Consider the following 72,089-nt stretch of genomic DNA (forward strand, 5'->3'; position numbering starts at 1 on the left):
TATGGGATGTGTATTGAAATATGAAATCTTGTGGTCTATTATTATGATTTGATATATATAGGTTAAACCTATAACTCACCAACATTTTTGTTGACGTTTTAAGCATGTTTATTGTCAGGTGATTATTAAGAGCTTCCGCTGTCGCATACTTAAATAAGGACGAGATTTGGAGTCCATGCTTGTATGATATTGTGTAAAAACTGCATTCAAGAAACTTATTTTGTTGTAACATATTTGTATTGTAAACCATTATGTAATGGTCGTGTGTAAACAGGATATTTTAGATTATCATTAATTGATAATCTACGTAAAGCTTTTTAAACCTTTATTGATGAAATAAAGGTTATGGTTTATTTTAAAATGAATGCAGTCTTTGAAAAACGTCTCATATAGAGGTCAAAACCTCGCAACGAAATCAATTAATATGGAACGTTTTTAATCAATAAGAACGGGACATTTCAAGCGTTACCTTCAAAATTGACCGACCAATCGATCTTTCTGGACAGGCAGAGATGTTTGATATTTCCACCAGACGGATCACTTCCGATGACGAGTTTTCACCACCAGCCAACGATATCGAGATGGGTGTCAAATCACAGTCTGCAGATGACCCAGAAATGGAAGAAAAGGATCCCATCGAAGAAATAGAGGAAGAGGAGGAATCTGAAGAGGAAGAGGAAATGGAAGACGTAAAAGAAACTGCGACAATACCCGCTCCAAGCATTGAGCGTCATGAAGAAGTAATGAGGCTTGAGACGGCAGATCACAGTTTAATCATTCGCTTCAAGAAGAAGACCGATAAGGCCGAGGTTAAGCATATAGAAATTGATCCTGTAAGTATCAATGTAGAGAATCAGAATACTAAAGAAACCCGTTCATCAGACGCATCCTCAGAAGAACAATACACCGATGATGACGAGGTAGAGCAACATAAAGACATTCTGAATAACTCACACTCTCCAACCGAACCAGATCAAGGGGAGTCGGACTCTTCTTTAGATTGAATTCTGATTATATCCACACATGCAGACATGATCACCTTCATCAATGATACCGATGAATTTTAAGACATTCTCGAAGCCATCCAAAAATCAACCATTGATTTTTCGCTATGCTTAACAGAACGAATTATGGCTATCCGAGAAGAACACCACCTCTATCTCCGACGAGATGACAATGATGTTGAAATCCTAGAAGAACGCATTTAAGACTTTATCAATTTTCTTCACGATCATATCTATCACGAAGAAAGGCAACGAGAGCACATTTCAGTGGTTCGCACTATTCTTGAGACAAGATTCTGTCGAGATCAGAAGATCATTTACTCTAAGGTTTATAATGCCATAGCCGGATCTGCACTTCCGTTCTCACGAAACCAACGAGCACTACTGACTCTCATCCGGAAGCATATGGATCTTTCCTTCGGATGCCCGACTTATCACTCCGACTTGCAAATGATCGAGGATATTCACAGCTTTTTTGCTCTCTTGGAAAGAGATAATTTCGAAAGCACACCAGAGAGGCTAGTAATTTACGTAACCATTGATCACCATGCCGATCTAATTATCAAAGAGCTACGGGACGTTGTTATGGAAGAAGCAAGGAGAAACAATCCGTTCTCTCATCTTGAACCAGACTGAGTCAACATTGCCACCTACGTTACTAAGCAGATAACACGTATCTTCCAAGAATCCACGGATCCTAGTTTCACATTTAAAGATGGATGTAGGGAGATATACTCAAAGACGGTGACATTAATGCTCGGGTCAGGGTTGCTCTTCACTTATTTTCAGCTTCGCCTCTTAGTAAATCTATGCAAAGCTACTGACTCTTACTGTGGAGATCACCGTTCCGAAGACTTCGAAATTCTAAAGATACAGTTTCTGACATTGTTTGAAGTCCTCCGAAATGAGCACCCCACCAGAGAAATAATCACCAACAACACTGCTTCTATGATTGACATTCATAGGTCAACCAGCAGAGCTGTGGATCATATCCTCATCGGACTTCAAGACTTATCAAGAGCCGAAACTGCGAACTACTTATCGTTCAGAAGATCTTCAAGAGAAGTACCGGATCTTCTACCACTATTGGTCTAACACTTTCTCAGGATTTTTCCGCCAAGACTCACATTCCCTCAAGAATACCAACATCACAACCATCAGCGAGGAATGTTTGCTTTTTAAAGCATCACTACGGTCGAGCCAACGACCTTAAACAAAAGCGCTTCTCGGGAGGCAACCCGTGCAATAAAGTAGAGTAGAAGAATAAAGAACGACAAATGAGTCGATAAAGATGCAAGGATTGGAAACCAGCCGCATCTGCTAGGGGTATTTCTTTCTTCTCGCTACTAGCTCAAGATTCAAACTATGTCACATCCTAGCTTATCACTAAGTGTGGGATAACACCCAATTAAAACACTAGACAAATACTCCCAAATCTTCAACTAAAACTCCTAAGTGTGGGATACACTAGGAACATTGAGGACAATGTTCGTCTAAGTGTGGGATGTTGGTATAATCTTTTATGCTGTATTATAATAACCCATCATGAAGATTCCAAGTCCTTAAGCCAAATTTCAAAATTTTTGCAAAAGAAACCCTTTTCGAAAGAGTATTTTTGAAAACCTGAAACGTTTGTCAATAAAAATAAGGCTTAAGTAAGGTGGAAATCTTGTTAGATTGAAATCTCTAATAGAGCATTGCATGACTAAGGCATTATCGACCTAAATTGATTATGGTGAGGCACCTCAAATACGACCAACATTCATCTTTAATGCTTCACTATTTTCCGTTGAGAGTGCCGATGTCTGTGCTCAGAATCAGGACTTGCTTTAGATCTACATCTCCAAGCAGCAAAACGCGATTCAGCTGTAATCAAAAGACCTAGCCATTTGTCAAACATAAGCCTTCCGCACCTCCACTACTTCTACTCCACCACATCTACATTACCTTTGAAAATCCCAAAAATGAGATTCCTTCCGAAAACCCGATGTTATAAACCTCTCAAGTATCATGGCAAAGGTCTTGAAAAAGTTTGCCGACTAAAAGTTTCTCGAGATGAAGTCTCCAAAAAAAAAAAAATAATAATAATATTTTAGTTCTGAGAAAACGAGAAGAACTTAATAAGAGAAATGCCGAAGAGAACTCGACCGAAAATGATTATCAAATGAAGAAAAGTTCAAAAGTGCTTCTCAAAACACTTCAGCACTCCTATCTATCCAAATAAAAGTCTGTAGAAAGACCACATTACCCCTTTCATCTCACCCTTCAAAAACAACTTCACTACCACTCCAAAATTCCTTTCCCATCATTGACAAATGACCTATAAAAGCTGAGATTACTACCATTCTCGCATTAGCAGCAAGTATTTGAGTCTTTATCAAGCCTATGACAATGGGTGCAGCATGACTGGCTATGAATGTATTCATTTCTTAGATCTATAGGGAACCCTAAACACTTGAGTGATTTGAGTGACCCGTGAAAGCTAGTCTATGTCATGTAACCTCCTCGCATGCTTGCAGAGATAATTTAAATCCTAACATAGATGACTCATCTTATCTTTTGCTCTTATAATAAAAGCAAACCGCTTAGGTTATTAGAAAAGAAATACCGAAAAGATTCTTAAGGAAATGAGAGTTTACTTGAGGACATGCAAAGTCTAAGTGTAGGATATTTGATATCGGCTAAAAAGTCACGTTTTCACCCCGGTATTAAGGCCCAAAAACAACAAAGATTCGAACTTTATTGGCAAAATACCCACTTCGTAGGTTAGAATTGAAGAACAAGTAATTACGAAGGTGGTGTAAAAAGAATCAAGAGAATCAGAGCTAAAACAAAGATTCTAGAGATAAAACAGTGAAAGACAAGAAATCAAGTTACGATCCAGTGAATCAAGGCTGACCAGCATCAAAAACGGCCTGCCATACGGCCTGCCATACGGCCTGCCAGTATGTAAACGACTTGCCAAATACGGCTCACCAAGCGGCCTGCCATACTGGCTGCCAGGAAAATGGCCTGCCAAATACGGGCCACCAAACGGCCTGCCATACGGCCTGCCAGCCGTATTTTGGCAAATTCCTAGTCTATTTAAAGGGGATTTTTTCATTCATTCTAACACACACTTCAATTCACTTCTTTCTGTCTCTTGTACAATATTAGTCCTACTCTCAAGGCCTTCGACCCCGTGCGGGAAACCTAGTACCCGGAGAAGAACGCTGAAGATTGTATTAGGAGCGGTCTGGAGTCTTGAAGTTGTCACTTTTGTATTCAGAACTCGTTTAATCTACTGGTACTTCTATCCTTTATCTTATATAATGTTTTATGATATTGTTGCCATGATTAGCGAGTAGTTATCTTTAGTGTATGCTATGATGTAAGCAGCTATAATGCCAAAATAATATTATGGTCTGTGTATGCTGTTGAAATGCTTTCCGATTATGCTTTAAACTCAATCGCTTTTCCAACTAATAGAACGTAGTCATAGGCTCTGTTATTGGGAAGTCGTGAACCCCGATTCAGAGTACACTATCTGTGTCACCCCTTGGTAAGAGAAGTCTATCGGATACAACGTAAGATCGACCGAGGCACACCGGTTGTAGTAAGTCTATCGAGCTTTGAATTTCGACTGAGGACTCTTTCGTAGTGAAACATCTGACTAGACCCTTAGTACATTGTCGGTCCTAGACCATGCTAGTGTAGTCACCAAGCATATAAACTTCGTACGTGCACGCTGAAGCACAGCGGTTGTTGTAAGCTGTACCTCTGCTAAGTAAGGCCATGGAACCCGATTAGTGTTGACCAGTACACTGCACCATAACGCGGTCTCAAGCATTGCACCCCGCTTGAGGGATTCTTAGTTAATTAAGGAACTGTTTGTTTAGACACATAAAGGATTAGACCGTTAGGATAACCAAACGTGTTCATGGAAGTCAGCTTGACTTGGCCGTGGTGTTCTTTATGGTTGAACTCTTTTTAAGGGCCTAACTATCTTTTACCAATCATTAACGAAAGCATTGAAACGCATCACGTCTCTCGGATATGGTAAACCATGTATTCTATTATGCTTAAGAAAGTTTAGACCATTTCGGAATGTTAATACGTCACCCAACCGAGTCGCTCAATTGGATGAGCCATCTGAACGTGTATGCCTGTAGTCAGACTGCACGGGCGTCGGGGGTAAGGGACGTTGCTGTCTATTCAGAATCTTCAAGCCTAACGCAGTACCCAGTGACATGTCTTATGACAGGGCGTTTAGGACCAGTGTAATGAATACAAGGCCTCTGCCTATTCATGAGCCAGAATTCCATAATCTCGGCAGAATAACTGATGAAGTCATAGTATGCACTCACTTTAACCTTATCTGAATTACGAATTTTATCGCATTTAATTTATCAATCTTATAAACTAGAAAAACCCCAAAATAAATATTCACTACTCCCTAACTATCTTAGGTTTAAATATAGGTTCGATTCTACTGATATCTCAAAAATACGACTCTAGGTCATACTTCCCTTACTTATAAGGAGTAGTAAGATTTAGGCCTCGCTAAATATAAATTTAAAACAGTACCTTCCTCCCACGAGTGGCTGATCCTGGCGAGTCGCGGCCTGACGACACAACGCGAATAAAAAAAACCGTCCGTTTCGGCCATATCACGGGACACTAGTTTTTGGCGCCGCTGCCGGGGAACTGGTATCAGGTAATACTGCTCTCTATCAAACTTATTCACAAGCATTTTATGGTGTCTAAGAAAGATAATTATACACGGACTTAGTTATTGGATTTTTCGAACAGTCGCCAATTACATTGGGACCAAAAGGATCCTGCCTCTCTGTATTAGGCCTGGCCACTTGGTTTGTTGAATAGTTCGTGCGAAGCTCTGTTACCGAAATACCAGGGAATCAGTAGCCAGAACCTAAAACATATTCCACCGAAAAAAGACATTTTGCTCATTATTAATGTTCTTTTTTGGACGTTTTCAATATATATCGTATTATTACTTTTGTGTATGCAAGGCCTAGCATGTAATATATATAGTTTTAAGGCCTATTAATTCACTCACAATGTAATTATGTATAACGCATATAATTTTGAATCTAATGTCACTTTATTAAACACGCTTTTTAAATCATTAATATGCGCCGCCAGATGGAGTAACATTTGGCGGCGCATAACCTTAGGTTTCAGATTTTACAGAAATTTTCATGATCACCCTAAAACGGCCCAGCGAGAAAAAATCATTGAACGTGCTCGCCATTCTAGGTCATCTAGATTTCGAAAAATACATCTTTCCTCGCAAATTCGCACCACGCACCAAACACCACCGACGGTGCGTGGTGCTTGGTGTTTTGTGTCTTTGGCCAAAATGTTAGATCTATCATATCTTTTGGCACGTAACTCCGATTTAGTCACCTTTTTTTGAAATCGTGTATTTTTTTGGAGATCTATCCGTTGGAAAACTGTCGTAGGCATTTTGTCCCAATTTTTTTTCGATTTGATACCTCGAAAACTTCTATTATGCTTTTTAGGGTGATTTTGACGATCTTTTGGCCGTTTTGAATTTCTATCATATTATTCCTTTTGTTTATGAATGACTTAGCATGGTACATGTTGTTTTGAGCCCTATTATTTCTCTCACAATGTAATTATATATAATGCATATAATTTTGAAATTAATGTCACTTCATTAAACACGCTTTTTAAATCATTAATATGCGCCGCCAAATGGAGTAACATTTGGCGACGCCTAATCTTTGGTTTCAGATTGTTTAGAAAATCTAGAGATCACCCTAAAACGACTCAAAAATCAAGACTCTCGGAAAGTGTCTAGCCATTCGAGGTCGTCAGGATGCCGAAAAAGGACATTTTACTCCTTATTAATGTTCTTTTTTGGACGTTTTCAATATGTATAGTATTATTACTTTTGTGTATGCATGGCCTAGCATGATATATATAGTTTTAAAGCCTTTTAATTCACTCACAATATAATTATGTATAACGCATATAATTTTGACTCTAATGTCTCTTCATTAAACACGATTTTTAAATCGTTAATATGCGCCGCCATATGGAGTAACATTTGGCGGCGCATAACCCAAAGTTTCAGACCACCGAAGCTTGGCTTGAGTGGTATTGGGGTGAGATTCAACTTGAGGTACTGCCAACCCAGGTTCGATCCTCACTCCAAGCAGGGATTTTCCAACCTTTGATTGTACTGCCAACATCAATGCGATTTGGAAAGGTCTCTTGGGAGTTTTCCCAACCTTCGATGGTACTGCCAACATCGTCGCGAATTGGGTTTCCTCCTAACACGTGTGTGGGTGACAAATGAGAGTATTCGATGTCGATATCTCCATTCAAAAAAAATAAAACTAAGGTTTCAGATTGTACAGAAATTCTCAAGATCACCCTAAAACGGCCCAGCGAGCAAGACTCTTTGAACGTGCTCGCCATTCTAGGTCGTCTAGATTTCGAAAAAGTTATATATTCTCGCAAATTCGCACCACGCACCAAACACCACCGACGGTGCATGGTGCTTGGTGTTTTATGTCTTTAGCCAAAATGTTAGATCTATCGTATATTTTGACACGTAGCTCCAATTTAGTCACCGTTTTTTTGAAATCGTGTATTTTTTCGAGATCTATCCATTGGCAAACTGTTGTAGGCGGTTTGTCCCAAATATTTTTCGATTTGAGACCTCGAAAACCTTCAATTTTGCCTTTTTAGGGTGATTTTGACGCTCTTTTGACGGTTTGAAATTCTATCATATTATTCCTTTTGTTTATGCATAACTTAGCATGGTACATGTTTTTTTAGGCTATTATTTCTCTCACAGTGTAATAATATATAACGCATATAATTTTGAATCTAATATCACTTCACTAAACACGTTTTTTAAATCATTAATAAGCGCCGCAAAATGGAGTAACATTTGGCGGCGCCTAATCTTTGGTTTCAGATTGTTTTGAAATTCTCGAGATCACCTAAAAACGACCCTAAAATCAATACTCGGAAAATGTCTAGCCATTTGAGGTCGTCAGGATGCCGAAAAAAGACATTTTACTCATTTTAAATGTTCTTTTTTGGACGTTTTCAATATATATCATATTACTACTTTTGTGTATGCATGGCCTAGCATGTAATATATATAGTTTTAAGGCCTATTAATTCACTCACAATGTAATTATGTATAACGCATATAATTGTGAATCTAATGTCACTTCATTAAACACGCATTTTAAATCATTAATATGCACCGCAAGATGGAGTAACATTTGGCGCATAACTTTAAGTTTCAGATTGTATAGAAATTCTCAAGATCACCCTAAAACAGCCCAGCGAGCAAAACTCTTTGATCGTGCTCACCATTCTAGGTCGTATAGATTTTGAAAAAGACATATTTCCTCGCAAATTCTCTCCACGCACCTAACACCACCGACGGTGCGTGGTGCTTGGTGTTTTGTGTCTTTGGCCAAAATTTTAGATCTATCGGATCTTTTGACACGTAACTCCGATTTAGTCACCGTTTTTTTTGAAATCGTGTATTTTTTCGAGACCTATCTGTTGGCAAACTTCTGTAGGCAGTTTATCCTAAAATTTTTTCGATTTAAGACCTCGAAAACCTACAATTTTGCTTTTTAGGGTGATTTTGACGCTCTTTTGACCGTTTTGAAATTCTATCATATTATTTCTTTTGTGTATGCATAACTTAGCATGGTACATTTTGTTTTAAGGCCTATTATTTCTCTCACAGTGTAATTATATATAAGACATATAATTTTGAATCTAATGTCACTTCATTAAACACGCTTTTTAAATCATTAATATGCGCCGCCAAATGGAGTACCAATTGGCGACACCTAATCTTTGGTTTCAAATTATTTAGAAAATCTAGAGATGATCCTAAAATGACCCTAAAATCAAGACTCTCGGAAAGTGTCTAGCCATTCGAGGTCGTCAGGATGCCGAAAAAAAACGTTTTACTCATTTTTAATGTTTTTTTTTTTACATTTTCAATATATATCGTATTACTAATTTTGTGTATGCATGGCCTAGCATGATATATATAGTTTTAAGGCCTATTAATTCACTCACAATGTAATTATGTATAAAGCATATAATTTTGAATCTAATGTCACTTCATTAAACACGCTTAATAAATCATTAATATGCGCCGTCATATGGAGTAACATTTGGCGGCGCATAACCTTAGGTTTCAGATTGTACATAAATTCTCAAGATCACCCTAAAAAGGCCCAGCAAGCAAGACTCTTTAAACGTGCTCGCCATTCTAGGTCTTCTAGATTTCGAAAAAGACATCTTTCCTCGCAAATTCGCACCACGCACCAAACACCACCGACGGTGGGTGGTGCTTGGTGTTTTGTGTCTTTGGCCAAAATGTTAGATCTATCGTATCTTTTAAAACATAGCTCCGATTTAGTCACCATTTATTTTTTTGAAATCGTGTATTTTTTTGAGATCTATCAGTTGACAAACTGCCATAGGCCGTTTCTCCCAAAATTTTTTCGATTTGAGACCTCGAAAGCTTTCAAATTTGCTTTTAAGGTTATTTTGACTCACTTTTGACCGTTTTAAAATCCTATCATATTATTCCTTTTGTGTATTCATGACTTTGCATGGTACATGTTGTTTTAAGGCCTATTATTTCTCTCACAGTGTAATTATATATAACGCATATAATTTTGAATCTAATGTCACTTCATTAAACACGCTTTTTAAATCATTAATGGCGCCTAATCTTTGGTTTCAGATTATTTAGAAAATCTAGAGATCACCCTAAAACGACCCTTAAATCAAGTCTCTCGGAAATTGTCTAGCCATTCGATGTCGTCAGGATGCCAAAAAAAACATTTTACTCATTTTTAATGTTCTTGTTTGGACGTTTTCAATATATATCGTATTACTACTTTTGTGTATGCATGGCCTAGCATGATATATATAGTTTCAAGGCCTATTAATTCACTCACAATGTAATTATGTATAACGCATATAATTTTGAATCTAATGTCACTTCATTAAACACGCTTTTTAAATCATTAATAAGCGCCACCAGATGGAGTAACATTTGGCGGCGCATAACCTTATGTTTCAGATTGTACAGAAATACTCAAGATCACCCTAAAACGGCCCAACGAGCAAGACTCTTTGAATGTGTTCGCCATTCTAGGTCTTCTAGATTTCGAAAAAGACATCTTTCCTCGCAAATTCGCACCACGCACCAAACACCACCGACGGTGCGTGGTGCATGGTGTTTTGTGTGTTTGGCCAAAATGTTATATCTATCGTATCTTTTGACACGTAGCTCCGATTTAGCCACCATTTTTTTTGAAATTGTGTATTTTTTCGAGATCGATCCGTTGGCAAACGGCCTTAGGCGGTTTGTCCAAAAAAAATTTCAATTTGAGACCTTGAAAGCCTTCAATTTTGCTTTTTAGGGTAATTTTGACGCTCTTTTGACCGTTTTAAAATTCTATCATATTATTCATTTTGTGTATGCATGACTTAGCATGATACTTGTTATTTTAAGGCCTATTATTTCTCTCACAGTGTAATTATATATAACACATATAATTTTGAATCTAATGTCATTTCATTAAACACCTTCTTTAAATCATTAATATGCGCCGCCAAATGGAGTAACATTTGGCGGAGCCTAATCTTTGGTTTCAGATTATTTAGAAAATCTAGAGATCACCCTAAAACGACCCTAAAATCAAGACTCTCGAAAATTGTCTAGCCATTCGAGGTCGTCAGGATGCCAAAAAAGACATTTTACTCATTTTAATGTTATAGTTTGGACATTTTCAATATATATTGTATTACTACTTTTGTGTATGCATGGCCTAGCATGATATATATAGTTTTAAGGACTATTGATTCAGTCACAATGTAATTATGTATAACGCATATAATTTTGAATCTAATGTCACTTCATTAAACACGCTTTTTAAATCATTAACATGCGCTGCCAGATGGAGTGATATTTGGCGGCGCATAACCTTATGTTTCAGATTGTACAGAAACTTTCAAGATCCCCCTAAAACGGCCCAGCGAGCAAGACTCTTTGAACGAGCTCGCCATTCTAGGTCTTCTAGATTTCGAAAAAGACATATTTTCTCGCAAATTTGCACCACGCACCAAACACCACCGACGGTGCGTGGTGCTTGGTGTTTTGTGTCTTTGGCCAAAATGTCAGATCTATCGTATCTTTTGACACGTAGCTCCAATTTAGTCACCATTTTTTTTTGAAATAGGGTATTTTTTCGAGATCTATCTGTTGGTCCCTTGATATCAACAGGAGTATTGTAGAGGGGAGGTGAATACAATTTCTTTTAAAATAACTTAACAGTTAAACACGATTAGTATTCAAGCATGCAAATAAATAGAGTCACAGGTAATTTTCAACAGTTATTCTTTATTGATTGAATCCCAAAGAATCACAACTATCCTTGGCGGAATGATAGTTGGTTGATACAGATTACCTAGATTATAGCTAAGAGGTAAACTAAAAGCTATTACACGTTTTACACTCTATAAAAAATAAACCCACACCACTAGTTGTTACAATAGTGGATACAATAATTTATAGTAGTCCTATTAACCGTGTAATGGTTCTATTGTCTACTGGTACATAGGATGTCTGTACTTGTGGGGACAACTACATCAGAAAGCATGCTCTCCTCTTTCCTCTTTGGTAGCTATTTGCAAGAACACCCCAATTCGGTTTGGCACCACTATTTGATTAAACAAATAGAATGTTGTGTTCCTTAGGTGTTGTCAAAGTATAACCCATGTCTGCACATGTGTTAAACTTCTACATTCCCACGTGGTCTTGTAAGGTCACTTGTCTGCCGCCGACGCGTGTCCTTTTCTGTTCAACTTTTTCTTTGACTTCTGTTGAATAGTACCATTGATGTAGACCACCCGGGAAACTACTATGCTTATAATGGAATATAGCTATCTTGTGTAGTAAGCTGCATTCCAGGTGTGCTGGTTCTTCATTGCTGAGTCACTTCATATTCTTGATTTGCTGAGTACACATCCTGTGCTGATTGAAGAACACTGTCTACCTTGTGCTGGTAGACTGAGCAGCAAACTAAACACTCGACACAGTAATATCTGCTGTCTTGGCATAAACAAACTTGTGCTGACTGCACATAACATTTTAGTGCAAATAAATTACAGTTTTGTCATAATTAAATCCTTAATTATTTTGGGGACTCAACAATCTCACCCTATTTGATGATGACAAAACCTATGACATAGTCAGCACCGATAGACCTAATAAAAAATAGGCAGTAAATTTGTCCCTTTTTAAGTTTATTTTTGGGATCTTTTGCTGAGTTATCCATATCTTATAATTTGATATGATTTTGAAGATAAACTCATTTCACTTTCATTACAACAGAGTATGTACAGTAATTACAGCAACAGCAAAATGAAAAGTGAATTAAACAAAAGATACAATTTGAGCACATAGGAGACTATCTATCTTTATCTTTATCTTGTTCTTCTTCAGATAGCTCCTCTTGTTTGATTCTCCAGGCTTCAGGGAACAGATAAGGTACATCAGCAGGGTCAAATACAGGGATATGAGGAGGTAGAATGATGGGGCCTCTTCCGATTGGTCCTTCACCAATAGATTACTTTCCTTTAGGCTTTTGAGAAAGAACTTCTTCTACATTTACTACTGGTGCATTCTCAAACATTGTTGCTTTCTTGAAGAGCCGTTGGAGTTCAGATTTAAGTGTATTTTTGATAGCACTTTCACCTTTACCAATGAAATACTCCAAGATCTCCATCCATTCACTAAATCCTAGGGATCTTAACTCGTCATAGTTTATCCTTTCTTGAACATTATTCTCCCTTATGACATTGAAAGCTCTTTTTGACCCTTTATTCACTTTGATGATCCTGCTGGGATTGTATCTTCTATTCATCACATCACCATACCTACTCCTATAATAATGATCAAGAAATTCAATGGTACGGACAGGTTCTATAGGAGCAGTAGCAGGTGCTTTCTCAGCAGCTTCCATCTCACCAAGTGCCTTATCCTGTTCTTTGACAATGGCTTTGGCTAATTTTAGGGACTCAGCCTCTAGCTTTCTATCAGCAGCCAATTTGTCTTCTATCTCCTGAAGCCTTACCCTCTCAGCGAGTTCAGCATCAGCAGCCTCCCTTCTTTGAATTTCAGCTTGTAAGCCCAACAAATAATCGTCGGCAGTAATTTTCAGGGATTTTGCTGTTTCAATCATCTTTCTACCCTCTTCAGTTCTAAGGACAGCACGTTACTCCCTTAGATCCATACCCAGCTGGCGAGCCTCTTGAAATTAAGCTTTCTCCTCATTAGTAGAGGGCCTTTGACCACTGTTGTTTAAGTATACACCAATTTCAATGGCATAAGTCAAGGCAGTGATGTAGAGTGGCTGGTCAAGGGGATGATGCATCAATCTAACTTGGCGTATCCTTTCATTAATAGCAGCTTGTCTTTGCTCAAGCAATTCTTGTACAGTGATCTCCAGCCTGTAAGCATCTCTTTCATCTGGATTCATTTTAAACAGGTCTGGCTCACCACGGGTAACTGAATCATCTTCCCAAGTTCTGTGTTTACCATGATATTTTGGGGAAGATGGAGGATACATGATTGATTCACATGTGTTCTGTTAAAATAAGTGAGGGTCTGGGGAGAGATAGGTGATTGAACAAATAAGTGATCTCCACTACCCCAGACTATAAAGTCAGCAGGATTAACAGTATCATCATCTTGATTATCTCCCAGCACATCCACCTTTACTGGGTCTTCAACACTTGTTTCACCCAGCAGCACACTACTGGCTGGGTCTTCATTCACAGCACTCCTTGTTGTGTCTTTAGTACCAGCTGACTGATTAGTATCAGCTGGCACAACTGCCACAATACCTTCATCAGCTGCCTCAAATAGGGGTCCTTTCCTGAGTGGCTGGTTGTCCCTAGGAGTGGATTTCACCCTTTGTTTGTCAATAGGCTTGGGTTCAGCTGATGGTTCTTGTGTTGATACTGGTTCTTCTGGAGGCAGGTAGGGAACAATAGCAAGATGCTCCCCCTGAACATCATCATCAAGATTGATTATTTCTGCTGGCTGTTGTTGTGTAGCTGGCTGTGCAGAAGATGTTGGTCGAGAAGATGAACTGGTTTCTAACATAGTATCTAACTACTTTATAAAAATGTCAGCTCTAACTCCTCCCCCTGACTCAGTAGATGCAAGATAATCTTTCATTTCTTCAGGAGTCATCCGTTTGATCCTGTCTGCTCGCTCAGCATACAGCTTTGCCCTCTTTTTGTCGTATTTGACCATGAACTTAGCATTTCTTTTTCGTGCATCCTTTTTGAATTTGTCAATGCTAATCAGGTCATCATCAATGTCCCTCTTTTTTGGGGTCAGCCATCTCCTATGCTCAATTATGTGGTGTTTAAGAGCAACATAGGAATCCCATTTGATATTGAAGGCATCATTTAAATCTTGCTGTCTTTTCTGATGTCTCTCAGGTTTTCTTTTCATTCTTCTTTCAATAGTTTGAGAGATAACAAAAGCTTCAGCAACAGCCAATTCAGAAACATTACTGGGCTTTCTGCCAAAACCAATATCATCCACTGATGTGGCAGACACACTGGGTTGAGATTCACCAGCTGCCTGTACACCAGCTTCAGTATGAGCGTTGCTGGGCTTGGTGCCAGAGTCCTGACCAGTAGTACCATCACCATCACCATCACCATCCCTCCTTGGTTGTTTTGGAGGCTTTTCATGCTCATGCTCCCCCTCTGATTGTTTTCTCTTTTTGAGTTTCTTTTTAGATTTCTTCTCCCCATTTTTGTCATCAGCAGGGGCAGAAGGGTGAACATGGGAGACCTGTGCATCAGGGTCACTATCTGAATCTGGAACAGAGAATACAAAATTGTTCCAGTCAGCAACTTCAGGAGTAAGATGGGCACCAGGATCCACACCAAATTGTTGAAGAAGGAGGTTGGAAGACCTAACTTCATTCCTTGCAACACCCATAGCCATCTGTTCAACAATGGCCCTAACATCACCCTGTAGGGCAGCCAATCGTTGCATATTTTCTACCATTTAAACATAGGCAGAAGCAGGAATCATGTTAGCCATTTGTTGTTCCTGCGAATCCAATCTCTCATGTAGCACCGTATTTTCTTCATTAAGAAAAAGAATTATGCGATTAGCAGCGTCCAAATCAGCTTGAAGACGGGCAATATCCTCAGTATACTCATTGTGAGAGATGATTAGTTTCTTTAAATCCTCCTCCTCTTCATGTTGTCTGACAATGGCATCCACCGCAAGATCTGCAAAGGCACATACTTGTCTGAGCTGAGCTTCAATATTGGAAGTGGTAACTTGTCCAGATTTGCGTATGGCTTCAGTCACGCTATCAACAATAGCAGTGCGAATGGTGTTTTGTAGATCAGGTGTAACTTCGGTGAGTGTCTTATAGACAGCCAGGGTGGAGATGTCAGCCACCTCATCAGCATTAAATTTAATATAGCTGGTTGAGGTGTGGTAAGTAGCAGCTAACACATGACTACCTCTGTGGGGTGGTGGAGGTGGAGGTTTAGAACCATTGGTATCCTTGTCAGCATCAATATCAGCATCATCAGTGAGATCCACTGATTTGTCTTTGGTACCAGTCACATTATCATGACTGACTGGTTCATCCTTACCAGTACCTTGATCAGCATCACCATCAGACGAAGAAGATGATGAGGAAGAAGCTGATGAATCAGAAGGTACTGGCGAATCAGGAATATTCTGCATAACGTATCTACCAGTAGAGGGATCTCTGATGAACTTGAGAGGCCTCCATGTACCAGGCCATGGAGAAGCAGCTGGAGCCATACCAAAATAGTGATAATATGGCTGCTCGTTGATCTGTTCTAAAATAGCCAGCCTCTCATATACCTCTTCTCTTGCTGGTCGATCAAGCAGAGACAACAGTTCAGTCAGCTCTTTCCTAGGTAGTTTACTGGCTGACACCAGAGCACTTTGGGGATCAATAGTCAGCTGATCCACCAGCAAGGCAACTCGGGGAGTTATGGATGCTCCCCTATAAATGAAGTTAGGTACAACTTCATCAGGATCTGGTACATGGCACACATATGGCGGCTGCTCAGTAGAAGCAGTAGCCTGTGATGAATCAGTAGTGGTAGTAGCAGAGGTACCAGCATCCAAAATGGGTTCCACAGAGCAAGTAGTAGCAGTAAGTGACTGTGTAGTAGGTGAAAAAACAGCATCTGCAGCACCTTTAAAGAAAGTATCCAGTGTTGAGTCAGAAACCTGTAGATTACCAGTGGAATCCACAGTAATAAATTGTCTCGAATGAAGATCAGAAACATCCGGAATAACATTAGTAGCAGCAGTATCCATCTTTGGCTCTTTGGAAGCATAGCCAACATCCTGAAGAAACGAAGGCCAAGAATCATCAACAGCATGCAAGCCACCACTAGTAACCACTTCAGTAGTAACAGCAGTTGTAGTAACAGTGGTAGTGGCAGCACCATCAATATCAAGAACCTCCTGAACAATATTACCCTGTGCACCAGAGTCAGATGGAAAAGTAGCACTTGTACCAGCATCCATGATAACATCATGTACATTAGAATCGGATGGAAAAGTAGCACAAGTACTAGCATCCAAAATAACATTCTGTGCATCAGCAGAATTAGCAGCAGAATTAGCAGCTTTATCAGCACCAAGCGCAATGTCACCCTTTGGTTCAGTGACAGGTTCATCAAGTAGAACATCCTTGACAATATTGTCAATTACCTTTTTAAGAACAGGAGGATCCACTATGATTTCATCTTCCACTTCAGGTTCAGTAGTGGAAGCAGCAATACTGGGAGCATGAGGAGTAACAGTAGGAGCAATATCAGAAACCAGCTCCTCAGAAACAACAGTTGAACCAGTATGAGCTAACTTCACAGTATCACCAGCAGTTGTAGAAGCAACAGTACCAGCATCAGCACCACTAGTAGGAGAAACAGTAGCACCAACACCTGTAGTAGAGGCAACAATCTTATCAGTAGGAATAATAACATCTTTAACTTGCTCCCCCTCTGCCTGTTCATCTACACTGCTAAGAACTAAAACAATAGAACATTTTATGTTAACAACTGTAGAACTAAATAAATTTAACTCAACAATAGCATCTGGTGTTGGTCTCTGGGGATAGACTGGTGATTTGGTCAGCCCTTCGAATGAGATAGAATAAGGTGTCTGTAAGTACAGCTGTGACTCTGCTGACTCATTGGTGACACATGTTGACCCAGATAGTGTAAGAGTTCTGGCTGGTAATGATGTAGGAGTGAGACTCTTATCACGATCCGAGTAATATAATGGCTGTGCAGTATCCTAAGCTGGTTCAACACAATGAGGACCCAACTCAAGTTTGCTTTGGGGGTCAGGTATGTGCTCTACTGGTTGTACTGTCAGCAGAGGATATAGCATTAAGTGAAACCAGTCAGCTTGGGAGCCAAGGTTATACCTTTAACTCCACTTTCATTTTTCAAGTCAGCAGATAAAATGTTTTCAATTATGTTAGAATGTTCTGCTGTATGGTCTAGAAATGCACCAGGTTCCATAGCCACATCCTTTGCAGGAGCAGCAATTGAGACTGGTGCAATCTCCCCTGTGGTTTGCTTGGAGCCAGCCTTTACACATTTAGATTTGCCTGTTACCAAGAAATAGATAAGCAACAGATTCCAATACTAGAATTGGGTAGTCAGTATATAAGACTAGGGCTGTTCTTTATTATCAGAGAGCACTAGATTCTAATACAACTACTGCTTTACCAGTATGTGAGACTGTGGCTGTTCTAGTTGAGGTAGCTGGTTGCTTCCTACGTGTAGCTGACTTACACTGAGGACCCTCCCCCTCAGCTGGTACAGAACCAGAGGCAGTCGATTGGTTAGCTCCACCCTGAGCAGCAAGATACTCGAGCATGCCTGGTGTCAAACCAGTATATGGAGCAGCAGGTGCATCTTTTGGCATACCCCCTTGTTTTAGAGGCAGGTCATATGATTGATCAGTAATCTGCTGGTAAGCTTCACCCAGCTCACTTTCAAAAACCATGCTTAAGACCCTTGGAAAGGGGATTAAATGTGTTCGTTTAGGTGCTTGCACCATCTCCCTTAACCTCAAATAAATTTCCCCGGCATAATCAATGTTCCTGTTGAACAACAAACCATGACCAATTTTAAGCTCAAAGTCTGAGCACTGGTTAAAACTTCCAGATTTCTGGCTGATGCACTGGGTCAGCAGCCCAAAGAAGTAGTTCCAAAGAGGTGGCATATGCTTCCTCAAAGGTGTATGAGCAATTGGTTGAGTAAACCCAATGATTTCTAGCACCTCCCTTCTGAATACATCACTGGTTGGTGAATCGATAAACGGTCCATCTGGTAATTAAAGGCCACGGTGGATGGCTTCAACAGTGACAGATCAAGTTAGGGTTTCGGTTACCATGCCATGACTACATGGAACATTTTGGGGAGTGGTGGCAGTGGTAGCAGTATACCAGAATCTTGCCAAGCAGGCACCATAAAGGCGTGAAGGTACATCGGTGATAGCCCTAGCCAGAGGGGATTGCCGGATGTAGTCAATGAGCGTTTCATACCCCATATTGACCTTTGATTTGGGGATGGAGAGTGAATGAGCAGCATTGCCTCTTGATAGGCGAATAGTCGTGTGATCAAGTGCATTATTAGTCCTAACCAGAGCTAGATGAAGATTGAACAGTGGTTCATTAACAACTTGTTCCTCTGGTGCTGGTGGTGGTTGTTGATCAGGTTGTTGTGCCGGTTGTTGTTACTGCTGTTGTTCCTCTGGCTGGTGTTCAACATGTGGTGATTGAGGTTGGTCTGCCATTGATGAAATGTAAGGATGAAAATATGAACTTGTGAAGGTTGGAAGATTTTGGGAGAAAAGAGTATGTGAATTTGAATACAGAATAACCGAAGGTTATTATGGAAGATAAAACACTCTTTTAACCGTTGTGATTGGATGAAAAAAGTGCAGGAGAGAGAAAATGGCAACTGTCATGAGTAGGCGCGTGGGCAGATGTGATAGACTGGCACACTTTCGAGGGGACACAGACTGTTGATTTGACGTATATACGGCTTGAACACTCATACCTCCCATTCAACATTAAATGCAGCAGGTTTTAATTCAAAAAATGATTTAAAAACCTCAAAATAAGTTTTGTATTAAATACAAAATACTTTGTTACATTTAGTATGTCAAGAATTTAATTTAAATCATTGGGATTAAATGAGTTTCAGATTTAAGGAATCATTTAATTTTGTGAGCTATTTATTATTTAAATTAAAAACATTTTGAGTAACCAAAGTATAAAAGACCTTGTTGTACTGAGTGTTTTACATGTAGGCAGTAAGTTAACAAAAATGACTTACTGGTTTGCCCTACATGTTGTAGAGCCAGCACACCAACAAAAATTATCTTTTATTTAAAGATCAAGCATACCCAGCTCAGAGATGAGATAGTTAAAACGTTTCTCATCTAAGGGCTTTGTGAATAGATATGCTAACTGCTGGTCAGTTGAAATAAAATGTAGCTCCACATCTCCTTTTTGAACATGATCCCTTATGAAATGATATTGAACGTCAATGTGCTTTGTTCTTGAATGCATCACAGGATTGTTGGTGATAGCAATTGCACTTGTGTTGTCACAGTAGATTGGAGTCTTTGTAACATGAACACCATAGTCTTTCAGCTGGCTTTGCATCCATAGTACTTGAGCATCACAACTACCAGTAGAAACGTATTCTGCCTCAACAGTAGATGTGGACACAATATTTTGCTTTTTGCTCATCCAGCTGACTAGCCTACCACCCAGTAACTGGCAACCACTAGTAGTACTTTTCCTGTCTATTTTACACCCTGCAAAGTCAGCATCTGAATATTCAATTAGCTCAAAATCCTAGTCTTTGGGATACCAAAGACCACGTTTAGCAGTAACTTTCAGATACCTGAATATCCTTTTTACTGCTAGCAAGTGTGACTCTTTAGGATCAGCTTGATATCTGGCACAGAGACATGTGGCAAATATAATATCTGGTCTGCTGGCTGTAAGATAAAGTAGGGATCCAATCATACCTCTATATTCAGTGATATTGACTGGTTCACCATTGGGATCAGAATCTATTTTAATAGATGCTGCCATTGGGGTCCCTATATCTTTTAAACAGGTCAGACCAAATTTCTTTAGCATATCTTTGATATATTTATCCTGACTTATAAAAATTCCATCATCAAGTTGTTTAATTTGCAATCCCAAAAAGTATTGCAAATCTCTTTGTAAGCTCATTTCATATGTCTTTGACATAAGTTTTGAAAAATCTTGACAATGTTTCTCATTTTTAGATCCATAAATAATATCATCTACATATATCTGTACCAGCAAGAGATATCCATCTGTCTCTTTTGAGAACAGAGTGGTATCAATTGTTCCAACTTTAAAACCTATACCAGTGAGATACACATAAAGTGTCTCATACCATGCTCTTGGAGCCTGTTTGAGGCCATAAAGAGCTTTGTCTAGCTTGTAGACATGGTCTGGATATTTACTGCTTACAAAACTAGGAGGCTGTTTGACATAAACTTCTTCTTGTAGCTTCCCATTTAGAAATGTAGATTTAACATCCATCTGGAATACCCTAAAGTTCATCTTAGCAGCATATGCCAAGAATAATCTGATAGCTTCCATCCTAGCCACTGGAGCATATGTCTCTCCATAATCCAATCCTTCTTCCAGTTTGAACCCTTGAGCTACCAATCTAGCTTTGTTTCTGATCACAATCCCATCTTCATCCATCTTGTTCTTGAAAACCCACTTGGTACCAATGATTTTCTTAGTTTCATCATCAGGTTTAGGTACCAATGTCCAAACCTTATTCCTATCAAACTGGGAGATCTCTTCTTGCATAGCTCCTACCCAGCTTGGATCTTTGATTGCTTCATCAGGACATTTAGGTTCAATGGTAGACACAAAATTTACATGCATACAAAAATTGCTGGTTGCATGCCTTCTTGTTTTAACACCACTAGACAGATTACCAATAACTTGCTCAATTAAATGCTCTTTTGTCCATCTAGTGTTATGAACAGGTGAGCTTGTCGTGGAACACACAGCATCTTGATCATCAGCTGGTTCAAAGGTATGAGCAGCAGTTGGAGACAGCTGTTCAGTATAAATGCAATCAGTACCAGCTTGTGATCCTTCAGAATCAGTAAACCTATGCTCAAGTTGTAGGACTTCAGTAGAGCCAGTAGGTCCACTTGGTTTAGACATAGATGGAACAGAGTGTTCCATCTCATCATCAGAGAACCCAACAACATGGATTGGTAAGGGATTTGCAGCTGGTTCTTCATCATCATCAAGAGCTTGCGGAGTAGGCTCTTCAAACAATAACTCTTCATCTTCTTGACTGAGAGATGAGGCTTGGGCAGTTTCATCAAATGTAACATTAATTGATTCTTCAAAACAACCCCTTCTTTTATTGAAAACCCTATATTCCTTTGACATGTTGGAATATCCCAAGAATATACCTTCATCAGCCTTAGCATCAAACTTGCCCAGCTAATCCCTATTGTTTAGAATGAAACAGGGAGTGCCAAATACATGAAGAAATGAGATTGAGGGTTTTCTTCCTTTGAGAACTTCATAAGCAGTTTTATGATGTCTTTTCACTATTAAAGATCTATTCTGGGTAAAACATGCAGTGTTCACAGCTTCTGCCCAATATGAATTTTTCAGCCCAGACTCAGCTAGCATAGATCTTGCTGCTTCAATAAGAGTTCTGTTTCTTCTTTCTACAACACCATTTTGTTGAGGTGTTCTCACAGCAGAAAAGTTCTGTGAAATACCTTTATCAGCACAAAATTCTTCTAATATAGCATTTCTGAATTCTGTACCATGATCACTTCTTAGCTGTTTCACCAGTTGTCCATTTAAAAGCTCCATTCTTTTGATAAAATTGATAATTTCATCAGCAGCTTCACTCTTTTGCTTCAAAACGAATACCCAGGTGTATCTGGAATATTCATCAACAATAACCAGTGTATACTTCTTCTCACTACAGCTGGCCACATTAACAGGACCAAAAAGATCCATATGAAGTAAATGAAATGGTTTCTCAACAGATGAGATTTGCTTTGATTTGAATGAGGCATGGTGATGTTTTCCTTTTTCACAACCAGGACACAATCTGTCATTTACATAAGACATGGTGGGTAGCCCAGACACCAAACTTCTACTAGATAACTTGTGAATATCTTTGAAGTTGAGATGTGAGAGTCTCTTGTGCCATAACCACTTCAGGTTGTCTGCTGCCTTTGAATAGAAACAAGTATCAGTTGTTGTGACTGCTGTGTTCATGTCAATTTGATACATGTTTTCATGATGTTTTGCAGTCAGCAGCGGCTTCCCCATCTTATCAAAAATAGTGCCAATTTTCCTTCTGAATTGGACTATCTTATTTTTACTTGTCAGTTGGCTTATGCTGAGTAAATTATGTTTGAGCCCAACGACATATACAACATTTGAGAACGTGACATTCCCATTAGTCAAAGTACCAAAACCCTTTGTGTAACCCAACGGATTATCTCCATACGAAACAACTGGACCATCTTTTTCTTGATAGTCCATCAGCAGGGACTTACATCCGGTCATATGTCTCGAACAACCACTATCGAGATACCAGATTTGCTTATTTTGAATGCCCTGCACAGTAGCTAAGAGATTAGTTCTTTTTGGGAACCCCAAGGATGGGTTCTGGAAGAGTCATCTTTGATGATCTCTTCCTGTCTGCTGGTTTGCTTGAAGAGGCAGCAACAGATGGGGTTGGGGTAAAAGGACACCGGTTGGCTAAGTGAAACTTGCTGCCACATTTGTAGCATTTTCTCACATTTGGTATCGGTGACTGGTCATACAATGAGTAAAGGGGTGCAGTAAGATCAGGTTGATTTTTAGTTACTGCCTCAATTAGCTGGTCAAGCTTGACTGTCATAATCTCAGTGATAGATAGCTCATCATTCGAGTCCACTTTTGCTTTTCCCTTAAGAGCAGCTTTCTTCTTGGAACCAGTACCATAGTCATAACGTATTGCTTTGCCTTTATGTTTTGATGAGCCAACGTGGGAAGTTACTGGCTTGTCTACTGAAGCTGATGAGCTAGAGGAAGTTTTTCCTGCTGCATTGGACTTGCCAGTATTACGTTTGAATGGTTTGTCTACAGCTACTGGTTGACCAGTAAGTTTGTCATCAGCTGGCTCAGCACAATTGGAACTCGAACACGAAGGGGAATCAGTTGATTTAATTTTTCTAAGATTATTTTCAGTGATTTTCCTTTTAATACGTCTTTCTTTTAGAGGCATGTAGTAGATGCTTGAGGGGTCAGTAGTCTCATCAATTGAGGTACTGGCTTCTCTTGCTCTAACTTCATCCTCCAAAATCTCTTTCATGGCAGGTGGTGGGGACACAGCAGGTCTAACAAACTTATTTGTCAAGACCTTTTTACCCTTAACTATCTTAGCAAAAGTATTTGGCAAGACAGCTTCAGGATCAGTTTCAAGAATTGGGTCCATGAAAGTAACTTCTGCAATAGCAGCAGCAGCATCATAGTCACCAGCAAAGAAAGCTTCAACTTGGGCAGGCACCTGCTCGTTAACACACTTTGCTGTGCGTTGAGCAGATGTACACCACGAAGCGACAACCTTTTTAAGATTATCCAGCTGGTTCTTGACTTCTGCTGTCTCAACGTGAAAAGACCTTAAAGCAAAGTTTTGTTTTTCAAGTTTGGAAATTTCATCTTTCAAGATTTTAATTTCATCGTTTTTGCATTTAAGTTTCTCATTTAAAGATTTGTTGTCAGTTTTCAAAACTTCTTCACGTTTGCTGCCTCTACATAAGTCAACACTTAGGTAGTCAAACATTTCAGGTTTTTCATCATCAGTATAAGTTCGAAAATTATCAACCTTATACATCAATTCAGTTTTCCATTGAGGAGAATCTCTTTTCTGATCAGCTTCCCTCATATCAGCCAAAAACTTGCTACCACTATCATCCTCATCAGACTCCTTGACCTCCTTGGCCATTAAACACAGCCTTTTATCTGGAGCATAACCAGCACCATCATCATCAATATCACTATCAGAGGAAGATGATGAGCTGGTTTCATCCCAATGATGATGCTCAGCAACTAGAACCTTTTCAGGCGTTTTACCCTTCTTATCAGTCTTTGCACTTTCCTTCATCTGAGCTTTCATAGCTTTGTACTTGTTCTTGTACTTATCAGCTTTTGAGAAAGAGTTAGAATGTGAAGTTGAAGGTTTCCTGGACATGCATTCAGCAGCAAAATGTCCAACCTTCCCACAATTATAACACTCAGATTTAGGACCCTTGACTGACTTGCTGTTATACCTAGCACTCGGTTTCTTACTCCCATTGTATGACTTGCTGGTTCTATTACGATTGAACCTTTTGAACTGCCTAGCCAACAAAGCCATACCTTCAGCAAACTCTTCAGCATCACTTTCATCATAACTGCTTTCTTCAGACCCAATACCACTATCCACATCACTCTCAGCTGTCTCTTCTTCTGCCAACAACTTTTGAAGCAGTAAAGCCTTTTGAGCTTTCTTTTTAGCAGCAGCAATAAGAGCAGTATCATCTGTCTTAGAAGATTTTGAAGTGGTGGGGGCAGACCTAAAGTTTTCTTTCAAGTTAAGTTCAAATTTAGCCTCTGCCTTCTCATGGTTCCAAAGTGAATTGTAGAGAGAAGACATGTTAAAGTTCTTTAGGGTCTGAGTGGTTCTTAAAGGGTCAGTAACAGATTTTCATTTAGTAGGCAGTGAATCTAATAATTTGTTTACTTGTTCAAACTCAGTATACGTGACATTCAAAGTGATCAGGTCAGTAATCAAGGAGTTAAACCTAATGAAGGTTTGCTTAAGGGTTTCATTCTTGTAGGCAAAGAACATTTCATATTCTCTTTTTAAAGCAATCATTCTGTTCTGCCTAACTTCTCCCATACCCTCATAGGTAACATCTAGATAGTCCAACATAAGCTTGGCATTTTCTTTTCCCTTAATCAGTTTGAACAGTGGGTTAGGCAAAGTTATAGTTAACAAGGTTCTGATTTTAGGGTCAAGTCCAACACGACGTTTATCCTCAGCATCCCATCTAGAAGGGGTGAGAATATCCTCTCTGCCAGGAACAGTAGGAGTGTCAGCTGTAGCTGGAGCACTACCAATAGTCTCAGTGAGTACAAATGGACCATCTGTGGCAATACCAGGCATTAGTAGGTCAATAGACTCAAGGTGAAGCATGAATCTTGCCTTCCAAGTTTCATACTCATCTTCATCAAATTTGGGTGGTCTATTAGATGAGCCATTTTCAAGGTAAGTTGTATTTGAATATGCAGCCATGAGAGAATTCAGATCCAAGATATTGATTATCAAGACTGAAGCTCTGATACCAGTTGTTGGTCCCTTGATAACAACAGGAGTATTGTAGAGGGGGGGGGGGGTGAATACAATTTCTTTTAAAATAACTTAACAGTTAAACACGATTAGTATTCAAGCATGCAAATAAATAGAGTCACAGGTAAATTTTCAACAGTTATTCTTTATTGATTGAATCACAAAGAATCACAACTATCCTTGGCGGAATGATAGTTGGTTGATACAGATTAACTAGATTATAGCTAAGAGGTAAACTAAAAGCTATTACACATTTTTGACTCTATAAAAAATAAACCCACACCACTAGTTGTTACAATAGTGGATACAACAATTTATAGTAGTCCTATTAACCGTGTAATGGTTCTATTGTCCACTGGTACATAGGATGTCTGTACTTGTGGGGACAACTACATCAGAGAGCATGCTCTCCTCTTTTCTCTTTGGTAGCTATTTGCAGGAGCACCCCAATTCAGTTTGGCACCACTATTTGATTAAACAAATAGAATGTTGTGTTCCCTAGGTGTTGTCAAAGTATAACCCATGTCTACACATGCGTTAAACTTCTGCATTCCCACGTGGTCTTGTAAGGTCACTTGTCAGCCGCCGACGTGTGTCCTTTTCTGTTCAACTTTGTCTTTGACTTCTGTTGAATAGTACCATTGATGTAGACCACCCGGGAAACTACTATGCTTATAATGGAGCATATCTGTCTTGTGTAGTAAGCTGCATTCCAGCTATGCTGGTTTTTCATTGCTGAGTCACTTCATATTCTTGATTTGCTGAGTACACATCCTGTGCTGATTGAAGAACACTGTCTACCTTGTGCTGGTAGACTGAGAAGCAAACTAAACTCACGACACAGCAATATCTGCTGTCTAGGCATAAACAAACTTGTGCTGCCTGCACATAACATTTTAGTACAAATAAATTACAGTTTTGTCATAATTAAATCCTTAATTATTTTGGGGACTCAACACTATCCGTTGGCAAACTGCCGTAGGCGGTTTATCCCAAATTTTTAACAATTTGAAACCTCGAAAACCTTCAATTTTGCCTTTTAGGGTTATTTTGACGCTCTTTTGACCGTTTTGAAATTCTATCATATTATTCCTTTTGTGTATGCATAACTTAGCATGATACATGTTGTTTTAAGGCCTGTTAATTCACTCACAATGTAATTATATATAACGCATATAATTTTGAATCTAATGTCACTTATTTAAACACGCTTTTTAAATCATTAATATGCGCCGCCAAATGGAGTAACATTTGGCGGCGCATAACCTTAGGTTTCAGATTGTACAGAAATTCTCAAGATCACTCTAAAACGGCCCGGCAAGCAAGACACTTTAAACGTGCTCGCCATTCTAGGTCTTCTAGATTTTGAAAAAGACATCTTTCCTCGTAAATTCGCACCACGCACCAAACACCACCGACGGTGCGTGGTGGTTGGTGTTTTGTGTCTTTAGCCAAAATGTTAGATCTATCGTATCTTTTAAAACATAGCTCCGATTTAGTCACCATTTATTTTTATGAAATCATGTATTTTTTCAAGATCTATCAGTTGGCAAACTGCCATAGGCAGTTTCTCCCAAAATTTTTTCGATTTGAGACCTCAAAAGCTTTCAATTTTGCTTTTTAAGGTTATTTTGACTCACTTTTGATCGTTTTGAAATCCTATCATATTATTCCTTTTGTGTATTCATGACTTAGCATGGTACATGTTGTTTTAAGGCCTATTATTTCTCTCACAGTGTAATTATATGTAACGCATATAATTTTGAATCTAATCTCACTTCATTAAACACGCTTTTTAAATCATTAATATGCGCCGCCAAATGGAGTAACATTTGGCGGCGCCTAATATTTGGTTTCAAATTATTTAGAAAATCTAGAGATCACCCTAAAACGACCCTAAAATCAAGACTCTCGGAAATTGTCTAGCCATTTGATGTCGTCAGGACGCCGAAAAAAAACATTTGACTCATTTTTAATGTTCTTGTTTGGACGTTTTCAATATATATCGTATTACTACTTTTGTGTATGCATGGCCTAGCATGATATATATAGTTTCAAAGCCTATTAATTCACTCACAATGTAATTATGTATAACGCATATAATTTTGAATCTAATGTTACTTCATTAAACACGCTTTTTAAATCATTAATAAGCGCCGCCAGATGGAGTAACATTTGGCGGCGCATAACCTTATGTTTCAGATTGTACAGAAATACTCAAGATCATCCTAAAACGGCCCAACTAGCAAGACTCTTTGAACGTGCTCGCTATTCTAGGTCTTCTAGATTTCGAAAAAGACATCTTTCCTCGCAAATTCGCACCACGCACCAAACACCACCGATGGTGCGTGGTGCTTGGTGTTTTGTGTGTTTGGCCAAAATGTTATATCTATCGTATCTTTTGACACGTAGCTCCGATTTAGTCACCATTTTTTTTGAAATCGTGTATTTTTTTCGAGATCGATCCGTTGGCAAACCGCCGTAGGCGGTTTGTCCCAAAATTTTTTCGATTTGAGACCTCGAAAGCCTTCAATTTTGCTTTTTAGGGTAATTTTGACGCTCTTTTGACCGTTTTGAAATTCTATCATATTATTCCTTTTGTGTATGCATGACTTAGCATGGTACATGTTGTTTTAAGGCCTATTATTTCTCTCACAGTGTAATTATATATAACGTATATAATTTTGAATCTAATGTCACTTCATTAAACACGCTTTTTAAATCATTAATATGCGCCGCTAAATGGAGTAAGATTTAGCGGCGACTAAACTTTAGTTTCAGATTATTTAGAAAATCTAGAGATCACCCTAAAACGACCCTAAAATCAAGACTCTCGGAAATTTTCTGGCCATTCAATGTCGTCAGGATGCCGAAAAAAGACATTTTACTCATTTTTAATGTTCTTGTTTGGACGTTTTCAATATATTTCGTATTACTACTTTTGTGTATGCATGGCCTAGCATGATATATATAGTTTTAAGGCCTATTAATTCACTCACATTGTAATTATATTTAACACATATAATTTTGAATCTAATATCACTTTATTAAACACGCTTTTTAAATCATTAATATGCACCGCCAGATGGAGTAATATTTGGCGTCGCATAACCTTATGTTTCAGATTGTACAGAAATCCTCAAGATCACCCTAAAATGGCCCAGCGAGCAAGACTCGTTGAACGTGCTCGCCATTCTAGGTCTTCTAGATTTTGAAAAAGACATCTTTCCTCGCAAATTCGCACCACGCACCAAACACCACCGACGGTGCGTGGTGCTTGGTGTTTTGTGTCTTTGGCCAAAATGTTATATCTATCGTATCTTTTGACATGTAGCTCCGATTTAGTCACCGTTTTTTTTGAAATCGTGTATTTTTTCGAGATCTATCTGTTGGAAAACTGTCGTAGGCGGTTTGTCCCAAAAAATTTTCGATTTAAAACCTCGAAAACCTTCAATTTTGCTTTTTAGGGTGATTTTAACGCTCTTTTAACCGTTTTGAAATTCTAACATATTATTTCTTTTGTGAATGCATAACTTAGCATGGTAAATTTTATTTTAAGGCCTATTATTTCTCTCACAGTGTAATTATTTATAACGCATATAATTTTGAATCTAATGTCACTTCATTAAATACGCTTTTTAAATCATTAATATGCGCCGGAAAATGGAGTAACAATTGGCGGCACCTAATCTTTGGTTTCAGATTAGTTAGAAAATCTAGAGATCACCCTAAAACGACCCTAAAATCAAGACTCTCGGAAAGTGTCTAGCCATTCGAGGTCGTCTGGATGCCCAAAAAAGACATTTTACTCATTTTTAATGTTTTTTTATAGTTTTCAATATATATCGTATTACTAATTTTGTGTATGCTTGGCCTAGCATGATATATATAGTTTTAAGGCCTATTAATTCACTCACAATGTAATTATGTATAAAGCATATAATTTTGAATCTAATGTCACTTCATTAAACACGCTTTTTAAATCATTAATATGCGCCGGCATATGGAGTAACATTTGGCGGCGCATAACCTTTGGTTTCAGATTCTACAGAAATTCTCAAGATCACCCTAAAACGGCCCAGCGAGCAAGACACTTTAAACGTGCTCGCCATTCTAGGTCTTCTAGATTTTGAAAAAGACATCTTTCCTCGCAAATTCGCACCACGCACCAAACACCACCGACGGTGCGTGGTGCTTGGTGTTTTGTGTCTTTAGCCAAATGTTAGATCTATCGTATCTTTTAAAACATAGCTCCGATTTAGTCACCATTTATTTTTTGAAATCGTGTATTTTTTCGAGATCTATCAGTTGGTAAACTGCCATAGGCAGTTTCTCCCAATTTTTTTTTGATTTGAGACCTCGAAAGCTTTCAATTTTGCTTTTTAAGGTTATTTTGACGCACTTTTGACCGTTTTTAAATCCTATCATATTATTCCTTTTGTGTATTCATGACTTAGCATGGTACATGTTGTTTTAAGGCCTATTATTTCTCTCACAGTGTAATTATATATAACGCATATAATTTTGAATCTAATGTCAATTCATTAAACACGCTTTTTAAATCATTAATATGCGCCGCCAAATGGAGTAACATTTGGTGGCTCCTAATCTTTGGTTTCAGATTATTTAGAAAATCTAGAGATCACCCTAAAACGACCCTAAAATCAAGACTCTTGGAAATTGTCTAGCCATTCGATGTCGTCAGGATGCCGAAAAAAAACATTTTACTCATTTTTAATGTTCTTGTTTGGACGTTTTCAATATATATCGTATTACTACTTTTGTGTATGCATGGCCTAGCATGACATATATAGTTTCAAGTCCTATTAATTCACTCACAATGTAATTATGTATAATGCATATGTAACACCTCGTCAAATCCCTTTAACGGAATGTTAACTCTGGTCCCAGTGCTTGGCTTGACTTCTACGTAAAAGCAATATTCTACAGCTGAAGCAATTAATAGCTGAGAATAAAACACGCAAAACGGGTTAACAATAATGTTGAGCGAATCTACAGGTTTAAGGTAAACAATACAGTATGTTTAAGAAATAACATTTCGAAAACGTTTACTAGTGAAAGACCACCAAAGTTTAATGTTAAAGTTTTTAGACAACACCGTTTCTCGTCTCAAAAGTTTGTTGACACTACCATGTCAAATTTCTATCATTTGTAGACAACACCATGTCAATTTTTATCTCATTTGCTCATAAACCATAGTTTAAATATTGTTGTATAGTATCTGAAAAACAGTTATCAGAAAAATAGTTTAATTTCCCTGCCCACGAGATTCTATCGCTGCATACACCGAGCACCTGAATACTAGCATTAACCCGAGTATAGATGCCACTATACCCGCCTTTACCTCCTAAAATGTTATACACCTGTACGAGTGTATCTAATGTTCAAAATAAATGCACCACTGCTTTTATAGTGGGTGAGGTTGTCAACCTAACGGATCCGTCCATCTAAATTGTGCTTACACCGATGGTATTAAAAGTATTCAAGCTAGAGGCTTTGTGTACAAACTCAGTATGCATATGTATAGTACTCATGTCAATATAAAAGTAATTGAAAATGTAAATATAATACCGTGTATTCTCATCCCTGAAAACATGTAAAAAGCGGGACTGTAGACTCACCTTTGAATAAGCTCGGAATGAAAGACAAATGACTTGTACGGTTTAGACCCGAGTAATGTAACCTAAGTATACGTATGTAGGTTAGTCAATATATGTATCTTATATAAGTGTGGTTTCATAGTGTACATTGTCTTATTGCTCGACTCGACGTGTTTTAAAGTAAAAGTCAACTATATCATGCAAGTCAAACAAAGTCAACCGAAGTCAAACCGAAAGTCAAACTTGGTCAAAGTAGTCAACTAGAGTTAGCATCAGTAGGTTCATGTCAAATATTAGTCAACATGTCAAACCTAAGTCATACAATACGTTTTAGGTCATGAATGATCATTTTCACAATTTCAGTTTATCGTTGTGCACCAAATCCATGAACACGTAGCATACTTAGCAAATTATCTCATAGTACAAAATTCACATAAACATGGAAAACTCCAGATCATAAAAGACTTAAAATCGATTCCAAAAAGTCTAGCTAGGGTCTCATACGATAATTAAAAGTCAAGAATCAGAAAGGATCAAGTTCAGGTTCGTTACAGAAATTTCTGCTCGCGCGTCAGTTTTTAAACATTTTTCATAAAATATAGAAAATAGATTTTGACGAACAGCCAATTGGTGTCATCTCGAAATATCTGAAGATTTTAGTGATAAAATAATCAGAAGCATTGCTTTAGCCAATTCGTACAGTTTTGCAAAACATTACAGACTCTCCAGTTTTTGAACATCAATCGAACACATCACAAAGATAAGCATATAACTCATGGCAAATCATGTTCTCGCAAGTTCGCATACAAATGAAACATGTCAAGAAACACTTAAAATAACATATTACAGAAACCCAAAGTCTAAATCAACTCCTAATTCGTTCTAGAAATTTTTATGTAAACTTAAAAACAGATTCAGCATACTTTACAAATCAAAACTTCGTTTTATCATATCGGGAGCATTACATAACCTTTCGATGCAAATCTTTAGTCTAAATTGCATAAATTTTCATAAGGAATACAGTAGTACACTTTATATAAACTAAAAAACAAAGCATGCAACTCCTAAAATTCGGATTATATGTGAAACCCTAACGAAACTTCGATTAATCATAACTTAAGCATCCGGTAACGAAATCATGCAAATCCAAAGACCAAATTTATTAATTTTTTGAGATCTATCCATCTTAATACATTATATTATCATTACATAAACTCATATAATCATATTCATAACAATCAAATTCGGTTTTCATAACAAAGACAACAATCGAGCAAATTAACAACTAACAACAACTTTAATCGCAATCAATTGAGCACTAGACTCTTGTACACTATGTAATTGATTAAAATAAGATCTAATAAGATTAGGGTTAGTGGTTTTATACCTTCAAATAAAAAATTGCAAGTAGATACGTGTAGAGAAGAACGAGAGGATCACGAATACATAAACGATTAAGCAAACGAGCAAGCAATTGATGGGGATTGAACGAGATGAAGATGGCGACCTAGATGATGAATATGGGGCTGCAAATCACGAATGGGAGCAGCTACAAGTCTTTCCCCTTCTTTTCTTATAATTATTTAGGGATTAAAAGGCTTAAAGGGCTTAACTAGTTGGGTTTTAACATTAACGGGTCACGAAAATAACATATGGACCATGGTGGGTGAAGAATTTTGGCCAAGAGGGTCCAAATAGAAGTTAATGGACTCTAAAATGATTCTAGATGACTTTCTATGGGACCCGTTAAGAGCCTTGAAGTGTCGTCAGCCGAAAACGTAAACCGGAACGTTAAACGTCAATTTCTCGCGTTTTAATCTATATAAATTCTAATAAATTGAAAGTATGTTTAAAACATAATAATTATATAGTATATTTATTAAAATTGATTTATATTATGTTTTGGTGTGCTTGATCATAATGTGTGGTTCGTTTCAAGTGCCGTTTAAACGTACCGAAGGCCCGAAACGCTAAACCGATCGTTAAACGCAACCAAACGTTAATTTATTTAAAACCCAATAAATTAAATATTTCAAAAAGTTAATAATTAATAAATTAAATTATTAAAATAAACCCAAGTGTTTCGTTGCTCAAATAGCTATTATCAAAATCGTATCGTTTTTATCATATTTCATTATTCGAAATATTTATTTGAATTAATATCAACCCATATCAATTATTAAAACCCTTTGAAGATCAAGTACGCATTTAATACACGTAAATGCATAAAAGTTAAATAATCGCCATTAAATAAACTAACGGGAGGTTAACGAAAGTAACGGAAAAATCAGGGTTGTTACATTACCCACCTGTTATTGAAAATTTCGTCCCGAAATTTTAGTGATCGTCTTCTGAAGTAGTTTCCTCGGTAAACAATTGCGGATACTTCGACCTCATCTGGTCTTCATGCTCCACGTGAACTCTGGTCCTCTTCTCACGTTCCACCGAACTTTATCAATAGGAATTCTGCTTTGCTTCAACTGTTTGACCTCACGGCCCAAGATTTCAACAGGTTCCTCAATGAAATGGAGTTTGTCATCGATAAGTAGTTCCTCTAAAGGAATAATCAAATTATCATCGGCTAGACGCTTCTTTAGATTGGACACATGGAAAACGTCATGAATACCGCTGAGTGCTTGTGGCAAATCCAATCTGTAGGCTACCGGTCCAACTCTTTCGGTTATCTCAAATGGTCCAACATATCTAGGACTCTGTTTACCTCGTTTCCCAAATCGTACGACACCCTTCCCAGGTGATACTTTAAGCATAACTTTGTCACCGACTTGGAACTCTATGTCCTTCCGTCTAACATCAACATAACCCTTTTGACGAATTCAAGCCGTTCTCAGTCGTTCCTGAATCCGTAGAACTTTCTCAGTTGTTTCCTGAATAATCTCAGGACCTGTCAACTGACTATCTCCCAACTCGCTCCAACAAACGGGAGATCTATACTCCTTCCATACAATGCTTCAAAAGGTGCACCTTAATGCTCGCATGGTAGCTGTTATTGTATGAGAACTCAGCTAGTGGTAAATACTTATCCCATCCATTTCCGAAATCAATGACACACTGATGTTTCGCGAGGGGTATATAAAATACTTATTAATTTTAGCAGGAAATACTATTAAATACGATACATTTTTACACAAGATATTTATTTATTTAGAGAACGGATATACTTAAACCTTGCTACAACACTTATAGGCAGTGTACCTAATCGTACAGTAGTGTAGTTTTTAGTAAGTCCGGTTCGTTCCACAGGGAATCTTTTTTAAACAAAGCTCAACGCTATATAAAAATACAAACATATATATAAGTAATATTATTATTATAAAGGGGGGTTTTTACCGTTTAATGACCGGTTTGTCGATTTTAAAACTTTAGTCGCAGTTAAAACCAAATGTAAAATATTAAAAATGAATACAAGACTTAAATTAAAGCATAAAGTAAATAACGATAATGAAATTGCGAATAATAAAAGTGCGATAAAATAAACTTGCGATAATTAAAAAGTACGATAATTTAAAGTGTAATTAAATACAATAACAAAAAATGCGATAATTAGAAGTGCAATTAAATATAAAATAAAGGAAATTAAATATGAAATAAAAGAATTATGCTTATTTAAACTTCCGTAATCATGATGTTTGACGTGTTGATTTTAGTTTTATGCCCATGGGTTAATTGTCCTTTGTCCTGGATTATTTAATATGTCCGTCTGGTTTTTGTCCATAACAGTCCATCAGTCATAAATATAAAGTGCGAGTGTCCTCGTCAAATTATCCTTATACCCGAAGTTAAATATTCCAACTATTTGGGGATTTAAACTGTAACAAGATTTTAATACTTTGTTTAATAATTACACCAGGATGTCGACTGAGTGTAACCCAAGGTTTTAATATTTTGTTATCAATTATACCAAGTGTCCTTTGTACATAATTTCACCCCTGTTTTAATTATTCTAGTGGCTATTAATCCATTCCCGTGTCCGGTTAAATGAACGATTATTCGTACATATAAATACCCCGCCCATCGTGTCCGATTGAATGTATATGGTAATTTATAGGGACGCCCAATTGTAAATCTTTATATTAACATTAACAAACTATCATTTAGTTAAACAAATATAAAGCCCATTAATAGCCCATAGTCTAATTTCCACAAATGTCGTTCTTTTGTCCAAACCCCAATTATGGTACAAAGCCCAATTACCCAATTTTAGTAATTAGCCCAACATCATGATTACTTCGTTTTAAATAAGCATAATAATAACTTAGCTACGAGACATTAATGTAAAAAGGTTGAACATAACTTACAATGATTAAAAATAGCGTAGCGTTACACGGACAGAATTTCAACTTACACCCTTACAACATTCGCTAACATACCCTTATTATTAGAATTATAATTAAAATTAAAATATAAATTGTAAATATATATATATATTTTACGTATGAGGAGAAGAAGAAAAAGATGATATTTTACGATCAGAATGCGCGAGCTTTATAGGGGGTTTCTGAATTTGGGGCTCCGCGACTCGCGGCCTCTTTGGCCTTCAAACTCCGCGAGTCGCGGAGGTTACTTTTACAGCTCAGAGGAGTTTTTCTCTTTGTTTACCGACGGTTTAAATATAAATATAATATATTAAATAATTATAAGAATTATTTAAATATTATATTATATTTATGTGCATAGTTGACTTGTAATTTTTAGTCCGTTGCGTCGAGCATTGAGAGTTGACTCTAGTCCCGGTTCCGGATTTTCGAACATCCTTGCGTACAATTTAATATCTTGTACTTTACGTTTTGAATCTTGTACTCTTGTAATTTCGAGACGTTTCTTATCAATAATTGGAACCTCTTTGATTGTCTTTTGTACTTTTGAGCTTTTTGGTCGTTTGCGTCTTCAATTCGTCGAATCTGTCTTTTGTCTTCACCTTTTATTATTTAAACGAATATCACTTGTAAATAGAACAATTGCAACTAAAAGCTTGTCTTTCTTGAGGAATAATGCTATGAAATATATGTTCGTTTTTAGCATTATCAAATATTCCCACACTTGAGCGTTGCTTGTCCTCAAGCAATATCATCTTGAAATACTAGAATCACTTCTTTATTCTTCACACTTTGTACATCAGTGATTTCTATACAGTGGTATGAACAATGGTAGTAACGATATGGTTTACAGTCCCACATGACTATAAAAATTTAGATCCATTAAGGAAATTGGATCTTTATGAAAACATTTGATCTTTTGAAAATTAAATCTAGTTTTTACCCTAGATAAGTTTTCCGGGATAACCCTTTACCGGTGTTTGCAAAATATTTTTGTGGGTTTGGTGGGTTTCAGATTTGAAAATTTTAGCTCAAAACTTATGGTTTTGTGTCACCCACTTGTTAACCTTGTATTTGGAAAGCAACACGTCCAGTTTACTTGTCCCGTATATTACCTTTCGGTAAACTACCGTCCGGTTGTAAAGGAAAGCGTTGAACAAGCAACTGTTAAGGCAATGTCCCCTGACATGCTTTTAATTATGGTCTATAACGTGTCAGACGCAATTACTATCCTTGGTAGGAGCAATAGTAAAGCTCACCCTTATAATTTTTCGGTATGGCACAAGGTCTGGTCTTTGACCACTATGCAACCACCGTTCTTACGGTTGACACCCGATTTAGTTCAGGTGACCTAATGAATTCCAGGTGAATTCCTAGGATTTTACGTTCAATGGTAATGAACGCATTGAAAATAGGGTTTTCAGAAAACAAATCGGTTTGTAATTTTGATCAAAATATTTTCTCGTTCAAGCTCGAGTTTAGATATCATTGAATTCCATGAGTTTGAATTCTCAATCTTTAAGGTCAATCTCTAGGATTGAGTAATATCAGTCTTAAAAGCTGATTTTTAATCTTTAAGGAGATTATCCTTTCTGGGGATCTGATTCATTAGTCTTATCCAGCTAATTTGCATGGTGCCCCCCCCCATTGTACAAGATAAATCCTTCTCATGGTTAGGATAAATCTGACCACTTGGCGACCCTGTTTAATGCTGAGGTCCGTGGATTTCCTGCTGATTTTAGTGATGACTTTTCTAGATTTTTCGTCAACCTACAGCTGGTCTGGACGACAACTTCATGACCTAAATCAAGAAGCGCGTGTCTTTTTCGGAAGACTTTACTTCCTTTTAATGATGGAATTGATTCATCGTGTAGATCCATCTCTTCTTTTCTTTCATCGGGTAAAACAGTTTAGTTTAGTCCAAAGCAAAAGTATTTTTAGTTATTTGTTACAGATATATGTGACATATGTTTAAGATAACTTGGTAAATTTTCCCACACTTGGCTTTTATTTTCCTTTTTATCGTCCTCTATTCCATTTTAAATGAATTTTAACATTTTAGTTTGTTTCTTAATTTATGTCCTTTCAGAGGTAACAATAATTTCGGTGTTAAAACCTAGTTTTATCGTTCATAAATATGTATAAACATGATTTTGAGTTCATTTAATTGAAAATTTTAAAAAATTTTACTAGAATTGGGTAGTCAGTATATAAGATCAGGGCTGTTCTTTATTATTAGAGAGCACTAGATTCTAATACAACTACTGCTTTACTAGTATTTTTAATGGTAACCAAGTGTATAAAGTAAAAATTTTTAAAATCCGAAAGAATTTAACCCCTTCCCACACTTAAGATCTTGCAATGCCCTCATTTGCAAGAAATCAGTAACAATTTAAATTATTGAGGGTGATTTGTGTGAAAATGATTAAATTTTACCAAAGTTTCCAAATATATTGGCGTTTGTTTGCTGAATGATAAATGGTGCACATCATTTGTTCATTCCGTCTTGTTGTTATTTCACATATATTTTGCATCTTGTCGTCAAAATTAGTTGCTTTTGCTGAACTTAATGCCAGTCTTTGAAAATGCGTTGTTTTACCCTGTTGTGTACATAAGATAAACTGCAAGCATATATACATATTTTTGAAGTTTGGTATATTACCCCACATTCAAAAATTATTAAAATCTAAGAATAAAAGTTAGATAATTATAAAAATGATTACAATATTAACAAAAGTATTAAACGTATCAATAATTACAAATTACAAAATAAATAAAACTAAGTATACTAGGGATGATACTGGTACCAATAGGGGTTTCAGGCATAACCATAGGTGCTATAGAATGCTTCGGCAGGGTCATACGTAGGATACGGTGGCTGCCTCTCTATAGACCAGGGAGGGAAGATGGGTTTCGGTGTAGGAATATAGTTTCTACCTATATGTTGGCAATGAGCTATGATTTGGTTCTGATGAACTTGCCAATCTTCAAATGCTCTCTGTCTAGCATTTTCGTATTCCTAAGAAGCTATAAACCTTTGCATTTCTTGCATCTCATTCCCCCCTCCTACATTACCTTGCTGTTGGTTTCTCTCCACCTGTGGATGTCTACCATGGTATTGTACTGCGGCGTTATTTCGCCTCTTCAAAACTTTCGCACCATGGTATACATTTAAACCTATAGTATCGCGGGGTTAAATTCTTTCGGGTTTTTGCGTGCAGTTTTTCGCAGGTTTTTTTTGTTTTGGGGTTGGGACTGATCTGTTCCAGCTCTTTATTTTTTTCTGATTTTTCATCCCTACGCGACTCGCGGTGAATTACACTTCAAACTCCGCGAGTCGCGGAGTTTGATATTTTTTTTTTTTTTTTATAATCATTAACTTATAAAACAATTAAGTACTTAATTTTAAAATTTTGTTTCGTTTGTTATTTAGGACGAGGTCGTTTCGGATCGATGTCCTAGTCCGTCCCTCGACAAAATTTTAAAATTTGTCTTTTTGTAGCGATTGTTTTAAAAGCTAAGATTTTTGGGTTTTTTAATGTTTTTGGCATACTTTAATTCAATAAGATTAAAAATAATGATAATAAAAGTTCTCGTCCCTCCCTCGGGTAAAGCAATTTCGGTTCAAAGACCTAGTCTTCAACTTACGATGAATTTTAAAAATCATATTTTTAACTTAATGAGATAAAGTAAATTTTTGTTTTTAAATTCACACAACTTAAATATAAAATTCAAAATTAATATTAAAAATTCACACCAAACTTAAAATTTGAAATGCATAAAATTAAAAATTCATATTATAAATTTACACCAAACTTATATTAATTTTTCAAATATTTACAATTTTAAATATATTGTTTTTACAAAGTTTACAATATTAATTTAAGATTTAAATATTAATTTTAAAAACATAGTAAAAATAAAATTAAAAATCTTTTTGGCTTTTTATCCCACTTTAATCAATCAAATATTATCAAAAATATGCGCCCCTCTTTTCGGTAAAGTAATTTCTGTTCCAAAACCTAATTTAACTCATGACGAATTTTTGAAATATTTTGGGTTGATTGTTTAAAGATATTTATACCTTAAGAATAAACGTTAAATTTCGCAGTGATGTAATAAATTTTTGAATGATATCAATAATTTCGGTCGCCAAACCTAATTTTATTCAATACCAATTTAATACTTTTTAGCGAACAAATTAGCGTTTATTATCAAAAGGTTAAAAATAAAAATAAAAATAAAAACTGTACAGACATACATGTGAAATAGATTTCTTAGTTATATGATCTATCCCATTCATAAGATAGTCGGTTTAATTGGTTTTCCATGGCTACATAGGCGTAACCTCGATCATTCAGTGTCTTTTCTTCTAAACATATGAACGGTCCGTCTCTGCATAAAGTAACAAATTCGGTATTTGAATAGGTTTGATTATTTGAACATTTACCTCCATGTGACCATTTTCCGCATTTGTGACATCTTTCTAGGTGTCGTGCTCTTCTTTTCGCTGCGGATTTTGATTTTCCTTTACCAAATTGTAACTTATTATCTTCGCATCTGGATTCTTTTCTAACTCCGTCCATTCTTTCTCTGAATACTGATACTAATTCACTCGGTAGTATGTCATTATTACGTTTAGTGATCAAAGCGTGTAGCATTAGACCATGGTTTAGTTCACAGGCAGTCTTCATTTTGTAAAAACCTAAAAAAATAAAAATTCAGAATGGGGGGAGAAGACTAGTTCTTTAGGGTCTGCTAGGGAAAGACCATTCGGGTTCCATTTTCGAGAACTACACGAAAACAGACAATCTAACTCTAACAGAAATACATATTATCCTTTAAAGACTTGATTCTCCCCACACTTAGTTAGCTGTGGTGTCGAAATTGTGATTAACTTCGTTGTCGACTTCCATCGGACCATGTACGTAATGTTTAACTCTGTGACCATTAACTTTAAATTCAATCCCATTTGAATTTATTAATTCTATCGTTCCGTATGGGAAAACTCTTTTGACCATGAATGGTCCAGACCATCTTGATTTCAATTTTCCAGGAAATAGCTTGAATCGTGAATTGAAAAGAAGAACTCTGTCTCCTTCTTTAAATTCTTTTGAACTTCTGATTCTTTTATCATGCCATTTCTTCGTTCTTTCTTTATAGATTAACGAATTTTCGTATGCTTCATGTCTTAATTCTTCTAATTCGTTTAGTTGACTTAATCGTAGACGTCCGGCTTCATGTAAATCAAGATTACATGTCTTCAAAGCCCAAAATGCTTTGTGTTCAATTTCTACTGGAAGATGACATGCTTTTCCATAAACAAGTCTAAAAGGTGTGGTTCCAATTGGAGTTTTGTAGGCTGTTCTAAAAGCCCAGAGTGCATCCTCCAATTTAATGGACCATTCCTTCGGATTTGATCCTACGGTTTTCTCTAGAATACGTTTTAAAGCTCGGTTGGTATTTTCAACTTGTCCACTTGTCTGTGGATGATATGCGGTGGAGATTTTATGAGTTACTCCATATCTTTTAAGAACTTTCTCAAGTTGATTATTACAGAAATGAGTACCCCGATCACTTATTAAAGCTTTCGGTGTTCCAAACCTTGCAAAAAGACGTTTTAAAAAGTTGACTACAACTCGTGCATCGTTAGTTAGGAGAGCTTGTGCTTCCGCCCATTTAGATACATAATCAATGGCTACGAGTATATATAGATTATTATGAGATTTTGGAAATGGACCCATAAAGTCAATACACCAAATGTCAAATACTTCACATAATTGGATGACATTTTGTGGCATTTCATCACGTTGACTTATTTTTCCGGCCCTTTGACATGCATCACAGGATTTGCAAAGAAGGTGTGCGTCTTTGTAAATTGTTGGCCAATAGAATCCAGCATCATAAACTTTTCTTGCTGTTAGTTGAGGCCCATAATGCCCTCCTGTTGGTCCTGTGTGACAATGGTTTAATATTTTACTAGCTTCATCTCCAAATACACATCGGCGTATTATTCCATCGGGACAACTTTTAAACAGATGTGGATCTTCTCAAAAATAGTGTTTTATATCACTGAAGAATTTCTTTCGTCTTTGGTACGATAATCCTTTTTCAAGGAATCCACATACTAAATAGTTTGCATAGTCTGCAAACCATGGTATTTCTTTATAATCTATCTTCAATAGATATTCATCAGGAAAGTTGTCTTTTATGGCTGATTCATTTAGAACTTCTAAATCGGGATTTTCAAGACGAGAAAGATGATCAGCGGCGAGATTTTCTGCTCCTCTTTTATCTCGGATTTCAATATCAAATTCTTGTAAGAGTAAGATCCAACGGATTAATCTTGGTTTAGCATCTTGTTTCGAAAATAGGTATCTAAGAGCAGAATGGTCGGTATAGACCACCGTTTTTGCTAGAACGAGATATGATCGAAATTTGTCAAAAGCAAAGACAATAGCAAGGAGTTCTTTTTCAGTTGTTGTATAGTTCGTTTGTGCTCCTTGTAACGTCTTACTAGCATAATATATAGGTTGAAATCGTTTTTCAATCCTTTGTCCTAAAACGGCTCCCATTGCAAAATCACTTGCATCGCACATTAGTTCAAATGGTAGATTCCAATTTGGTGTGATCATGATCGGCGCATTAGTGAGTTTCTCTTTAAGAATATTAAAAGATTTGATACACTCATCTGAAAAGATGAATGGAGCATCCTTTTCTAGGAGTTTATTCATAGGAGTGGCAATTTTAGAAAAATCTTTTATGAAACGTCGGTAAAAACCGGCATGCCCTAGAAAACTCCTAACTCCTCTAACATTGGTGGGATGTGGAAGTTTAGCAATTACATCTACTTTAGCTCTATCCACTTCAATTCCTTCTTTTGAAATTTTATGTCCAAGAACGATGCCTTCTTTAACCATGAAATGGCATTTCTCCCAATTAAGAACTAGATTTGATTTTTCGCATCTAATTAGCATTCGTTCCAGATTAACTAGACATGATTCAAATGTATCACCGAAGACTGAAAAGTCATCCATGAATACTTCCATGCATTCTTCTATCATGTCGTGAAAAATCGCCATCATACACCTTTGAAAGGTTGCAGGGGCGTTACAAAGTCCAAATGGCATGCGTTTGTAAGCAAAAGTACCATAAGGGCACGTGAATGTGGTTTTCTCTTGATCTTCAGGTGCTATTGGAATTTGAAAATATCCGGAAAATCCATCTAGAAAACAATAGTAACTATTTCCGGCTAATCTTTCCAACATTTGATCTATGAAAGGTAAGGGAAAGTGATCTTTTCTGGTGGCGTCATTTAATTTTCTATAATCAATACACACACGCCATCCTGTAACAGTCCTAGTAGGAATAAGCTCATTTTTCTCATTTGTAATGACAGTCATGCCACCCTTCTTAGGTACGCATTGAACTGGGCTTACCCATGGACTATCAGAAATTGGATATATCAAACCTGCATCTAGCAGTTTAATAATCTCTTTCTTAACTACATCTTGCATATTAGGATTTAGTCTTCGTTGGCGTTGCACATACGTTTTATGACCTTCTTCCATAAGGATTTTATGTGTGCAATACGAAGGACTTATTCCTTTAATATCATGAATCTTCCATGCAATGGCTGGTTTATGAGCTTTCAACACAGAAATGAGTTGTGATTTCTCATTTTCAGTAAGAGAAGACGATATTATTACAGGTAATTCAGATTCACCATGTAAATAAGCGTATTCCAAATGGTTTGGAAGTGGCTTTAACTCTAATTTCGGAGGTTCTTCTATCGATGATTTGTATTGATATTTGTCTTCTTCTTTTAGCATTTGAATTTTTTCTGTTGTTGGTTCATATCCATTAGCTATAAGTGTAGCTAACATTTCAGCTTCATCAATTGGTTCATTACCTTCTCCTAAAGAACATTCTCCTGTTCCTTGTAATTCTGGAAATTCTTCTAATAATTCTGCATGTGCATCTATAGTTTGAATATAATAACATGTATCATCTGCAGATTGTGGTTGTTGCATTGCTCTATCAACTGAAAAGGTAACACTCTCATCCTCTATACTTAGGGTCAATTTCTTACCGAACACGTCTATCATTGCTTTAGCCGTGTTTAAGAATGGTCTTCCTAATATGAGAGGAACTTGAGAATCTTCTTCCATGTCCAAAACAACAAAATCTACTGGAAATACTAAAGTACCAACTTTAACTAGCATGTTCTCCATTATCCCTCTAGGATATTTTATTGATCTATCGGCTAGTTGTATGCTTATTCTTGTTGGTTTCAATTCTCCAAGGTCTAGTTTAGTGTATAGTGAATACGGCATTAGATTTATACTAGCACCTAAGTCTGCCAATGCTTCTATTGAACTAAGACTACCCAGAAAACATGGAATTGTGAAACTTCCTGGATCAGATAATTTTTCTGGTATGTTATTCAACAGCACTGCTGAACAATTAGCATTCATAGTAACAGCCGAGAGTTTTTCCATTTTCTTTCTATTTGAAATTAGATCTTTCAAGAATTTAGCATATCTAGGCATTCCTGAAATCACATCAATGAAAGGAAGATTTACATTTATCTGTTTAAACATATCCAAGAATTTGGATTGCTCGGCTTCAAGTTTCTCTTTCTTCATTTTACTCGGATAAGGAAGTGGTGGTTGATATGGTTTAACATAAGGTTTATCCTTAACTGTGTTATCTTCATTAACCTTTTCAACTACCAGTTCTTTTTCCTTATCTTGATCAGGTTGTGGTTCTTGTGGAGTAGGAATAGCTTCATCAGAAGTTACAGGTATTTCAGGTGGTTTAAGTGTTGTGCCACTTCTTGTGGTAATGGCTTTAGCTGTTTCACTCTGGGGATTAGCATTTGTATCACTAGGTAGACTTCCCGGTTTTCTTTCACCTATTAATCTTGCTAGGTTACTCACTTCTTGTTCCAGATTTTGAATAGAAGCTTGTTGATTTCTAAATGCTTGAGCATTTTGTTCATTGGTTTGTTTTTGAGATGTGAAAAACTGCGTTTGAGTTTCAACTAGCTTCGTCATCATATCTTCTAAATTCGGCTTTTTATCATCGGTTTGTTGTGGTGGTTTGTTTTGAAAATTCGGTCTTTGCTGATTGTAATTATTATTGGATACTTGTTGATTGCTAGGACCTTGTTGGTTGTTGTATGGAATATTTTTGTTATAATTCTGGTTTTGATTGTAAATCGGTCTTGGCGATTGATAATTATTCTGATAATTATTTCCAGGCCTTTGGTTTATGTATGAAATATTCTCTCTTTGTTCCATTGTTAATTCAATACTGAGACAATCTTTTGTCAAATGTGGTCCTCCACACTGCTCACAACTAATTCGTATTGAGTGAATATCTTTAGTCATCTTTTCCATTCGTCTCTCCACAGCATCTATCTTTGCGGAAATGGAATCTAAGTCATGGCTAGAATCGGCTCTAGCTGCTTTAGATGATCTAACGATGTCTTTTTCTTGGTGCCACTCATGTGAGTGGGAAGCAGTGTTATCAATAATTTTGTAAGCATCAATTTCGGTTTTCTTCATAATAGAACCACCAGCTGCTATATCTATGTCTTTTCTTGTAGTGATGTCGCATCCTTGGTAGAATATTTGTACTATTTGACAGGTGTCTAAACCATGTTGCGGATATCCTCTTAACAACTTTCCATATCTTGTCCACGCCTCATATAGAGTTTCATTTGGTTTCTGTGTAAACGTAACAATTTCTGCTTGAAGTCTTACGGCTTTAGATGCAGGAAAGAATTGTTTAAGAAATTTGTCAACTAAAACGTCTCATGTATCAATCGCCCCTTCAGGTAACGATTCCAACCAATCTTTGGCTTCTCCCTTTAAAGTCCAGGGAAATAACATGAGATATATCTGTTCATCCTCCACTTCTCGGATTTTAAATAGTGTGCAGATCCTATTAAAGGTACGTAGATGTTCATTTGGATCTTCCTTCGGCGCACCACTTAATTGGCATTGATTAGTCACCATGTGTAGAATTTGTCCTTTGATTTCATAATCTGGCGCATTAATGTCTGGATGAGTAATTGCGTGACCTTGGCCAGTGCGTTTAGCTCTCATTCGGTCTTCCATACTTAAAGGTTCTAGATTCTCCATAATTGAATTTGTTGAATCGGAATCACTAGAGGATTCTGATTTAATGGTTCGTTCCTCAACAATCTCTGTTTGAATGATTGGTGGTTCCGAAGGAATTGTTAGTGGTTCAGGATCTACAAACCGTTCCTGAATATTTTCCGGATTCTCAATTGTGAGGTCGGGTTCAAAAAATGGATTATCGGAAATTTGAACTGAAGTACTTGGTCTACTGGATTACGATTCTAAAGAAAAATCAACGGCGGTTATATTTGCTAAATGTCTTGATCTAGTTACAGGTGGTGAACGTACAAAAGGTGGTGAACGTCTTGCTCGGTGCATTCACTGAATATCCTATTAGTTTTTAAAAGGAAAGAAAAATTATAATAAGTTATCCAACCAATAGACTTTTCTGATTTTGCCCACGTTTCGAATAGCCAAAAGATGCAGCAGAGGGGCAGGATTCGTTTGGTCTCAATATAATTGAGGACTGTTTGGCTCCAATAACCCGGTCCACGTACAAATCCAACTATTACTACGAACCAGAAAATTTTGATGTCTATCAATTTAACCACTTAAAATAAATATTCGTAATTTTAAGAAAATTTAGATAAGAAGTAGAATAAAAATCTATGTCTTAAAAACTAGAATAGCGAGAAATAAGAAAGAAAAAGAGTTCGTCGAAAAAGGTCGAAAAAGAAAAATGGTTGAAAAATAAAAGGTGACGGAAAAATAAAAGAAACTTATAAAAACTTAAAAATACTTGACTAACCTAACCTTATTACTACAACTAACTTAAAATTATAATCGCAAATTGAAATTACTAATTGGAATGATAATTGATACATAGGTAAAAGTCGTCTAAAAATATTAAAGCTTACAGGAAAAACTATATCCCAAATGGAAATAACTTAAAAAGAAACTAAAACTTAAAAAGGCGTCGCAAAATTCTAAAGCACCTAAATCTTAATCTAAGAAAAAGCACTTAAGGAATTCTACGGCAAAGCCTAAAAATCTAGGAGTAAAAATAACTATAGCAAAAACTAAGTTTAAAATTAAATATGAGCGAAAAATACAAATATTACGTTAAAACGATTGAAAAGGGACAAAATATAAAAATATACAAAAAGTTATAAAAAGTACAATTTTTATAAAAATATTATTTTTATATTATTTATTTTATTAAACTATTAATTTTACAATTTAATTAAACTTAATAAACTAAAATATAAATTAAATAAAACTTAAATTAAACTAAAACTAATTATAATAATAATAATTAGGGTTTATAATAATAATTAATTAATAATTACTCCGTGATTAATTGTAGTAGGGTTTCTGTCGGTGTCAGAATTACTCCGCGAGTCGCGGTATTTCAAACAACAAACCCCGCGAGTCGCGGGGTTTCAAAATTCAACCCTGGAACAGTTTAAAACTCGACGTTTTTTTTTTTTTTTTCTGTTTTTATATTTTCTGTTTATATTATCTTATTAAAATATTTATGTAATCTAAATAAAACTTATCTTTAATAACTAAGATAAAAATAAAATACTTTATAACAATAAAAAAAATAGATTTATATATATATATTTTTTTTTCTTTTTTTTCGGTTTTTTATATTTATAAAATATATTTATAAAATAAATTAAATAAAACTCATATTTTTACAAAATAAAACTTATATTTATCAAACTCCTAAAAATACATAAATTTTTGTTTTTCTTTTTATATTTTCGAATAATTAAAACGTATTTTTTACAAAAACGAATTTTAATAAAAGTTAACTAAATTTTTTTTTTTTTTTTTTTTATATTAGTGTTGCGCTTCCGGCTTTTAAGAGAGTTCCCCGGCAGCGGCGCCAAAAATACTTGATGTTTCGCGAGGGGTATATAAAATACTTATTAATTTTAGCAGGAAATACTATTAAATACGATACATTTTTACACAAGATATTTATTTATTTAGAGAACGGATATACTTAAACCTTGCTACAACACTTATAGGCAGTGTACCTAATCGTACAGTAGTGTAGTTTTTAGTAAGTCCGGTTCGTTCCACAGGGAATCTTTTTTAAACAAAGCTCAACGCTATATAAAAATACAAACATATATATAAGTAATATTATTATTATAAAGGGGGGTTTTTACCGTTTAATGACCGGTTTGTCGATTTTAAAACTTTAGTCGCAGTTAAAACCAAATGTAAAATATTAAAAATGAATACAAGACTTAAATTAAAGCATAAAGTAAATAACGATAATGAAATTGCGAATAATAAAAGTGCGATAAAATAAACTTGCGATAATTAAAAAGTACGATAATTAAAAGTGCAATTAAATACAATAACAAAAAATGCGATAATTAGAAGTGCAATTAAATATAAAATAAAGGAAATTAAATATGAAATAAAAGAATTATGCTTATTTAAACTTCCGTAATCATGATGTTTGACGTGTTGATTTTAGTTTTATGCCCATGGGTTAATTGTCCTTTGTCCTGGATTATTTAATATGTCCGTCTGGTTTTTATCCATAACAGTCCATCAGTCATAAATATAAAGTGCGAGTGTCCTCGTCAAATTATCCTTATACCCGAAGTTAAATATTCCAACTATTTGGGGATTTAAACTGTAACAAGATTTTAATACTTTGTTTAATAATTACACCAGGATGTCGACTGAGTGTAACCCAAGGTTTTAATATTTTGTTATCAATTATACCAAGTGTCCTTTGTACATAATTTCACCCCTGTTTTAATTATTCTAGTGGCTATTAATCCATTCCCGTGTCCGGTTAAATGAACGATTATTCGTACATATAAATACCCCGCCCATCGTGTCCGATTGAATGTATATGGTAATTTATAGGGACGCCCAATTGTAAATCTTTATATTAACATTAACAAACTATCATTTAGTTAAACAAATATAAAGCCCATTAATAGCCCATAGTCTAATTTCCACAAGTGTCGTTCTTTTTTCCAAACCCCAATTATGGTACAAAGCCCAATTACCCAATTTTAGTAATTAGCCCAACATCATGATTACTTCGTTTTAAATAAGCATAATAATAACTTAGCTACGAGACATTAATGTAAAAAGGTTGAACATAACTTACAATGATTAAAAATAGCGTAGCGTTACACGGACAGAATTTCGACTTACACCCTTACAACATTCGCTAACATACCCTTATTATTAGAATTATAATTAAAATTAAAATATAAATTATAAATATATATATATATTTTACGTATGAGGAGAAGAAGAAAAAGATGATATTTTACGATCAGAATGCGCGAGCTTTATAGGGAGTTTCTGAATTTGGGGCTCCGCGACTCGCGGCCTTTTTGGCCTTCAAACTCCGCGAGTCGCGGAGTTTACTTTTACAGCTCAGAGGAGTTTGGCTCTTTGTTTACCGACGGTTTAAATATAAATATAATATATTAAATAATTATAAGAATTATTTAAATATTATATTATATTTATGTGCATAGTTGACTTGTAATTTTTAGTCCGTTGCGTCGAGCGTTGAGAGTTGACTCTAGTCCCGGTTCCGGATTTTCGAACGTCCTTGCGTACAATTTAATATCTTGTACTTTGCGTTTTGAATCTTGTATTCTTGTAATTTCGAGACGTTTCTTATCAATAATTGGAACCTCTTTGATTGTCTTTTGTACTTTTGAGCTTTTTGGTCGTTTGCGTCTTCAATTCGTCGAATCTGTCTTTTGTCTTCACCTTTTATTATTTAAACGAATATCACTTGTAAATAGAACAATTGCAACTAAAAGCTTGTCTTTCTTGAGGAATAATGCTATGAAATATATGTTCGTTTTTAGCATTATCACACACGCTCTCAACATGTCCTCAAAAGTCTGAATAGTTCGTTCGCTCTGGCCATCCGTCTAGGGGTGATATGCTGTGCTCATATCTAAACCGGTCCCTATTGCTTTCTGTAATGACTGCCAAAACCTGGAAGTAAATCTGCTGTCGTGGTCGGATATAATGGATATAGGCACTCCATGCCTAGAGACAACTTCCTTAATATAGATCTGAGCCAACTTCTCCAATTTATCAGTTTCCCTTATTGGTAAGAAGTGTGCGGACTTAGTGAGACGATCCACGATAACCCTAATAGTATCGTGACCTCCCGCCGTTCTTGGTAGTTTCGTAATGAAGTCAATGGAAATTCCTTCCCACTTCCACTGGGGAATCTCTGGTTGAGTTAATAATCCTGATGGCTTCTGATGCTCAGCCTTGACTTTAGCGCAAGTCAAGCACTTCCCAACATAGGTAGCAATATCAGCTTTCAAATTTGACCACCAATACAACGCCTTCAAATCCTGGTACATCTTATCTGATCCCGGATGAATTGAGTATCTCAACTTGTGTGCTTCTTCCAACACTAGTTCTCTCAATCCACCAAACTTTGGTACCCAAATTCGGTTAGCAAAGTACCGTGTTCCGTCCTCCTTGACATCAAACTTCTTATCCATCCCTTTGAGAAATTCAACATCAACATTCTCTTGTTTCATGGCTTCTTGTTGTGCTTCGCGGACTTGTAATATGAGATTCATACGAATAACTATGTTGAGAGCCTTAACCCTAAGAGGTCTATTTCGCTCTTTTCTACTTAAAGCATCCGCCACAACATTCGCCTTGCCCGGGTGGTATTGAAGTTCGCAGTTATGATCGTTAAGTAGTTCCATCCAACGTCGTTGTCTCATGTTGAGTTGCTTCTGATCGAATATGTGCTGTAAACTCTTATGGTCGGTGAAGATAGTGAACTTGGTTCCAAATAGGTAGTGTCTTCACATTTTAAGTGCAAAGACAACTGCTCCTAACTCAAGGTCGTGCGTAATGTAGTTCTGCTCGTGAATCTTTAACTGATGCGATCCATAAGCAATAACTTTGTTTCGTTGCATAAGCACACAACCCATTCCTTGACGTGAGGCATCACAATAAACCACAAAATCTTTACTTCCCTCGGGTAGAGACAATACTGGTGCAGTTGTTAACTTCTCTTTCAACAACTGAAATGCAGTCTCTTGCGGTTCTGACCACTCAAACTTCTTGCCCTTATGAGTCAACGCGGTTAATGGTCAGGAGATCCTAGAGAATCCTTCAATGAATCTCCAGTAGTAACCACCTAGACCCAAAAATTACCTAATCTGTGCTGGCGTCTTTGGAGTTTCCCGATTCTTATCTGACTCAATCTTTGCTGGATCGACCTGTATTCCATTGGCCCCTACAACATGGCCAAGAAATTGTACTTCTGGCAACTAAAAGTCACACTTAGAGAACTTTGCATACAACTGCTTTTCTCTAAGCATAGTCAATATCGAACGTAGATGCTGCTCGTGCTCTTCTCGATTCTTGGAGTACACCAATATATCATCAATGAACACAATGACGAATTTATCTAGGTATGGCTTACACACATGGTTCATGAGGTCCATGAACACTACTGGTGCGTTCGCCAAACCAAACGACATCACTGTAAACTCATAATGTCCATAACGTGTTCTAAACGCTGTCTTCAGGACATCAGCTTCTTTGACTCTCAATTGGTGATACCCGGATCTCAAATCAATCTTCGAATAACAACCGGATCCTTGTAGCTGATCAAATAAGTCATCAATCCTCGGTAGCGGATACCGATTCTTGATTGTTAGCTTGTTCAATTCTCTGTAGTCGATACACAATCTCATCGACCCATCCTTCTTCTTAACAAATTGGACCGGAGCTCCCCAAGGCGAAGAACTCGGTATAATAAATCCCTTGTCTAATAACTCTTGCAATTGACTAGACAACTCTTGATGTTCTGGGGGTGCAAGTCTGTACGGTGCGCGATCCACCGGTGCCTCTCCTGGCACTAAGTCTATCTGAAACTCAATTCCTCGATGCGGTGGGAGACCAGGTAATTCCTCCGGAAAAACTTCAAGAAATTCCTTAACTATAGGAACGTCTTCGGGTCTCCTTTCTTCTAGTACAATTTGGCTTACGTGAGCCAAGAACGCGTTACATCCCTTTCTTACATACTTCTGGACCTTCGAGTAATTAGTGTAACTTGACGGGTGTACTGATCTCTTCTCCGTACACCATTACCGTCGGTGGAAGGAATTCGAATAGCCCTCAGGTCATAGCTGCCTCGGTTGTATCTTCAGATAACCAGTTTGTTTCAACCACGAGGTTAAAACTTCCTAGTTTAATAGTTCTATAGAGTACACGTTGTCCAAGGAAGGTACAGGGTTATACACGTTGCGACCAAACTTCTCTAGCGTAAGGCTTCTCTCAGTACCGGTGTTGACAGCATATATAAACATTATGGTTGATGAGTGAGGACGTGACGAATTTCATGGAAAACAAAAATGAACAAGGTGTAATGGCAACTCAAACAAAATTGATATTTAATCAAAAAGGGTTCATACAATCTCCCAGGCATGTGTGTCTCGCGGGAAAACAGTTGATGTGTAGTTCGCGTCGATGTGTTCAAAGTTGGTTGGTAATGTTTGTGGGTATAATGAAAATGATTGTCGCTTAAGAATAGTATGTTGGAACAAAATGATGAGGGATATGGTAACGGGTAGTATTACTAATAGCAATGAGTGGTGGCGTTAGCGATAAGTAGCGATGGGTTGTGATAAGCAGTGATGATAGCAGTGATGTATAAGTTGTTAGATAGCATGCTCACATCATAAGTATATGCACATGTACCCTAATGCACCCAATAAGGCATAATGGTCTTCAGTCGGTAGGCTCGTGTTGGAAAACAAAATCATGGACGGCGGATGGCTGAATGATAGGTAAGTTGGTAATCGAGTGGACAATATCTACTACGTATTGTGCGGGCGGTTATCAGGAATTCCTCCTCTAAAGACGTATCAGAAATGAGTTGTGATGCACATTAGCGAGTAGTAAAACGCGGAGGTGTTGGTAGTGTCGAGTATTACTTAGTAGTGGTAAGCAGTAATGAGTAGTATTGAGTAGTAGCAAGTAGCAAGGGGTAGTAGTAAGTAGTATTTAGTAATGACAAGCAGTGAGAAGCAGTGATCAGTCGTGAATAGCAGTGAGAGGCGGCGTTGAGTAGTAGTTATCAGTGATAAACGGTACTGAGTAGTGGTATGAGATGACGAGTGTGTTCAAGTAGTGTCTTAGTAGTGACAAGTAGGGATTGGTGGTAAAAGACAGTGTCGAGCAGTGATGAGTTGGGTCAAGATCACAAGTTACTTACAAGCTATATTACCAAATAATTTGCACATGGTAAGTTTCTTCTCACATTCGGAGTTATACGGTTTGTGTTTTAAACGTTGTCTATCCAGGTAACCTACTTGACTCGGCCCCAATTCCTTATTTCGCGATGTCGGAACTTCTATATGAGTTACCGTAATGTAATCCCGGTCATTACATTACGCTATCTCACATATCCATTCGACATCACTCCATAAGTTCGAGATAGCGTAGTCAACTTAATTTAGTTAAATCTGGCTTCGTGTGTACGTATGTGTTTCGTGATATAGTATATTTAGTCCAAGTCCATGTTGTATTGTATAAGGCATATATGTATGTGGTGTAATGTGTAGCCCAACATGTAGCATTGTGAAGCAAATAGTGCAGGTATGGTGTATAAAAGTCATTCAAGACACACAGCTATAGACTAGACTTCACTAACGCGCCCTATGGTTAGACACACTAATGTATCCTAGTTCCCTATAGCCAAAGCTCTGATACCAAATGTAACACCCCGTCAGATCCCTTTAACGGAATGTTAACTCTGGTCCCAGTGCTTGGCTTGACTTCTACGTAACAGCAATATTCTACAGCTGAAGCAATTAATACCAGAGAATAAAACACGCAAAACGGGTCAACAATAATATTGAGTGAATCTACAGGTTTAAGGTAAACAATACAGTATGTTTAAGAAATAATATTTCGAAAACGTTTACTAGTGAAAGACCACCAAAGTTTAATGTTAAAGTTTTTAGACAACACCGTTTCTCGTCTCAAAAGTTTGTTGACACTACCATGTCAAATTTCAATCATTTGTAGACAACACCATGTCAAGTTTTATCTCATTTGCTCATAAACCATAGTTTAAATATCGTTGTATAGTATCTGAAAAATAGTTATCAGAAAAATAGTTTAATTTCCCTGCCCACGAGATTCTATCGCTGCATACACCGAGCACCTGAATACTAGCATTAACCCGTGTATAGTTGCCACTATACCCGCCTTTACCTCCTAAAATGTTATACACCTGTACGAGTGTATCTAATGTTCAAAATAAATGCACCACTGCTTTTATAGTGGGTGAGGTTGTCAACCTAACGGATCCGTCCATCTAAATTGTGCTTACACTGATGGTATTAAAAGTATTCAAGCTAGAGGCTTTGTGTACAAACTCAGTATGCATATGTGTAGTACTCATGTCAATATAAAAGTAATTGAAAATGTAAATATAACACCATGTATTCTCATCCCTGAAAACATGTAAAAAGCGGGACTGTAGACTCACCTTTGAATAAGCTCGGAATGAAAGACAAATGACTTGTACAGTTTAGACCTGAGTAATGTAACCTAAGTATACGTATGTAGGTTGGTCAATATATGTATCTTATATAAGTGTGGTTTCATAGTGTACGTTGTCTTATTGCTCGACTCGACGCGTTTTAAAGTAAAAGTCAAGTATATCATGCAAGTCAAACAAAGTCAACCGAAGTCAAACCGAAAGTCAAACTTGGTCAAAGTAGTCAACTAAAGTCAACATCAGTAGGTTCATGTCAAATATTAGTCAACATGTCAAACCTAAGTCATACAATACGTTTTAGGTCATGAATGATCATTTTCACAATTTCAGTTTATCGTTGTGCACCAAATCCATGAACACGTAGCATACTTAGCAAATTATCTCATAGTACAAAATTCACATAAACATGGCAAACTCCAGATCATAAATAGAATTAAAATCGATTCCAAAAAGTCTAGCCAGGGTCTCATACGATAATTAAAAGTCAGGAATCAGAAAGGATCAAGTTCAGGTTCATTACAAAAATTTCTGATCGCGCGTCAGTTTTTAAACATTTTTTTATAAAATATAGAAAATAGATTTTGACGAACGGCCAATTGGTGTCATCTCGAAATATCTGAAGATTTTAGTGATAAAATAATCAGAAGCATTGCTTTAGCCAATTCGTACAGTTTTGCAAAACATTACAGACTCTCCAGTTTTTGAACATCAATCGAACACATCACAAAGATAAGCATATAACTCATGGCAAATAACGTTCTCGGAAATTCGCATACAAATGAAACATGTCAAGGAACACTTAGAATAACATATTACAGAAGCCCAAAGTCTAAATCAATTCCTAATTCGTTCTAGCAATTTTTATGTAAACTTAAAAACAGATTCAGCATACTTTACAAATCAAAACTTTGTTTTATCATATCGAGAGCATTACATAACCTTTCGATGAAAATCTTTAGTCTAAATTGCATAACTTTTCACAAGGAATACAGTAGTACACTTTATATAAACTAAAACACAAAGCATACAACTCCTAAAATTCGGATTATATGTGAAACCCTAACGAAACTTCGATTAATCATAACTTAAGCATCCGGTAACGAAATCATGCAAATCCAAAGTCCAAATTTATTAATTTTTTGAGATCTATCCATCCAAATACATTATATGATCAGTACATAAACTCATATAATTATATTCATAACAATCAAATTCGGTTTTCATAACAAAGACAACAATCGAGCAAATTAACAACTAACAACAACTTTAATCACAATCAATTGAGCACTAGACTCTTGTACACTATGTAATTGATTAAAATGAGATCTAATAAGATTAGGGTTAGTGGTTTTATACCTTCAAATAACAAATTGCAAGTAGATACGTGTAGAGAAGAACGAGAGGATCACGAATACATAAACGATTAAGCAAACGAGCAAGTAATTGATGGGGATTGAACGAGATGAAGATGGCGACCTAGATGATGAATATGGGGCTGCAAATCACGAATGGGAGTAGCTACAAGTCGTTCCCCTTCTTTTGTTATAATTATTTAGGGATTAAAAAGCTTAAAGGGCTTAACTAGTTGGGTTTTAACATTAACCGGCCACGAAAATAACATATGGACCATGGCGGGTGAAGAATTTTGGCCAAGAGGGTCCAAATAGAAGTTAATGGACTCTAAAATGATTCTAGATGACTTTCTATGGGATCCGGTTAAGAGCCTTGAAGCGTCGTCAGCCGAAAACGTAAACCGGAACGTTAAACGTCAATTTCTCGCGTTTTAATCTATATAAATTCTAATAAATTGAAAGTATGTTTAAAACATAATAATTATATAGCATATTTATTAAAATTGATTTATATTATGTTTTGGCTTGCTTGATCATAAAGTGTGGTTCGTTTCAAGTGCCGTTTAAACGTACCGAAGGCCCGAAACGCTAAACCGATCGTTAAACGCAACCAAACGTTAATTTATTTAAAACTCAATAAATTAAATATTTCAAAAAGTTAATAATTAATAAATTTAATTATTAAAATAAACCCGAGCGTTTCGTTGCTCAAAAAGCTATTATAAGGCCTATTATTTCTCTCACAGTGTAATTATATATAACGCATATAATTTTGAATCTAATGTCACTTCATTAAACACGCTTTTTAAATCATTAATATGCGCCGCCAAATGGAGTAACATTTGACGGCGCCTAATCTTTGGTTTCAGATTATTTAGAAAATCTAGAGATCACCCTAAAATGACCCTAAAATCAAGACTCTCAGAAATTTTCTAGCCATCCGATGTCGTCAGGATGTCGAAAAAAGACATTTTACTCATTTTTAATGTTTTTGTTTGGACGTTTTCAATATATATCGTATTACTACTTTTGTGTATGCATGGCCTAGCATGATATATATAGTTTCAAGGCCTATTAATTCACTCACAATGTAATTATGTATAACGCATATAATTTTGAATCTAATGTCACTTCATTAAACACTCTTTTTAAATCATTAATATGTGCCGCCAGATGGAGTAACATTTGGCGGCACATAACCTTATGTTTCAGATTGTACAGAAATCCTCAAGATCAACCTAAAACGGCCCAGCGAGCAAGACACTTTGAACGTGCTCCCCATTCTAGGTCTTCTAGATTTCGAAAAAGACATCTTTCCTCGCAAATTCGCACCACGCACCAAACACCACCGACGGTGCGTGTTGCTTGGTATTTTGTGTGTTTGACCAAAATGTTATATCTATCGCATCTTTTGACACGTAGCTCCGATTTAGTCACCATTTTTTTTGAAATCGTGTATTTTTTTGAGATCGATCCGTTGGCAAACTGCCGTAGGCGGTTAGTCCCAAATTTTTTTCGATTTGAGACCTCGAAAGCCTTCAATTTTGCTTTTTTGGGTAATTTTGACGCTCTTTTGACCGTTTTGAAATTCTTATTCCTTTTATGTATGCATGACTTAGCATGATACATGTTGTTTTAAGGCCTATTATTTCTCTCACAGTGTAATTATATATAACGCATATAATTTTGAATCTAATGTCACTTCATTAAACATGCTTTTTAAATCATTAATATGCGCCGCCAAATGGAGTAACATTTAGCGGTGCCTAATCTTTGGTTTCAGATTATTTAGAAAATCTAGTGATCACCCTAAAACTACCCTAAAATCAAGACTCTCAGAAATTTTCTAGCCATTCGATGTGGTCAGGATGCCGAAAAAAGACATTTTACTCATTTTTAATGTTCTTGTTTGCACGTTTTCAATATATATCGTATTACTACTTTTGTGTATGCATGGCCTAGCATGATATATATAGTTTTAAGGCCTATATATTAATTCACTCACAATGTAATTATGTATAACGTATATAATTTTGAATCTAATATCACTTCAATAAACATGCTTTTTAAATCATTAATATGCGCCGCCAGATGGAGTAACATTTGGCGGCGCATAACCTTATGTTTCAGATTGTACCAAAATCGTCAAGAACAACCTAAAATGGCCCATCGAGCAAGACTCTTTGAACGTGCTCGCCATTCTAGGTCTTCTAGATTTCGAAAAAGACATCTTTCGTTGCAAATTCGCACCACGCACCAAACACCACCGACGGTGCGTGGTGCATGGTGTTTTGTGTGTTTGGCCAAAATGTTTTATCTATCGTATCTTTTGACACGTAGCTCCAATTTAGTCATCATTTTTTTGAAATCGTTTATTTTTTCGAGATCGATCCGTTGGCAAACTGCCGTAGGCGGTTTGTCCCAAATTTTTTTCGGTTTGAGACCTCAAAAACCTTCAATTTTGCTTTTTAGGGTAATTTTGACGCTCTTTTGACCGTTTTTAAATTCTATCACAATATTCCTTTTGTGTATGCATGACTTAGCACGGTACATGTTGTTATAAGGCCTATTATTTCTCTCACAGTGTAATTATATATAACGCATATAATTTTGAATCTAATGTCACTTCATTAAACACGCTTTTTAAATCATTAATATGCGCCGCCAAATGGAGTAACATTTGGCGGTGCCTAATCTTTGGTTTCAGATTATTTAGAAAATCTAGAGATCACCGTAAAACGACCCTAAAATCAAGACTCTCAGAAATTTTCTAGCCATTCGATGTCGTCAAGATGCCGAAAAAAGACATTTTACTCAGTTTTAATGTTCTTGTTTGGACGTTTTCAATATATATCGTATTACTACTTTTGTGTATGCATAGCCTAGCATGATATATATAGTTTTAAGGCTTATTAATTCACTCACATTGTAATTATGTATAACGACTATAATTTTGAATCTAATATCACTTTATTAAACACGCTTTTTAAATCATTAATATGCGCCGCCAGATGGAGTAACATTTGGCGGCGCATAACATTAAGTTTTAGATTGTACAGAAATCCTCAAGATCACCCTAAAACGGCCCAGCGAGCAAGACTCATTGAACGTGCTCGCCATTCTAGGTCTTCTAGATTTCGAAAAAGACATCTTTCCTCGCAAATTCGCACCACGCACCAAACACCACCGACGGTGCGTGGTGCTTGGTGTTTTGTGTGTTTGGCCAAAATGTTTTATCTATCGTATCTTTTGACACGTAGCTCCGATTTAGTCACCATTTTTTTTGAAATCGTGTATTTTTTCGAGATCGATCCGTTGGCAAACTGCCGTAGGCGGTTTTTTCCCAAATTGTTTTCGATTTGAGACCTCGAAAGCCTTCAATTTTGCTTTTTAGGGTAATTTTGATGCTCTTTTGACCGTTTTGAAATTCTATCATATTATTCCTTTTGTGTATGTGACGACCCGGAGATTTCTGACCAAATTTAAATTTAATCTTTATATGTTTCTGACACGATAAGCAAAATCTGTAATGTTGAGTCTCGAAAGTTTTGAAACTATATTCATGTAATCAAATACCCTTTGACCGTGCCTGGTGATTCACGAACATTTATGTGTATATAGATATGTGTATATAATATAAAGTTATATTAGTTAAGAACTTTAACAAAGTATTGGATGTATAATACGTTACATGAAAGTATGTGTTTCAATATATGTTTATCAACGGAATTAGAAGATAATATCAAATGATTGATTTATCAGATACATTGTGATATAATTACGGGTCTCTGTTGTGAGGTCCACTATGATTTATGAAATCTATTTTTTTAACGGTATTCAGAATAAATGGAAAAGTAATTTACAAGTGAGAACAAAGTGTCACTTATCGAGAGTTAGACAAAAGTTAGTGGATAATTGAATTTCATAATACTTGTTTGATCTATTCTCAAACATGTAAAAACATTTTTTGATATAATAGAACTTGTTTATTAAAATGTCTTTATTTAAATAACGTAAGTTGGAATAATGGTTGTTATAATCAATTATGTAAAATAAAATAAAAATATGATATTACAATAATTATCATTATCATTTACAACATAGATATATATAACTAATGTATATTAAAAATAAATATTAAATGATTGTAATACTCGTTTGATGTTTCGATGGATATTAAGCAAGTTAAATTCAAACTTATGTAATTTTAGAATAAACGGTGATCCGAAAATGAGTTCTATAAATTTTAGGCTTACTAAAAATGTATTTAGGATCTAGTTATTTAATTTTAACACTTTTTATATTTTACCCAGAAATGAGAGGGACAGTTGATGTAATTTTTATTATCAAATTTAGGATCAAATTTTATATCATAATGTCTAAAATAAATAAATAAAGTTAATTTAAAAATATGAAATTTTTCTGAAGATTTTTTATTCCCACTAAGTGAACAACGGGGCAAGATACACAGTACATGAAAACTATCGGTAGAAGAGGACAATGAATCCAGCTGCTTTATTATTTGATTATGTCACACGTTTTTCTTTTGCTTTGCCTTTAAGAGTATATAAAATAAAATAATATATTATTATTACTTGATTATATTTATCTATCTATCAATTATATGTATGCTTGATGGAAATAATAACTCAACTAATCCACCATCTATTTCTAATCGACATCTCTCTTATATCTCTCTTTCTTCTTTTTCTATTGACACAAAACAACCCATTTACACTTCTCTTTCTCCTTTATGTTTTAAATGCAAGATCATAACTAAGAAACAATTATCTCCTTCTCTATATGTATATACATACTACATAAGAGATATAAGAAAACACGACACCATGATTTACAACCCGTCACCCACAACCACGAATTGATTCGATCTATTTCTGTCAGTTTGTACGAACCTCAACCACATATCTTCTTCCTCTTCAACGATAACCGCCACCACCTTATAAACTCCATCACCACCTTCATCGTCCGTCATCTTCACCACCTCACCATGTTCATTGTAAAACTTGTACACTTTCTATCTTCAAACAACCACAACCTTCTCTCTAGTAACCGGGCACCATCGAGCACCACTCCATCGTAAACCGCCTTGGTTTTCTTCTTCTCAAGCACCACCTTAACCACTTCCTCCATCGACGGCTAAGACTGCTTTCTATTTATTTTTCTGTTCGGGCAGCACCCAAACACAAACCAAACATGGTATGCTGCTACTCGTTCTTTCTGTTTATGTTTTCTGTAACAGTAGCACGAAAAAAAAAAAAATAAAATAAAAAAAAATATAAAAAATGATGATGATGCTTAATGAGGGACGTAAGATGATGATGATGTGGTAGTGAGAAGAGATGAAAATGATAAGAGATGATGGTAATGACCCGTAATGAAAAAAAAAAAGATGATGATGGCGAATTTGAATGATAAAGATGATGAAGAATAAGAAAAAGGGAAACAGAAGGAAACGGGTTTATTAAATATTTTGGGAAATAAATCAGTAAAGAATCAGGTAGAGCATTGGTCTGGGATATGTGTGTGTTATCCAGAGGTCCTAGGTTCGATCCTAGGCGGATGCAAAGAATATTGTTTTTATTAAATGACCTGCTGGACTATGATGGGCTGGGCTTTTAACTTGGACTGTATGTTTTGAATATTTGTAGTTGGGCCGAAATTTATTTTCACTGTTGGGCCAAAATTACTATTAGGTCAGATTAATGATGATGATGATGGGTTAAAAGATTTTAGGTTCACAGTTTAATCTGAAAATAAAAGCAGAGGAGTGGTTTGGAAGGGAATTGTTTAAGCGAGAGGTCTTGAGTTCGATCCCGAGTGAGGGCAGCTGTATTTTTTTTGGGACTCTTTCATTGTGAGGTAGTCTCCTTATTAATATTAATTATTATTATTATTATTATTATTATTATTATTATTATTATTATTATTATTATTATTATTATTATTATTATTATTATCCTTATTATTATTGTGATTCTTACTATTATTGTTATTGTAAGTATTATAATTATTATTAGTATAGTAATTATTATTATTAGTATTAATTAATATCACAATCATAATTATAAAGTATTACTAATGTTATTATTATTATTATTATTATTATCATTAAAGGTTATGAATATTATAATTATCATTAATAAAAGTATTTTATTAAGATTACCATCAATAATAAGATTGTTATAAATTTTATTATTAAAATAAGTATTATTTTGAAGTAATAGGATTATTAATGTCATCTTTATTAATACTAAAAATTACCTTTTTAAAACAGATAAATATTTTATACATAAAATATACTTATTGTATATACTAAAATTATATTATAATTTCTCATAAATATATATATCAAACCTATTAATATTAGTTACATAAATACATACAAATAACAAAAACTATCGATTTTTAAATATATAACATCTAAACAAGTACGTACATAAAATAGATATAATATAACTATATGAAGATTAACCATTTTAAATATATATACATAAACTAAATATACAAATTAAAGATATAATAAATAAATTCGTTCTGTTACGATTACATGTTTTGATATATATATACGAATGGTATAGGTTCTTGAATCCGATGCCAACCTTGCATTGTTCAAAGTCGTCATATGTATTTTTACTACAAAATACAGTATTGTGAGTTTCATTTGCCTTTTTACCCTTTATAATTTTGGGCTGAGAATACATGCACAATTTTTATAAATGTTTTACAAAATAGACACAAGTAATCGAAACTACATTATATGGTTGAATGATCGAAATCGAATATGCTCCTTTTAGTCTGGTAATCTAAGAATTAGGGAACAGACACCCTAATTGACGCGAATCCTAAAGATAGATCTATCGGGCCCAACAAGCCCCATCCAAAGTACCGGATGCTTTAGTACTTCGAAATTTATATCATGTCCGAAGGAGGATCCCTGAATGATGGGGATATTCTTATATGCAATGTCGGTTACCAGGTGTTCAATCCATATGGATGATATTTTTGTCTCTATGTATGGGATGTATGTTTATGAGAAATGGAAATATAAAATCTTGTGGTCTATTAAAATGATGGAAATGATTATTTATGTTAAACTAATGAACTCACCAACCTTTTGGTTGACACTTTAAAGCATGTTTATTCTCAGGTACGAAAGAAATCTTCCGCTGTGCATTTGCTCATTTTATAGATATTACTTGGAGTCATTCATGGCATATTTCAAAAGACGTTGCATTCGAGTCATCGAGTTCATCAAGATTATTATTAAGTCAATTATAGTTGGATATATTATGAAATGGTATGCATGCCTGTCAACTTTCGATGTAATGAAAGATTGTCTTTTCAAAAACGAATGCAATGTTTGTAAAATGTTTCATATAGAGGTCAAGTACCTCGCGATGTAATCAACTGTTGTGAATCGTTTATAATCGATATGGACTTCGTCCGGATGGATTAGGACGGGTCTTCACGGTGTATGCATGATACATGTTGTTTTAAGGCCTATTATTTCTCTCACAGTGTAATTATATATAACGCATATAATTTTGAATCTAATGTCACTTCATTAAACACGTTTTTTAAATCATTAATATGCGCCGCCAAATGGAGTAACATTTATTGGCGCCTAATCTTTGGTTTCAAATTATTTAGAAAATCTAGTGATCACACTAAAACGACCCTAAAATCAAGACTCTCGGAAATTTTCTAGCCATTAGATGTCGTCAGGATGCCGAAAAAAGACATTTTACTCATTTTTAATGTTCTTGTTTGGACGTTTTTAATATATATCGTATTACTACTTTTGTGTATGCATGGCCTAGCATGATATATATAGTTTTAAGGCCTATATATTAATTCACTCACAATGTAATTATGTATAACGCATATAATTTTGAATCTAATATCACTTCATTAAACACTCTTTTTAAATCATTAATATGCGCCGCCAGATGGAGTAACATTTGGCGGCGCATAACCTTATGTTTCAGATTGTACATAAATCCTCAAGATCAACCTAAAACGGCCCATCGAGTACGACTCTTTGAACGTGCTCGCCATTTGGCGGCACATAACCTTATGTTTCACATCTTTCCTCGCAAATTCGCACCACGCACCAAACACCACCTGTAGTGACCCGAACTTTTCCATGATTGTATATTAAATGAAACCTATATTTTCACGATTAAATGTTTCCAACATGTTAAGCAATCAAACTTGTTAAGACTTGATTATTTGAAATGAGTTTCATGTAGATAATTGACCACCCAAGTTGATCGGCGATTCACGAACGTTAAAAACTTGTAAAAACTACATGATGATATATATATATATATATATATATATATATATATATATATATATATATATATATATATATATATATATATATATATATATATATATATATATATATATATATATATATATATATATATATATATGGATATATATATATGGTAAACATGAGATAATGATAAGTAAGTATCTTACTAAGTGTATTAACAATGAGTGATATACATAAAAATGAGATTATTGAATTAAGAAACTCGAAACGATATTTATAACGATTATTGTTATAACAACGTCTTACTAAATACATATGAATCATATTAACATATTGATACACCATGTTTAACATGATAAAATGATAATTATTGTAGTGACCCGAACTTTTCCATGTTTATATATATTAATTGAGATTGATGTTTACATGATTAAATGTTTCCAACATGTTAAGGAATAAAACTTGTTAAGACTTGATTAATTGAAATAGGTTTCATATAGACAATTGACCACCCAAGTTGACCGGTGATTCACGAACGTTAAAACTTGTAAAAAAAACTATATGATGACATATATATGGTTATATATATAGTTAACATGATATTATGATAAGTAAACATATCATTAATTATATTAACAATGAACTACATATGTAAAAACAAGACTACTAACTTAATGATTTTGAAACGAGACATATATGTAACGTTTATCGTTGTAACGACATTTAATGTATATATATCATATTAAGAGATATTCGTACATCATAATATCATGATAATATAATAATTTAAAATCTCTTTTGTTATTATAAACATTGGTTTAACAACATTTAACAAGATCGTTAACCTAAAGGTTTCAAAACAACACTTACATGTAACGACTAACGATGACTTAACGACTCAGTTAAAATGTATATACATGTAGTGTTTTAATATGTATTTATACACTTTTGAAAGACTTAAATACACTTATCAAAATACTTCTACTTAACAAAAATGCTTACAATTACATTCTCGTTCAGTTTCATCAACAATTCTACTCGTATGCATCCGTATTCGTACTCGTACAATACACAGCTTTTAGATGTATGTACTATTGGTATATACACTCCAATGATCAGCTCTTAGCAGCCCATGTGAGTCACCTAACACATGTGGGAACCATCATTTGGCAACTAGCATGAAATATCTCACAAGATTACAAAAATATGAGTAATCATTCATGACTTATTTACATGAAAACAAAATTACATATCCTTTATATCTAATCCATACACCAATGACCAAAAACACCTACAAACACTTTCATTCTTCAATTTTCTTCATCTAATTGAACTCTCTCAAGTTCTATCTTCAAGTTCTAAGTGTTCTTCATAAATTCCAAAAGTTCTAGTTTCATAAAATCAAGAATACTTTCAAGTTTGCTAGCTCACTTCCAATCTTGTAAGGTGATCATCCAACCTCAAGAAATCTTTGTTTCTTACAGTAGGTTATCATTCTAATACAAGGTAATAATCATATTCAAACTTTGGTTCAATTTCTATAACTATAACAATCTTATTTCAAGTGATGATCTTACTTGAACTTGTTTTCGTGTCATGATTTTGCTTCAAGAACTTTGAGCCATCCAAGGATCCATTGAAGCTAGATCCATTTTTCTTTTTTCCAGTAGGTTCATCCAAGGAACTTAAGGTAGTAATGATGTTCATAACATCATTCAATTCATACATATAAAGCTATCTTATTCGAAGGTTTAAACTTGTAATCACTAGAACATAGTTTAGTTAATTCTAAACTTGTTCGCAAACAAAAGTTAATCCTTCTAACTTGACTTTTAAAATCAACTAAACACATGTTCTATATCTATATGATATGCTAACTTAATGATTTAAAACCTGGAAACACGAAAAACACCGTAAAACCGGATTTACGCCGTCGTAGTAACACCGCGGGCTGTTTTGGGTTAGTTAATTAAAAACTATGATAAACTTTGATTTAAAAGTTGTTATTCTGAGAAAATGATTTTTATTATGAACATGAAACTATATCCAAAAATTATGGTTACACTCAAAGTGGAAGTATGTTTTCTAAAATGGTCATCTAGACGTCGTTCTTTCGACTGAAATGACTACCTTTACAAAAACGACTTGTAACTTATTTTTCCGACTAGAAACCTATACTTTTTTTGTTTAGATTCATAAAATAGAGTCCAATATGAAACCATAGCAATTTGATTCACTCAAAACGGATTTAAAATGAAGAAGTTATGGGTAAAACAAGATTGGATAATTTTTCTTATTTTAGCTACGTGAAAATTGGTAACAAATCTATTCCAACCATAACTTAATCAACTTGTATTATATATTATGTAATCTTGAGATACCATAGACACGTATACAATGTTTCGACCTATCATGTCGACACATCTATATATATTTCGGAACAACCATAGACACTCTATATGTGAATGTTGGAGTTAGCTATACAGGGTTGAGGTTGATTCCAAAATATATATAGTTTGAGTTGTGATCAATACTGAGATACGTATACACTGGGTCGTGGATTGATTCAAGATAATATTTATCGATTTATTTCTGTACATCTAACTGTGGACAACTAGTTGTAGGTTACTAACGAGGACAGCTGACTTAATAAACTTAAAACATCAAAATATATTAAAAGTGTTGTAAATATATTTTGAACATACTTTGATATATATGTATATATTGTTATAGGTTCGTGAATCAACCAGTGGCCAAGTCTTACTTCCCGACGAAGTAAAAATCTGTGAAAATGAGTTATAGTCCCACTTTTAAAATCTAATATTTTTGGGATGAGAATACATGCAGGTTTTATAAATGATTTACAAAATAGACACAAGTACGTGAAACTACATTCTATGGTTGAATTATCGAAATCGAATATGCCCCTTTTTATTAAGTCTGGTAATCTAAGAATTAGGGAACAGACACCCTAATTGACGCGAATCCTAAAGATAGATCTATTGGGCCTAACAAACCCCATCCAAAGTACCGGATGCTTTAGTACTTCGAAATTTATATCATATCCGAAGGGTGTCCCGGAATGATGGGGATATTCTTATATATGCATCTTGTTATTGTTGGTTACCAGGTGTTCACCATATGAATGATTTTTATCTCTATGTATGGGATGTGTATTGAAATATGAAATCTTGTGGTCTATTGTTACGATTTGATATATATAGGTTAAACCTATAACTCACCAACATTTTTGTTGACGTTTTAAGCATGTTTATTCTCAGGTGATTATTAAGAGCTTCCGCTGTCGCATACTTAAATAAGGACAAGATTTGGAGTCCATGCTTGTATGATATTGTGTAAAAACTGCATTCAAGAAACTTATTTTGTTGTAACATATTTGTATTGTAAACCATTATGTAATGGTCGTGTGTAAACAGGATATTTTAGATTATCATTATTTGATAATCTACGTAAAGCTTTTTAAACCTTTATTGATGAAATAAAGGTTATGGTTTGTTTAAAAATGAATGCAGTCTTTGAAAAACGTCTCATATAGAGGTCAAAACCTCGCAACGAAATCAATTAATATGGAACGTTTTTAATCAATAAGAACGGGACATTTCAGTTGGTATCAGAGCGTTGGTCTTAGAGAACCAGAAAATTTGCATTAGTGTGTCTTATCGAGTTTGTTAGGATGCATTAGTGAGTCTGGACTTCGACCGTGTTTTCTTTAAAAATGATTGCTTAACATTTTTGTTGGAAACTATATATTTTTAACATATGAATATTATGTGATATATTAATCTCTTAACGTGTTTGATATTATGTGTTAGATGTCTACCTCTAGAACAAGTCCCATTGACTCACCTAATAATAATGAAGAGTCAAATGTAAATTGGAATGATTTGTGGACTGATTCACAAGTTCCCGAAGAGGAACCGGAAGAAGAGTCGGAACCGGAAGAAGAATCGGAACCGGAAGAAGAATCGGAAACGGATGAAGAAATAGAACCGGTGGGGGAAATAATAAAACGGTTAAGTAAAAGAAAATCCTCAACCAACCGACCAAAGTTAATTATGGTCAATGGTGTTTCCGCCAAGGAAGCAAAATATTGGGAGGATTACCAATTCTCCGATGAATCGGATTCCGACGAGAATTCCGATGATGTTATAGAAATTACCCCAACTGAATTTAAAAAGGCAAAAGAAAATAATAAGGGAAAGGGCATAAAAATAGAGAAATCTAATTCCAACCCCGATGAACTTTATATGTATCGTCAACCCCCGAAGTCCTTAAGTTGTAACAATGACCCGGGAACCTCTAAACCACCAGGTTTTTCTAAACCAATGTGGACAACGACGGCTCGTATTAGGGGAACATCATATATCCCTAGAAACTTGGCAAAACGAACCAAAACCGAAGAAGAAGAAACGAGCGAGTCGGAATAAGATAGTTGTATTCGTGTGGTGTAATATATGGAATATAGTGTTCTTATGCTTTATGATATATGTAAAAATTGCTTGTATTAATAAGTATTTTTTTTTATGAATCTAACTCTTGTCTATTTTACAGTTTAAAAACACAAAATGGATAGACAACCCAATATTTTAAGAGACCTACCCGGAGACATGATTGATGAAATCTTGTCTAGAGTCGGCCAGAATTCTTCGGCACAACTATTTAAGGCGAGATCAGTTTGTAAGACATTCGAAGAACGTTCCAAGAATGTCTTGGTTTATAAGAGACTTTCGTTTGAAAGATGGGGGATATCACATTGGGAAACCCATAAGTTACGATGTGTTTACTTTGACGCATATATTGCGGGGAACCCAAATGCTATTTTACGCAACGGGTTAAGAAATTATTTTGACTCAATATATCCGAATATTGGACTTCGTGATTTAGAAAAAGCGGCTAACATGCAACATAAAGAAGCATGTTATGCTTACGGATTAGTAATGTTCGCTTCTCACCAAAGTGAGAACAAGAACATCGGGCTACAACTATTAAACAAAACGTTTCCACAAGTGACGGAGTCGGTAATTGGGGTAAGAAATGAGGTTTTTAGATTATTACGGGACTGTTGGACATTACGTAACCCTCGTCCCTTTGATGACGTTACAACACGCTGTCTTATCAACGGCCATAACGGTTATGTTGCACAAGACCAAGGATGGGAAGTAGTCCTAGTAAAACCAGAATGCATGACTTGTTTCTGGACGTATGAATTACGTGTCTTTATTGCCTTTGCTGAACGACTTGTGTACTAACTAGAATTGTCTTCACAACTATCTTGTATCAAAGTTATTGTGTGCTATATTTCATGCTTTATGTAAAATAAGCGGTATTGTAAGTTTGTAAAATATTGTATAAAAGTTTGAACGCGAAATATTATTATAATCAGTTTTTCATATAGAATTGTAGTAGTTGAATTGTATATTAGCTACTAAGTATGAACTTAACGGGTAGGTACTACCCGAATTTAAACTTATAAAACGCTAATATGAAGAAAAAGCTTTTATAAATGAGTTCATATTATGCTACGAAATACTATTAACTACTCTTAATATTCTGTATGATTAACTTGTTCCATTTAACTATTTTGAAGGAAATGGCACCGACTACTCGACACACCGTGAATATGAATGAAGAGGAATTCCGTACTTTTCTAGCTTCAAACATAGCCGCAGTACAGGCTGCGCTACATACCAACAATAACCTTGGATCTAGCAGTACAGGAAATCGTGTAGGATGCACCTACAAAGAATTCACTGCCTGCAAACCTTTGGAATTTGATGGAACCGAAGGACCGATCGGATTGAAACAGTGGACCGAGAAGGTTGAATCGGTGTTTGCCATAAGTAAGTGTACTGAAGAGGACAAAGTGAAGTACGCTACGCATACCTTCACAGGTTCTGCGTTAACATGGTGGAATACCTATCTAGAGCAAGTGGGACAAGATGATGCGTACGCACTACCGTGGTCAGCATTCAAGCACTTGATGAACGAGAAGTACCGTCCCAGAACCGAGGTCAATAAGCTCAAGACAGAACTTAGAGGGTTAAGAACCCAAGGATTTGATATTACCACGTACGAAAGACGATTCACAGAATTGTGCCTATTGTGTCCGGGAGCATTCGAAGATGAGGAAGAGAAGATCGACGCGTTTGTGAAAGGATTACCGGAAAGAATCCAAGAAGATATAAGTTCACACGAGCCCGCCTCCATACAACAGGCATGTAGAATGGCTCACAAACTAGTGAACCAGATTGAAGAAAGAATTAAAGAACAGACTGCTGAAGAGGCCAATGTGAAGCAAGTCAAAAGAAAGTGGGAGGAAAACGGTGATAAGAATCACCAATACAACAACAACAGCAATTACAACAATAATCGCAACAATTATCCCAACAATCGCAACATCAATCGCAACTACAACAAACGGCCCAACAACAACAACAACAACAACAACAACAACAACAGCAACTACAACAATCATCCCAACAACAATAATAACCGCAACAACAACAACAATCAAAAGCAACTATGCCAAAGGTGTGAAAAGAATCACTCGGGGTTCTGCACCAAATTTTGCAACAAGTGTAAAAGAAATGGTCATAGCGCGGCGAAGTGTGAGGTCTACGGACCAGGGGTTAATAGAACGAAAGGAACAAATGGTGTCGGAACGAGTAATGGCGGAGCAAGTAGTGTCGGAGCAAGTTATGCCAATGTAGTTTGTTATAAATGTGGAAAACCAGGCCACATTATTAGAAATTGCCCGAACCAGGAGAACACGAATGGACAAGGCCGTGGAAGAGTTTTCAATATTAATGCGGTAGAGGCACAGGAAGACCCGGAGCTTGTTACGGGTACGTTTCTTATTGACAATAAATCTGCTTACGTTTTATTTGATTCGGGTGCGGATAGAAGCTATATGAGTAGAGATTTTTGTGCTAAATTAAGTTGTCCATTGACGCCTTTGGATAGTAAATTTTTACTCGAATTAGCAAATGGTAAATTAATTTCAGCAGATAATATATGTCGGAATCGAGAAATTAAACTGGTTAGCGAAACATTTAAGATTGATTTGATACCAGTAGAGTTAGGGAGTTTTGATGTGATAATCGGTATGGACTGGTTGAAAGAAGTGAAAGCGGAGATCGTTTGTTACAAAAATGCAATTCGCATTATACGAGAAAAAGGAAAACCCTTAATGGTGTACGGAGAAAAGGGCAACACGAAGCTACATCTTATTAGTAATTTGAAGGCACAAAAACTAATAAGAAAAGGTTGCTATGCTGTTCTAGCACACGTCGAGAAAGTACAAACTGAAGAAAAGGGCATCAATGATGTTCCCATTGCAAAAGAATTTCCCGATGTATTTCCGAAAGAATTACCGGGATTACCCCCACATCGATCCGTTGAATTTCAAATAGATCTTGTACCAGGAGCTGCACCAATAGCTCGTGCTCCTTACAGACTCGCACCCAGCGAGATGAAAGAACTGCAAAGCCAATTACAAGAACTTTTAGAGCGTGGTTTCATTCGACCAAGCACATCACCGTGGGGAGCTCCTGTTTTGTTTGTCAAGAAGAAAGATGGTACATTCAGGTTGTGTATCGACTACCGAGAGTTGAACAAACTTACCATCAAGAACCGCTACCCACTACCGAGAATCGACGACTTATTTGATCAACTACAAGGCTCGTCTGTTTATTCAAAGATTGACTTACGTTCCGGGTATCATCAAATGCGGGTGAAAGAAGATGATATTCCAAAGACTGCTTTCAGAACACGTTACGGTCATTACGAGTTTATGGTCATGCCGTTTGGTTTAACTAATGCACCAGCTATGTTCATGGACCTTATGAACCGAGTGTGTGGACCATACCTTGACAAGTTTGTCATTGTTTTCATTGATGACATACTTATTTACTCAAAGAATGACCAAGAACACGGTGAACATTTGAGAAAGGTGTTAGAAGTATTGAGGAAGGAAGAATTGTACGCTAAGTTTTCAAAGTGTGCATTTTGGTTGGAAGAAGTTCAATTCCTCGGTCACATAGTGAACAAAGAAGGTATTAAGGTGGATCCGGCAAAGATAGAAACTGTTGAAAAGTGGGAAACCCCGAAAACTCCGAAACACATACGCCAGTTTTTAGGACTAGCTGGTTACTACAGAAGGTTCATCCAAGACTTTTCCAGAATAGCAAAACCCTTGACTGCATTAACGCATAAAGGGAAGAAATTTGAATGGAATGATG

Source organism: Rutidosis leptorrhynchoides, chromosome 1, assembly GCF_046630445.1.
Source record: "Rutidosis leptorrhynchoides isolate AG116_Rl617_1_P2 chromosome 1, CSIRO_AGI_Rlap_v1, whole genome shotgun sequence".
NCBI lineage: Eukaryota > Viridiplantae > Streptophyta > Magnoliopsida > Asterales > Asteraceae > Rutidosis > Rutidosis leptorrhynchoides.